The sequence below is a fragment of the Hypanus sabinus genome, chromosome 14 (assembly GCF_030144855.1).
Source record: "Hypanus sabinus isolate sHypSab1 chromosome 14, sHypSab1.hap1, whole genome shotgun sequence".
In the NCBI taxonomy this organism is placed as follows: Eukaryota; Metazoa; Chordata; class Chondrichthyes; order Myliobatiformes; family Dasyatidae; genus Hypanus; species Hypanus sabinus.
In genome coordinates this window covers 18,884,066-18,945,875 of record NC_082719.1, presented here as the reverse complement: position 1 = coordinate 18,945,875, position 61,810 = coordinate 18,884,066, and the positions used below count along the sequence as shown (strand labels likewise).

General features: G+C 42.2%; 1 protein-coding gene across 1 annotated transcript; it reads right to left on the bottom strand.

Annotated features, from left to right (window-relative positions):
• Nucleotides 1–1,943: 1,943 nt before the first annotated feature.
• Nucleotides 1,944–44,170, bottom strand: ppef2a (protein phosphatase with EF-hand domain 2a). Its single transcript, XM_059989814.1, has 16 exons — nt 44,116–44,170; nt 38,315–38,442; nt 32,892–32,949; nt 29,900–30,066; nt 27,789–27,906; nt 26,525–26,571; nt 19,868–20,034; nt 17,186–17,222; nt 16,935–17,084; nt 15,716–16,090; nt 13,247–13,432; nt 12,417–12,559; nt 9,429–9,535; nt 3,966–4,129; nt 2,745–2,832; nt 1,944–2,131 (listed from the first exon to the last, which is right to left on the bottom strand). Exons 1-16 carry the CDS (start codon nt 44,168–44,170, stop codon nt 1,944–1,946), a joined length of 2,178 nt encoding a protein of 725 aa, XP_059845797.1.
• Nucleotides 44,171–61,810: the final 17,640 nt, after the last annotated feature.

Here is a 61,810-nt window from a genome sequence, read left to right as displayed (position 1 = left end):
AGCAGGTGAAGACCCGGCCTGGAGTTCAAGGCTGGAGTCGCAGTCGGTGGTTGCGTAATCGCTTTGAAGCTGCCCATGGTCGTTGGAACCTGCGTTGATGGTGCTCGAGTCTGGGTTTTCAATACGCCCTGGGTTGCTGGGGCAGCCGAGATTGACAATGGGGGCCAATCCATGGCTGTTGGAACATGTGGTGATGGTCCTGGAGTCCGGGTTTTCAATATGCCCTGGGTTGCTGGGGCAGCCGAGATCGACAGCCGGGCCTGGGGCCGCGATACGAAGTCCATGCTCTGGGGTCTGCAGATGGAAGATCTTGCGATCTTTGCAGGACGTAATAAAGTCAAAGAAACAGCGATTGCACTCATGGATCCGACGGAGGATGAAGGGTCTCGGCCTGAAACATCAACAGTGCTTCTCCTTATAGATGCTGCCTGGCCTGCTGTGTTCCACCAGCATTTTGTGTGTGTTGTTTGAATTTCCAGCATCTGCAGATTTCCTCGAGGATACTTTCCACAGTAGTTTGTTAAAGTTCTCAGTGACATACTGAACTTCCTTAACCTAACAAAGCAGAAATGCTTGAGTGCCTTCCTTATGATTGCATTTACTGTATGTGCTGAGTCTATTCAATAGTGTCCAGGAACTTAAAGCTGTTGTGTTTCTCTGCCAATCCAACAATGTCAACTGCCACATGTTCACCCTTTTCCCCTTCCTGAACTCAACAACAGGCTCTTTAGTTTCATTGACTTTCAGCGAGAGATTGTGTGGCACCACTCAACCAGATGTCCTGTCTCATTCCTGTACGCTAACTCAACATCAGCCAACAAACTGGTGTCATCAAATAATTTGTTGAAGAAGTTCTTCAACTTCTTCATGAATTGAAGAAGTGCATGCATGTGTGTGTGTGTGGTGAGTAGAGCAGGGATTTAAGCATGCAGCCTTGAGGTGCAACTGTGTTGATGGTTAGCAAAGAGATGTTGTTACCAATCCTCACTGAATGAAATCTGATGAAATCAAGGACCCAATTGTAAAGGGAGGCCCAAAGGCCTAGGTATTGAATCTAAATGTTGGTTTTTTGGCAAGAGTGAAGGTAGGAAGGGGTAAACTGTATTCCTTTGCTTACACTTTCTAAATTTTCTTGGGCACATGGAACAGTACAGGCCCTATTTTTGTGCCAACCTTTCAACTTACTCTAAGTTCAATTTAACCCTTGCCTCCCACATAGACCTCCATTCACCTTTTATCCACGTGCTCATTTGAGAGACTCCTAAATGTCACCCACTCTTACTGCCACCCACAACAGTGCATTCCACACACTTGCCACTCTGTGTTTAAAAAAGATTACTTACCTCTGACATTCCCCCTATACTTTTTTCTAAACACCATAAAATTATGCCCTCTCACATTAGCTATTGCTGTCCTTAGGGAAAAGTGCCTTGGCTGTCTACTCCATCTATGCTTCTTGTAGTTTGCACCTCCATCAGGTCACTTCCCATCCTCCTTGCTCCAAAGAGAAAAGTTCTAGCTTGCTCAAACTATCCTCATAAGAAACACTTTCTCATCCAGCAGCATCCTGGTAAATCTTCTCTGCACCTCTTGAAAACATCCACATCCTTCCTATAATGAGGTGACCAGAACTGAACACAATACTTCAAGCGTTATCTAACCAGAGTTTTATAGAACTGCAACATTTCCTCATGGGTCTTGAACTTAATTCCCCAACAAGTAACCCATTGTGATTTTAAGGTTTGAGGGTGATTGTAATAATATGTGCAGAAAATGAAAAGGACTGGGAGTCCACACAATAGTGAAGAATACTTGGCTGATGATAAGTGGCAACAGTACAGATATAAAGGTCTCAAAATGAATATAGTTCAAGGAGCTGTGGAAGTTGGTGATCATTAGCCCATGAACTGAGGTAGAGTATTTTCAGCATTTCTATTTTCAATTCAGTCCTTGCAATTGGATTTATCGACCAGACGGAAAGCTTCAAGGAACTCATTAATGTCGATGCTTCCATCCTTATTGAAGTCCATGCTGCGAGCCAGATTACTAATTGCTTCATCGCTTAACTCGATCTGAAGGTGAGAACTAAGGAGTTTCCATGTTTTTTTAAATTCCTCATATGAGATCTGGCCTGTCACAGACACAAGAAGGTACAGTTTATACTTTGGCCCTAATCCAAGCATACGCACAATTTGTGCTATAGTTTTAATTTTATCATCGTCTTCCACTTCTCCACCCATCCCACCTTCCCAAAATGTCTGTAACATCTTGCTGGTGTGCATTTTTTACCTTTTGATCTATTAATACCGATTATATCAATTGCACCTTATTTTGAGAATGACATTGATTAATTATCTATATAATTTTAGTTGAAGGTAAATTCCAAGTAAAATGAGCTCTGACGGCAACAATATTGTTGCAAAATTAACATTAAATGTGGGAAATTTTACCAGAAGTAACAGGAATAAAATAATGTTTTTGCTAGTTGGTTTGAAAAATGAAATTCAGTTTCACAAGTTGAGGTTCTAGCTGGCAATAGATTAACAAGTAAATTTGTACATCTGCTCTCAATTCTTTACAGTGTTCTTTGAAATAGTTGTACAGTCTGATCATCCTATCATTAATCCCTTTGCCAACTATACAATAATAAATCCAGAGTTTTGCTAGCCATGCATTTGAGGGGCAAATTTTCTCCTAAATACTGTAGTCTCAGAAAGAGATGGATCTTTTCTTCTAAAACTTACCAGAGTGGTCGCTGTCAATAATTTGAAAAATGGTTTCCAGTTCAGACATGCTTTTGTAAAGCATTTCCATCAGACTGGGTTGTATGTGCTGCAGAAGACAGAGGTATTTTGTTAAGATTCTGCTTGGTGATCAGCAGCTATTACAAGTTAAATTGTCTGGCTGGTCAATTAAAATTTTTCATTCTTTGCGGTCTCATACTTGTCAACTTCCATAAAATCCACCAGCTGTGTACCCTCTGAGGACTGAGTGAGTTTAATTCATCCAGACCAAACTTCTGCAATTCGAATTCTTTTCACTGCTTTGTTCCTATTGCCTCAAAATCTGAAGCAGCTTTTTGTTACCCTTTGGAAGATGTCCTGATTGCAATCAAATGACGTCTTTGCTAATGATGCAGTCCTCCCTCAGCATTGTGGTGGTATGAACCCAAATGACAATAATTTAATGTTCAAAACACAAAAATACAACTGCAGATGCTGTGGATCAAAGAATACGGACACAACTCTGGAACAACTCAGCAGGTCAGGCAGCATCCGTGAGAAAAGAGTAGCCAACGTTTCGAGCTGAGATCCTTCATCAGGAATGGGTGGGGAAGAGAGGGCCAAAGTCCAGTGATAGAGATAGGGGAGGGGGTAGGGCCTAGAGGTGCCAGGTGGAAAACCAATCAGAGGAAAGATAAAGGGGGGAGGGGGAGGGGATAAGCATGAAAGAACTGAAGAGATAAAGAAGCAGAAAGTTGAAAGGGGAGAGAGGCAGAGAGGGACCTTGGATAGGGGAGGGGGAGTGAATTAGCGGAAATTGGAGAATTCAATGTTCATACCACCAGGCTGGAGACTATCCAGACGATAGATGAAGTGTTGCTTATCTACCCCTCATCTTCCCCCCCCATTCCTGATGAAGGGTCTCGGCCTGAAATGTTGGCTACTCTTTTCTCACAGATGCTGCCTGACCTGCTGAATTCTTCCAGCGTGGTGTACGTAATAACTTAATGTTGATTTTTTTTAGTTTTGCAATATCGTCAGCCATTTCCAGCAAAAGTAGGCCTCTTGGTCATTCATCTCATTTCATATTATATTTACTAATCTATGAGTTCCTGTTTTCTAACTTCACCTATTATGCCAAAATAATGTCCCCATGATGTAATAACCATTACATAAAGTTATTTCATCTCACAAATGTTTTCATGCATAGTGAAAGCAGAATGTGCAATATTTTTCTCTTACCTGCACAATGGGTTTCTCTTGGGCAAAGTCATCAAACCATAAATAAAAATTCAGAAGACCATTGGGAGCACTAGGCACAAGTTGGGATCGCAAGACACGCCAAGGCAGACCCAAACCCAAAATGGATTCAAGAGCATTTGCCCAGTCATTCAAGGATATTTGACCTATGTGTTAAAAAACAATACTTGGTGAGATATTTTGTGCCAACTTTATAAGACATTTAGTTTTTAAGTTCAGGTGATGGGTGCAATAGCTGACACTATTATTCCTGTAGGGGATTCTTGCTACATTTCTGTACTAATTTAGTTTATACCTACAATCTGTGGAGGATGAAACATAAAGGACAATGCATTATCTACAACAGACTCTTTATTCTTGAAGCAGTATGCACCCTCCACATACGATGCTAACATCTATGCTTGAAGCTTTTGGGTTAGGTGTTGTTATTATTTCAATGGTTCAATGGTCCAATTCAATATCAGAAAATGAATACCTGAAATTCCTACTTTCTGCAGACATCCACGAGACAGAAGAAAACTCCAAAGAATGAATGGCAGGAAAAGGTTAGAATCCCTAAGCCCCCCTTCACCCTTCCCACGCACAAGCGTCAGCAAAAACATCAACCCTCCCCCCATCTGCCTCAGCAAAAAGCACCAGGCCCCTCCCCCACCTGATCTTTCATCAGGTCAAAGTAATTTTTTTTAATGGAATGAAGACATTGGATTAATCACAAAAATCAGGTACTAGAACATACTTACTGACATATACAAATAGTCTGGAGCCCGAAAATACACTTTTTAAAACATCCTTGTGTGCTGAGTAATTATACTTGAATGCTTGTTTTAAAAAAGCCTAGTCAAGATAAACCCTGTAAAACCTAGGCAACAGACACAAGATGCTGGAGAAACAATAGACAATAGCCAATATGTGCAGAAGTAGACCATTCGGCCCTTTGAGCCTGCACCGCCATTTTGAGATCATGGCTGATCATCTACTATCAATACCCGGTTCCTGCCTTGTCCCCATATCCCTCGATTTCCCTATCCATAAGATACCTATCTAGCTCCTTCTTGAAAGCATCCAGAGAATTGGCCTCCACTACCTTCCGAGGCAGTGCATTCCAGACCCCCACAACTCTCTGGGAGAAGAAGTTTTTCCTTAACTCTGTCCTAAATGACCTACCCCTTATTCTCAAACCATGCCCTCCGGTACTGGACTCTCCTAGCATCTGGAACATATTTCCTGCCTCTATCTTGTCCAATCCCTTAATAATCTTATATGTTTCAATCAGATCCCCTCTCAATCTTCTTAATTCCAGCGTGTACAAGCCCAGTCTCTCTAACCTCTCTGTGTAAGACAGTCCAGACATCCCAGGAATTAACCTCATGAATCTACGCTGCACTTCCTCTACAGCCAGGATGTCCTTCCTTAACCCTGGCGACCAAAACTGTACACAATACTCCAGGTGTGGTCTCACCAGGGCTCTGTACAAATGCAAGAGGATTTCCTTGCTCTTGTACTCAATTCCCTTTGTAATAAAGGCCAAAATTCCATTAGCCTTCTTCACTGCCTGCTGCACTTGCTCTTTCACCTTCAGTGACTGATGAACAAGGACTCCTAGATCTCTTTGTATTTCTCCCTTACCTAACTCTACACCGTTCAGATAATAATCTGCCTTCCTGTTCTTACTCCCAAAGTGCATAACCTCACACTTATTCACATTAAACATCATCTGCCAAGTATCTGCCCACTCACCCAGCCTATCCAAGTCACCCTGAATTCTCCTAACATCCTCATCACATGTCACACTGCCACCCAGCTTAGTATCATCAGCAAATTTGCTGATGTTATTCTCAATGCCTTCATCTAAATCGTTGACGTAAATTGTAAACAGCTGTGGTCCCAATACCGAGCCCTGTGGCACCCAACTAGTCACCACCTGCCATTCCAAGAAACACCCATTCACCGCTACCCTTTGCTTTCTATCTGCCAACCAGTTTTCTATCCATGTCAATGTTTTCCCCCCAATGCCCTGAGCTTTGATTTTACCAACCAATCTCCTATGTGGTACCTTATCAAATGCCTTCTGAAAATCGAGGTACACTACATCCACTGGATTTCCCACGTCTAACTTCCTGGTTACATCCTCGAAAAACTCCAATAGCTTAGTCAAGCATGACTTACCCTTGGTAAATCCATGCTGGCTCGGCCCAATCCTATCACTGCTATCTAGATAGGCCACTATTTCATCCTTAATAATGGACTCCAGCATCTTCCCCACCACCGATGTCAGGCTGACAGGTCAATAGTTCTCTGTTTTCTCCCTCCCTCCTTTCTTAAAAAGTGGGATAACATTAGCCATTCTCCAATCCTCAGGAACTGATCCTGAATCTAAGGAACATTGGAAAATGATTTCCAATGCATCCGCAATTTCCAGGGCCACCTCCTTTAGTACCCTAGGATGCAGACTATCTGGACCTGGGGATTTGTCAGCCTTCAGTCCCATCAGTCCCATCACCGTTTCCTTCTTAATGTCAATCTGTTTCATTTCCTCTGTTACCCTATGTCCTTGGCCCATCCATTCATCTGGGAGATGGCTTGTGTCTTCCTTAGTGAAAACAGATCTAAAGTACTCATTAAATTCTTCTGCCATTTCTCTGTTTCCCATAACAATTTCACCCAATTCATTCTTCAAGGGCCCAACGTTGTTCTTAACTATCTTCTTTCTCTTCACATACCTAAAAAAGCTTTTGCTATCTTCCTTTATATTCCTGGCTAGCTTGCGTTCATACCTAATTTTTTCTCCCCGTATTGCATTTTTAGTTAAGTTCTGTTGTTCCAGGCACTCTTTCTTTCTTTCTCTCTCTCTCTCTCTATGTTGGGAGGAGGGGCTAAGGGGAGGGGGGATGGATATTTTTTCTTTTATTTCTGTAATTATCTGAAAACTCATTAAAAAAAGTTTAAAAAAAAAGTTCTGTTGTTCCTTTAAAACTTCCCAATCATCTGTCCTCCCACTCACCTTAGCTGTTATACTTCCTTTTTTTTAATGCTATGCAATCTCTGACTTCCTTTGTCAACCACTTTCCCCCCTTTGAATCCTTCCTTCTCTGGGGGATGAACTGATTTTGCACCTTGTGCATTAATCCCAAGAATACCTGCCATTGCTGTTCCACTGTCTTTTCTGCTAGGCTATCTGTCCAGTCAACTTTGGCCAGCTCCTCCCTCATGGCTCCATAGTTTCCCCTGTTCAACTGCAACACCGACACCTCTGAGCTGCCCTTATCCTTCTCAAATTGAAGATAAAAACTTATCATATTATGATCACTACCTCCTAATGGCTCCTTTACTGCAAGATCGCTTATCAAATCCTGTTCTTTACATAACACTAAATCCAGAATGGTCTTGTCCCTGGTCGGCTCTCGTACAAGCTGTTCCAAGAATGCATCCCGTAGGCACTCTACAAACTCCCTATCCTGTGGTCCAGCACCAACCTAATTCTCCCAGTTCACCTGCATGTTGAAATCCCCCATAACTACTGCGACATTACCTTTGCCACATGCCAATGTTAACTCCTTATTCAACTTGCACCCAATATCCATGCTACTGTTTGGTGGCCTGTAGACAACACCCATTTGGGTCCTTTTGCCCTTACTGTTCCTCAGTTCTATCCACACAGACTCTACTTCTCCTGACCCTATGTCCCCCCTTGCAAAGGACTGAATCTCATTCCTCACCAACAGGGCCACCCCACCCCTCTGCCCACATTTCTGTCCCTACGATAGCACCTATACCCTTGTACATTCATTTCCCAGGTCTGATCTCCCTGCAGCCATGTCTCCGTTATCACAACAACATCATAGTTACCCATTCGCACCTGAGCTTCAAGCTCATCTGCCTTATTTCTGACACTTCATGCATTCAGATATAGAATTTTTAGCCCATTTCTCCTCCCTCTGTTTGAATCGCTGCCTATTGTGCTTAACCCAGCTCCCTGAACTCCCATCGGGCTATACGCCCCTAGAATTTTGTTGTCCTTCCTAAATTTACTTATTCTTTCAACACATTTAACTTCATGTTCCGTCAGACCATCTCTCTGTATATGTGTCCTCCTTATCACTTGTTCCACCTCACCTTTCTCTACTACACACTTAATATTCCGGAACCGTGTAGTCCCCACCTGTCCTTTATTCTTCATCTTGCTATCCTCTCTCACATTCTGGATCCCCACCCCCTGCAAATTTAGTTTAAACTCCCCAAGAAGCACTAGCAAACTTCCCTGCAAGAATGTTAGTACCGCTCCAGTTCAGGTGTAAACCGTCCCTTCGGAACAGATCCCACCTTCCCTGGAACAAAGCCCAATTATCTACAAACCTGAAGCCCTCCCTCCTGCTCCCTCCTTTCAGCCACGTATTAATCTTTATAATCTTTCTGTTCCTTGTCTCACTCGCACGTGACACAGGTAGCAATCCTGAGATTGCTACCCTGGAGGTCCTGCTCTTCAGCTTCACACCTAAATCCCTGAACTCCCTACGCAGGACCCCCTCACTCATCCTACCCACGTCATTGGTCCCTACATGGACCACAACATCTGGATTCTTGCCCTCCCTCTCGAGAATAACCTGCACCCGATTTGAGATGTCTCGGACCCCAGCACCAGGGAAGCAACATACCATCCGAGACTCCCGATCTTCCCCACAAAATCTCCTATCCACCCCCCTGACAATAGAATCCCCTATCAATACTGCTCTCTTCTCTTCCCTCCTCCCCTTCCTAGTCGAGGGTCCAACCTCAGTGCCAGAGACAGGACCACTGCAGCTTGTTCCTGGTAGGTCATCCCCACCAACAGTATCCAAAACGGTATACTTATTTTTGATGGGAATGGCCACAGGGGTGCTCTGCTCTCTCTGTCTGCTCCCCCTGCCTCTCTTGACTGTCACCCATTTGCCTACCTCCTGTCTTTTCGGTGTGACTACCTTCCGATAACTCTTATCTATCTCTGCCTCTGCCTCCTGAATGATCCGTAGTTCATCCAGCTCCTGCTCCAATTCCCTAACTTGGGCTGATAGGAGCTGCAGCTGGATGCACCTATTGCAGGTGTGGTCATCAGGGACAACTGTGTTGACCCCGACCTCCCACATACTGCATACGGAGCACACCACTGCTCCTACTGTCTCCCCCATTACCTGATCCCAGATTAGTCAGAATAAATGAAAAGCACGTACTCAGGCTCAGATCAGGCAGCATCTGAGGAAAACACAGATCATGTAACTGCTTTGCATTTGGCAGAGCTTAACAGTGCTATACAGATTTGATTTCTATTACAGTGAGAGCAGAAAGTTAGCAGTTTAATAAGTAAAATGTGCTCAGTACTGGATTATACAATCAATCATTTGGCCATAAAACTTCAACTTATCAGAAACAAATTGTTTTTTTTAATCTGCAACTGGACCTTTGTGAGCTTACCTGTTTTATCCTTGTCATAATGCTTAAAAGCACTGATGAGATCCGATTTGTGGGCAAAAATTTTCTCTTGCAGAGCTCCCAGTGCTGACCTCTCAATCCTGCTCACTCTGGGTTTATAACAAAAGCCATACCAAATTATAAAACAAAATCAAAAATAATATAGAGTTAGTACTCACAATCTTCGAAGCAGAAACAGATGAAACTATTCAGCAGTCATACAGCATCTCAGAGAGAAACTTAATATTTCAGGTCAATAATTTTCTATCAGACCATACTAGCATCTCCCCTCCTGAAACAGCAACTGTTTATTTTCCATCCATAGATCCATGCCTGAATTCTGCCAGCTTTTAGTGTGTGTTGCTCCAGGTGCCAGCACCTTCACTCTCTTGTGATTCAGCAGTTATGAAGTGGAGTGTAATTAGAAGCCCAGCAATTGTAGGATAAAATGGGAATAAAACAGCTTAAGTATACTCTCTTCTTATTGCTACCATTGGGTAGGAGTTAAATGAGCCTGAGGACCCACACCACTTCACCATCAGGTTTCTGAATGGCCCATGAACATGTTTTTCATTTCTTTTGCTCTATTTACTTTTTGTAATTTGTAGTAGATTTTATGTCTTGCATTGTACTGCTGCCACAAAACAAGCTTCACCTCATCAAGACCATGACAATAATTCTGATTCAATTGTTGTACAGGATTCCCAATTTCCTGTTATAACTTGAGGACTGTTTATTCTCAGCCCTCATTACCCTGCTCTGCAATTAGAGCCATGGATCCAGAGTTGCAATACTGTGAGATGAGCTTGAATTATTTAGTTTGGGTAAGCTCTGACTGTCAACGTTACTCAGATTGCATTGGGATCCTTGGAAAACCTACATAATAATTTTACTTTGGCTTCCTGCAATTTCTTTCTGGCTTTGCAACTGCCTCCAAGAGGACTACAACCATGTTGTGGTTTGGAGGCTTGTGTGCCTCAATGACCAGGAGAACCATACTGGCTGGAATGAGGGGTTTATGCTTTGGCTAGGGTCACCCATGCCAGGCAGGTCAAAGGGTAGATGCCAGACTAAGAGTGGTCCATTGGTCCTTCAGGTTAGGGGGTTCAGCTCAAGGATAACAGCTCTGACTGGACAAACAAAACAGCAATGAAGGATCCTTCTACATCTGTGTGCGACAGTATTCCTGAGTCTCCAACCCGGACTTGCGTGGGTGTTAGTAGTGAAAACAGCGAGGAAGCTACTGGCACAACGAAGGAAGCCACCAAGACCAAAACTAATTTCAAGCAGACAGAGATGGAGGACAAACACAAGAAAATCTACAGATGCTGGAAATCCAAGCAGCAAGTACAAATTTCTGGCGGAACTCAGCAGGCCAGGCAGCATCTATGGAAAAGCGTGAACAATTGATGCTTCAGTCCGAGACTCTTATCAGGACTCATGAAGGGTCTCGGCCAAAAACATCGACTGTTTACTCTTTTCCATAGACGTTGCCTGACCTGCTGAGTTCCTCCAGCATTTTGTGTGTGTTGCAGAGATGGCGGATCATCATTTCCCTAAACACCAGCAGGTATTATGGGCAGGAAGTAAGTAAGTTGCAACATTACCTGATGGGAATAATTTGTTCATCTTAAAATTTGTGGTGCCTCTTGACTAGTGAAAACTACAATGATTACTTTGGCAATATGAACAAGAAATATTCACAGCTCTTACATAAAATGTGGGCAGTTTATATTCATCTGCAGCTTAGGATGGTAATTGGCAAGTTGACCTGATGGCAAGGAGAAATAGAGTATAAAGGAAAGAATTATTCTTGCCACTACAGCTAGAGAATTATGTGTTGCTTTGATCTTCAAGCCTAAAATGGTGTACATTTGAGACTAACAAGCTTTGTAGTAATGAGGTTAAAGGAGAAATTGAATCTTGGAAGATATTAAGATTATGAAAACCAAGGATGTGCATACACCTGCTCCACCAATTACTAACTTTGTGACTGATACTGTTCAAAATCCAGTTTCCCACCTGATCCTATATCCCTTTTCTTCCTTAGTGCTCCAAAATCTGTTGATTTCTCATTAATTACTAAAGTCCACCTGATGTACATTTATAAGTGAAAGAGACATTTGTTGGCCAGCAACGTGAAAGGCTGCTGGATATGCAAGTTACATCCTGCAATAGAGGTACAATTGGGAAGGCTAGGCCTGCATGCCCTATCCTTTTATACAAAGTGTAGAGCAGTCACTATTGACAGTTAATTCCCAGTTGTTTATAACTGTGACAAAAACCCATTAGCAAGAAAAAAAATCACAACCAGTTTCTTTATTTTTTAATGTGATTTTCATTAATGATTTAATGAATAATAATGGGAAAGTGGTGTTGGCGCATGGCCTAATGGATAAGACAGCGGTCTAGTGATCTGAAGGTCATTAGTTCGAGCCTCAGCTGAGGCAGCGTGTTGTGTCCTTGAGCAAGGCACTTAACCACACATTGCTCTGTAACGATACTGGTGCCAAGCTGCTTGGGTCCTAATGCCCTTCCCTTGGACAACACCGGTGGTGTGGAGAGGGGAAGGCTTGCAGCTTGGGCAACTGCCGGTCTCCCATACAACCCTGCCCAGGCCTCAAATCCATGGTCTCACGAGACTAACAGATGCCTATTAATGGGAAAGTGACCATTTTGCAATGCCAACTTGTCTTCTTGGTGACTGCCTTACTCTGCCATTCCGTCACCCCTGTATCTCCCACCTGAAGTGGAATGTAAGAGAGAGGAGAGCACACAGCCCTGTTTCAGCTATTTACTGTTTAAGAGTTGCTGCCCCATTACAAAGGCAGACTTGATTCTAACCTCTATCCCAGTGTATTCTGCTGCAATGTTGTAATGTCCTTGTCATAGTGGTGGGTGGACTTTAGAGAGGCGGAGCAGCAGGTCTGTTTGTAACATACAGTCTGACCATCACTGTGTAGAGGTTACCGCTGCATTTATTTTACGCACCTTTGCCTCAAGGTTAGCTTGCGAGTGCTTTGATTGACCTGATATTGCATGAAGTGGGGAACGAGGTCGGGCCCAAGCTTCACATAAGCTCCTCTGTTGCTGCCAATTTCATAATAGTTCGAAGCAGAAAATATGGTCAAGACCTGCATGAATATAAAATTGACAATGTCATCTATGAACTGACTGTCTTAGAAACAAAGCACATTTGTCATTGGAGTAGTTTGGCCAAGCTGTTTCTCAGCTATGCCCGGATCATGCCTGAGTGCCCATCTCAATCGGCAAGTGGCACTAGGGAAGATCATCTCATAGGATAAGCAGGTACTCACTGCCTGCAACATCCCACAAAATGGGGTCTGTCATATTTCCAATTAACCAATTAACCAGCACATATTTAGGAGGAAGCCAGGGTACCCGAGGGATGTCCCCATGGTCAGAGAGAGAATGTGTAAACTTCTATAGGTCAGTATTGAGCTTGGGTCTCTGGAACTGTGAGAAAACAACCCCCATTTCTCACAACACTGTGAACCTGGCATTTGCAATGTTACATCTAGAACAATGCATGCAAAAAAACCCACACTTTCCATTGTTTGTGAGAATATGTTGGAAACGTAAGTAACTTTATAAACTCACACGTAAAACTAATCTCTAATTTTTCATTAATACATTTGTTCCCATTTATTTTGCACAGCACCCCAATGTCATGTGCAGAAGCTCATTACCTGCTGATATTATAAGTGGTCATGTTCAAAGACACTGGTGGGGCTGGACTCATTTGAGCTGGGGTGGCAGTGATGTTCCTTTCACTGGGCTGAACGGATGTGTATTCATACCTTTTGGTTGTGGCAGTACTCGTAACCCTCTTGTTTGCACTCATGGGACCTGATCAAGAATTGCAAATTGTGCTTTCGCAGGATCTTCTCCGTCACATCGGGTCCGAAGTAACACCCGCCTCCTCTGACGGAGTTTGCGATGCAGCCTTCCTGATGCATTGGGTCACTCCATAAAATGTCCACAATCTTGAGAAGAGAGAAAGAACGTTTTCAATTTCTAAATGAGCTGTTAAATCTGTTAAGTTATTCATGACCTCTTTTAATATCCTTTAAATTCAGATCCCAGTGGTCTGTCATGGTTCAAAGTAGTAAGAACAAGTAGGAATGAGAAATAACTGACAGCAATCCTTTATCTCTTCCACCTATCTCCCCCTCCTACTTCATTCCACCTCGCCACACACCCACCTTCCCCACACCTGGTCTCACCTTTCACCTGTTAGCTTGTACTGCTTCCACTCCCCCCCCCCCCCCACTTTCTTATTCTGGCTTCATCCTTGCTTTCCAATCTTGACTGTTTATTCCTTTCCTGACTTGCTGAGTTCCACCAGCATGTTGGGTTTGTTGCTCTGGATTTCCAGCAACAGCAGAATCTCTTGTTGTATGTGAGCAATTATGTGGGTTGACTTTGGAAAACATTAATGCATGTAAACGATAACCACAATCCTGAGAAGCCATTTGATCCTTCACCTGGCCTCCCATAATTCAAGACCAATTCTACAATCCCTCTTTTCAGCAATAGCTGATCTTGTGCAAACTTCTGTATTTCAAGAAATCACATACATTCCACAGGCAGTTTTACACAGTCTGCTCCCAATTAGATACAGTGATTGCTTGGCCGATTATAGTAGAATTGCAGACTACATTTACAGCTACAGGATCACCACTGCTTGTGAATTCCTCTCCACTGGCCTTCCTCATCAGAGATCTAAATCCTGAAGCTCCCTGTACTCCCAATAGTACCTTCACCTGAAAGAATACAGTGATTAGAGAACATGGCTAGCCAGCATCTTCAGAAAGGCAGATATAAAAGAGCAATTAATGTTGACCCTGCTAACAAGATCCATAAAATCCTTTTAAACCCAGATTATCAGGTAAATATAGCATATGTTATTCTGAAAGCTACTAATGAATAGTTATTGTTAATGATGTTAGGAGTCAGAAAAACAGTTGTCATTGAAAACATGAAATAGAATAGCAAGTTTAAAGATAATACAAGCAACCTTTGAATGGTATCATTGAAGTACTTACAATGTTAGACTTTATATCATCAGTTCAAAGCATTTCATCAAGCGCTAGAAGAGACTATATTGCAAATGTTTCTAGTCTGTTTAATGTGCTTCCACCCTAACCCCAGTTGAAATAGTTCTGGAGTTGAGATACAGTACTGTGCAAAGGTCTTAGGCACCCTAGATTTTTTATATATAAATGTGGTTTAGATATTTATTTATTTTCTTCTGCATTAGTGTGTCAGTAGAAATGAGCAAATTTTAGATTTCCAAACATTCATTGTCTGCCCTCCTCACATCTCCATTTCCCGAACACTCACACTCACCCCATCTTCCCACCACCGTAACAATGATAGAGTTCCTCTTGTCCTTGCCTACCACACTATGAGCCTCTGCATCCAACATATTGTTCTCTGCAGCTTCCGGCACCTCCGAAGGGTACCTACCATCAAACAAATCTTTATCTCCCCCTCCTCCACTTTCAAGGATCTCTCTCTCCATTATTCCCTTGTCCATTTGTCCCTCCACACTATTTTCCCTCCTGGCACTTATCCCAAAAAGTAGCCAATGTGCTCCACCTGCCCATTCACCTCCTCCCTCACCTCCATTCAATGCCCTAAACAGTCCTTCCGGACTGTTTATCAACACTTCACCTGTGAATCTGCTAGGGTGATCCATTGTGGCGGGTGATCCATTGTGGCCGGTGCTCCCAATGCAGCCTCCTCAATATTGGTAAGACCCTTTAGGGGACCATTTTGTCACCAAAAGTGGAACTTACCAGTGGCCCAACACTTTAATGCTGATTCCCATTCCCATATGTCAGTCTGACCTCTTATGCCCTGATGAGGTCAGCCTCAGAGTTGAGGAGCAACACCTTATATTCTATTTGGGTAGCCTCCAACCTGATGTCATGAATATTGATTTCTCCTTTGAGTAACTGGATGTTACAAGCAAGTACACCCACGTTTACACCCAAATGTGACCACAATGAATATTCAACCATTAAGCTTCCCCCACCCCCGACCCCATCTCTAAACATTGCAAGGCTGATTCAAACGAAGGAGACTTCACAACCCATTTGATTTACTGTTTTGGTATTTGCCTTTTTATTACTCTTGAATGCCTTTGATGTAAAGAAATAATCACTTCTCTACTTCATACAGTTTTCTCATTTTCCAGTCCTTTGCTCATGCAACTTTACAACTGAAGTATATTGACAAGCATTTAATATAGCTGAACTTACCTGCTTCCTTTCATGCTCATCTGAGTCAAAGAATTCACAAGGATCTGAATCTGGTAGTGTTAGTGATTTGGGATCTTCATACAGATTGCTGAAGCCCACTTGACTTCGGCATTTGTCTATTTCCTCTTCAACTGAACGCTGCACTCTTTTAGTGATTTCTTTTCTCTTGACATATATTGTGCTAGAACTCTTCCTCCTCAGATTGTCGTCTGTATGAGCACAAAGACTAAAGATGTCAGAAACGGAATTATTCCTTGGAGTTTGATTGGGCTTCACATGGTGCTGACTGTTCTCACTAAAGTATTGCTCCTGATCTGAGGCATGTTTGTTCCATCCGATTTTCCTCCTTTCAGGTGGCTTCAAGGTTGAAACATACTAGCATAGTGGACAAGTTTGTTGTTAGAAAGAACCATCCTTCTGAAGTGTCTGCATTTTACTTATCCATCTGCTTTCATTGCATTTAATGAGCCTTGTTTCAATAATAACAATCTATATTTATAGAATTTAGTGAAAGTGATACCAATAACATAAAAGCTTTTTTGCAACAACCACAAAGTAAGATGTTAATTCCAACGACTAGAAACTAGACTACAGACCACAAAGTAAGATGTTAATTCCAACGACTAGAAACAACTGGAGACCAGAAGACAGAGAAGTTGAGTTTTGCCCCTTAGGTCAACTCCACCATTTTTACATGGATGTTTTAAAATTGTTTTTCAACCCCATTATTCTGCTTTCTCCCTGTAACCTTTAACCCCCCAACTAGTCAAAAACGTATCAACCTCTGCTTTAGAAGCATCCAATCACACAGCCGCCTCAGTCTCAGGATTTGTCATTTTCTGGCTAAAGAAATTGATAGGTTCTAAGGAATATATTTGGAGCAGAGAGAGCTTTAAGAAGTCTGGATGAGGAATTCTGGAGCCTGGAGCCAAATCAGCTCAGGACACACTGCTGCCAGTGGGAAAGTTCTTAAATCTGAGGATGTATAAGAGGCCAGAACTGGAGGAGAACAAAGATCCAGAATGTTTGAAGCCTGGAAGATTTTCTAGCACATGAAGAAGTAAAGTTTTGTTGATCGACTGAAACTTTACAGTACTGTATATTTAAATAAAATAATGCCAATTTAAAGAAAATAATAAACTATTCTTTTCAAAACAAAGCGATATGCTTTTCTTTTATACCTCAGACATTTAGTGTTACGTTAAAGGTCAGACTGTACCTTATGTCTGTCAATTTTGCCCAAGAAGTTCAAATCTGTTGTTTCTGAAATACCTCCATGTATAATCAAAACCTTTTCATCTATGACAGTGGCTAATGGCAACCAACTGAATACGCTCTGTAGTAATTTCAATATTCTAGTTCCGTGCACCTAAAACAAATATAAGAATCCTAAGCAAACAATATTCAAATAAACAAAGACAACTTTATCAATGTTTTCAGGAAAGTCACAGAAATAACTCAAATGTTCACCTGGTATTTTTGCATCACTTCTTTTGTGAATCCATACCTGGAATAGTGAAATACAGTGATAACTGAATGAATTAAGTTTCAAGAAATAAAAGTGGTTCAGTAAGCCTCATCAATAAGAGTCTTAGTTATAGAACGTTACAGTGCAAACAGGCCCTTTGGCCCATGTTTGCTCTTTGGCCCATCTAGTCTTGTTGAACTATTAATCAGCCTAGTCTCATCGACTGCACCTGGACCATAGCCTTCCATATCTCACTCATCTATGTACCTATCTAAATTTCTTTTTAATGTTGAAAAGAATTTAAAAATTTTTTTTAATGACCCTGTGTTTGCTACTTCCGCTGCAGTCATTTCACACTCAGGGTGAAGAAGGTCTCTCATCTTGCATTAAACATTTCACCTTTCACCCTTTATTCATGATATCTAGCTCTAGTCTCACCCAACCTCAGGGGAAAAAGCATGCTTGCATTAACCCTACTATACCCCTCATAATTTTGTATATCTCTAACAAATTTTGCCTCATTTCCCTTGCTCTAGGGAATAAAGTCTTAACGTGTGTAAGCTCTCCCTACAACTCAGATCATCAAGTCCTAGCAACATTCTTACAAATTTTCTCTGCACTCTTTCAATGTAATTGGATTACAGCCAGAGTATTACGTGCAGTTTTAGGTAACACAAGAACATAAGAAGCAGAAGTTGACATTCAGCCTCGTTTTATCTGCTCTGTTATGCGTTCAGTAGGATTATGGATGATCTTTTATCCCAATAACTAACTCGATATCTCCCCATTTCCTTATTGCTATAAAGATCAATTGAAGGCAGGCCAAAGTTTTCTTCTTAATTGCAAGAACAGAATATGGACGTTCAATCTAAATTACCTGGATGAAATGTTATGTGAAAATTTGATACATTTTGGTACCTTGAATGGTAACAGTAACTATCATTTTCTCTGGTTTAAAAGTTCTTGACTGAAGGAGATAACTATGATACAGTAATGCTAATGCTGGGATTTGAATGAGGGGATAGATACCTTGACAAACTGTAAAACTGGAGTCAGGCTATCTGTGTAGGGGGTTAGGAATACATTATCATTCAGAGAGATATTGAAGATATTTTATATTTTGGACAAAGATGTGCCGCTTAACTTCTTTGTGTAGAGGATTGAAACTCTACTGCAAAAATAAGTAGATTCTGGCTTTATTAATTATTTCAAAGCTGATTTTAGCAACAATACCAAACCATCCTTCAGTTTATCCTATAGTACAAATAAAATTCATTTAATATAGTAAAACATATCACTAAAGCATGACTAAAATAAAGTTTGACACTGTGATATAAAGATGACCAAATGCTTGGCCAGTTTTATAGAGATTCTAAAAGGAGAAGTGTAGAAAAGTTTAGGGAGGAGCAGTAGAATTTATGCTTTGGCAGCTGAAGGCTTGGAGACTATTGAGGTGTTTAAAAGCTGTGATTGGTAAGGAATCAGAATTGGAGTTTTGGACAGTGATAGGGCTGAAAAAAATGCCAAGTGGAGAAAGGATCAAGGTTGTGTTGTGATTTGAATAAAACTCTGGTGCCCACTAGATGCTGATTTGATGAGGCCATTCAAACGCGCAGTGTTCAACTAGAAACCATCGAGTGTCAGTGATCACAGGGATGACAATGGACTGGTGCAAGTTAGGACCCATGCAGTGATGTTTAGAGCAATCTCAAGTTTGTAAAGGAGTATGATTTGTGACTGGTTTTGTTGCAAGGCCAAAACTTTCAGGGAAATTGGAGACTGGCTGGAGATTGTGACAAAAACAACTGCAAAAGAAACTCAGCCAATCAGGAAGCTTTTGTAGAGGAAAATGGATGGTCAATGTTTCAGGTCGAGACTCTTCATCCATGGCAGATTTTCACTCCGTTAAATGGTTATTGGTAGCACAGGCCTTGAAGGGAAGAAGGCCCTATTTTTCCAATATTTCACCCATTATAACAGCATGAGTACCAAGTCTGCTGGAAAAGAACGAGAAAACTTAGCACCTCTGATGGAGTTAGTCTTTTCACTGCCAATTTTTATGAGTTTCAGTAATTGATTACCTGTATTTGCTGTATAGTTCACTGGACAACAGAGATTTTGCATCCTGAATACTTTTGGATGTATCATGTGGATTTGGGCTGCTGATTATGAAATTTCCCTATCATGATCCTTTTTTTGTTATCTCCTGTATTTGTTATTTCAATTCACAATTCAATTCAATTAACAATGTAAGATGAAAGGTTTTCCTGTTTCTTCAAATTCCTATGTGATACAAGTAGTCTGAAATTATATTTGTGTTCAGCTTCAAGCAGTCAAAAAAATTCTAAGGAAGCAACACTTTAGAAAAAAAATGTTGTCCAGTGTTGTCTTTTGTAGTTTATTCAAGTAATTGTTATTTAGCCTTTGACAGATTATGCCTGACATAGTACATACAAAGCTCCACTCAATTCTCCTCACCCCTTGTGTCTGATAGGTGTTGTTCCAAAACTGCCCACTAGATGGTAATCAGGAACTGGGATTCTGGTTGATCCCACATTGCCCTCCTGAAGCTCTAGTGGCCCAACAGGCACTGCAGTCTTACTGCTCTGTTGGACCAACAGATTCATTGAAACACGATGCAGGAACCCAACATAAATAATGAATGGATTTTGCTGAGTTTTCACCTTAAATTAATGATATGATCTTCATGGTTGCCTCTGTTTAAATAGATTCCTTTTGGATAGACAAGTAGAAAAGCAAACAGGATCAGGAGAATCTCAATAGAATGCTTCCCTCTGTCAACAAAGTCTCCATTAAAGACATACACCTTCTCTGGAGATGGAAGCCCATTCTGGTTGATGGAAAAAAAATCAGGTTAACAATGAGAAATGTTTTAAATTACCTAAACAGAGATAAGTGCAGCAACATATTACCTACTTGTCATATAACTGGATAATTTCAACATGTTTAAATGGGTGAAAATCTTAACACCGCTGATTATCAGTTTCTTTAAATCAATATGGTTCACACCACTCTCTAATAACAGCTTCCCTTCCTCGGTCCTCTGTTCAATGCTCTGAAGAGGTATCAGTTGAAACTAAGACTCACTCCAGCTATTCTGGTTCCAAACATGATTATAAGATTATTAAAGGGCTACAATACTGTATTGTCTGTAAAGTAAAAGAATGAGAGCCAACCTTATAGTCTCATGAGGGTTTGACAAGGTAGTTGCTGTGAGATGATTCCTGGGGTCCAGAGTCTAAGAATTTGGAATTGCTCAATGTAGACCTGAAGTGAAGAGGAAATTCTCTCAAATGGTCGACACCCTTTGGAATACTCTAAAATGTAGTCACTGGGTATAATCAGACTGAGATCATATAACACATGCAAAATATTGGAGGAACTCAGCTAGCCAGGCAGCAACTATGGAGGGATGTTGTTTTGGCCCGAAGTCATCAGGACAGAAAAATAGATTATTGGGGAACGATAATTTGTGGGAATTTGGGATGTAAAGTGGAGTTGAAGCTAATTATCAGATCAGATGATGATCTTATCAAGTAATAGGCCAGGCTCCAGGTGATGGATGGCTGGAGATAGGCTGAGTGTGGGAAGACAGGATTAACTTAGATGAGAATCTGGGTCTCCTGCCCCTAAGGTTTTACTGACTAGTTTAAAATGAACAGATGGAAGTGCAATGCCTCCCAGATCCTTAAACATACTCCAGGCCACTCTGGTCACCCTGGCAAGCTCTAGCATGGATTTGATTGACTCTGCCTGTGTTAGATGAGGGAAGGGTGCATTCTGAGCTGATCATGTGCAGTCAGCTGAAACCTGGATGACGGGTGTTCTGAGGGTGGAGGGTTATATCAAGGTGTGCAGGCTTGGGATTGGGCTGTTTGCTGTGGCAACATCAAAGGACAGCAGGAGCAAGCAGTTATGTTGTGGTTGGGTATAGACCAATGGACCAAAGCATAATTTCAGAGCACTAAATACCCGGATGGTCAAGGATGTGCATAGAGACGGGAAGCAGGGTAGATGGCTAGCTGATTGAATGGGAGCAGATTCAACGACTAAAACTGCTGCAGAAACAGGAGATTGTTTGTTTACCCATTCCAGATCTAACATGAAGCACCCCAGGACCAATTCTACATGTTTATCACAAGAAAACAGACCAACCTGTGACAGATGTCATTCTGAAGTAGCTTCACTGACCCATATGTTTTAGTCTTGCCCTTTTTTGCAAAATTATTGGAAAGATATTTTCGGTATTATTTCAACAGTTCTGAATATCAAATTGAAACTGCATCCTATTACTGCAATTTTCGGTTTACCAATGGTGGATAATAGTTGTTTATCCCCCACAGCTCGACTGATGATTGCATTTGTTACATTCATGGCTAGAAGATCTATCTTATTGAACTGGAAAGAAATTAATCCTCCAACGATATTTCAGTGGTTTACTCAAACTATCTCTTGTTTGAGCTTAGAAAAAATTAGAAGTGTTGTCTTTGATTTTTCAGTTAAATTTGAAGAAATTTATTCAACATTTTTGTATTAGTTAAACTGACTTTTCCTAAACCCTGCTTCTATTATCCTTAATTATTTGGATGGAGGTGTGGAGTTATTGATGCTGCTGTGTATATTTGACATAATGCAATGGCCCATGTTGGTTAGTTTTTTTTTCCTTTTCTTCTTTTTTGGGGATTTTTTTTCTTTTTTTTACTCCCTTTTTTCGTAATTACTATGAGTTTGGGAGGTTATTATATATGGATTATCATCTATATGAATGTATACTTAACCTATTAATTATGTACTTTCAAACTCTCTGTATTCATGTTTCATTTATGTTTGTTTAAAATTAATAAAAAGATTAAAAAAAAAGAAAACAGGTCACTTTATCACACTTCTGCCATGCAAACTCAGGAGAATAGGTAGAGAAGACTCCAGAAAACAAACCTACCCCCCACACAACACAATATTGGAAGACAGGCAGCAGCAGTTGTTACAGCTGCACTTGCCTTGTGAAATGTTGATTATTTTAATAGCGTCATTGGGCAAGGTGGCAGGAAGACAGCCTCTGACTCCTCAGGGACAGCCTCCAAGTCAGTCTTGACCTTCAAATAAACCAACCGTGCACTGAGAATTTCCTTACTGCCTAGGAAGAGCGCTGACCTGCGTGGTTCTGCTCTCTGGGCATCAGAATGAGACCTGCACGTTTCAAGTATCTCAGGACACAGCTGGCTCTACAAGTTGTATAAATAACCAGCTGAACTCCAGGAAACCCTTTCATTCAAAAACAGAGCGTAATGTCATCTCTTTCTCTGTCCAGCGATCGGTGAATGGTATTTTCTCCAGTGAATAAGCATCAGCACCTGCTTCACAGGTGCTTTACACAGTGACCACACACATTCACCACTGGAGTTCAGGGTCTGCATCATGTATCATGTTAGCTTGCAATAAGTGGAAAGTCAATACAATGTGTACCTTTGTGGGCATGTTGTGACTACAGTTTGTGTCTTTTGGCCAAAGACTAGTGACGGACATAAGAGCAGAAACATTTGCAAGCAAAATTAAGATGTTGTTTATGTCCAAATAGCAATTTCATGAGTCAGATTAGCAATTGCAAATGGAATCCAATCCCATCAAGTGCAAGGTGATGTGCTTTGGGAAACCAAATAGGGGTAGAACATATATGGCAGTTGAATGGGCTCTGAGGAATGATGAGGGAGAAAAACGGACTAAAGAGTCCAAGTCCACAGTTTCTTGAAAATGCCAACAATGCATTTTGAGTGTAGCGTAATGAACTAGCTGGGAACTGGAGTGGTAGGGCTGAGGATGGGGCAGTTAGTACACAAGCAGATGCAATGTATAGTGAAACCATGAGGAAGGACAAGCAGATGATAGGGGAAAACTTCAGCCAGAGTAATGAGTTGAAGTGTGACATTGATAATAAACATAGGTATGTGTTCATCTGCCTCGACAACATCTTCTTCTCCAAGACCACATCTGTCACCTCCATTCAGTCCTTCAGCATCTCCTCGAAAACCAGCTGTATTGCAAGTTAGACAAATGCCAGTTCCACACCCCAGTCATTACCTTCCTTTCACCCCAAGCCATAACCATGTATCCAGAATAAGTATGCAATGTCGTTGACTGGGTCTGACCAGCTAACAGGCCAATCTCTCCATGCTCCCTCAAATAACTACAGTGTTTCTCCAATTTCTACTGCAGCTTCATCAGGAACTACAGCCAAAATGGCAGGTCCTCTTACCACCTTCACCAAATCACCTACCTCACGGACAACCTACTCTGCTGCTGCAGACTATGCTTTTGAGGAGCTTCACCATCGCTCCCAATTTCCTCCATCCAAACCCCTCCAGACCTTTTGTGGTAGAGGTGGACATTTCTGACATGGGCCACAGACCCATCCCCTCCCAGCGAGGACCAGACCCTTGTGCCGCCTTCTTGCTCAAGTTCAAATCTATGGAGTACTTTTATGAAGTAGGAGACAGGGAGCTAGTCACCATTAAATGGAGCTTGATGGACTAGAGATATTGGCTGATGGGAAGCAATTAGCCTTTCTAGGTCTGGACTGACAACCAGAACCTCATATCCATACAAGTGTCCCGCCAACTCAACCCACGTCAGGTTCACTGGGCTGTCTCCTTCAAGCAATTCAACTTCACCATTTCCTACCAACCCATCTCCAAGAACACTAAGGTGGACGCCCTGTCATGATGGTTCAACCCAGTTGAAATGGAGATCGACCCTCATCCCATCATTCCATTCTCGCAGATCCTAGCCCTGATTGTTTGGGATCTTGAGAACCAGATTCACCAGGCCCTACAGCATAAGTCGGCTCCAGCCAGCACATATGACATCGGCATGTACACTCTGGCGGCCAGCACCCCAGTGGGCCCACTCCTTGCCCCTCTCTAGGTGCAGGGCGGACTCTGAATTTTCTGTAATGCCAGTTCTGGAGGCCCACCGTGATTGCAGATGTATGTCAGTTCATTGCTTCCTGCTCTCAACTGTGTCCTGTCCAACTCCTCTAACCAGCAGCTCTCTGGTCCCTACCAGTCTCACATCGGCAAGGATTTCATCACAGGTTTTCCACCAATCCGATGGGGCCATGATGATCGTGATTTTAGTGTACTGGTTCTCCAAGGTGGCCCACTTCATTGCCCTCCTCAAACTTCCAGTCATCCACTGGGATGACAGAACTAGATCTGCAACATGTAGTTGCTCGGACATTGTGGTAGACCAAGTCCCACAATATGTCTCCATCTTCTGGCAAGCCTTCTGCTCCCTCCTCTGCATCTCAGTGAGTTTGGCTATCATCCACAGATCAATGGTCAATCAGAAAGAACCAAACAGCAAGTGGAGAGCTTTCGGCAGTGCTTTGCCACCTCTAACTCATCCACTATCTGCTCTGGGCCAGACTGTCCCACAATATACACATCTCCTTTGCCACAAGTATGTTACCCTTTGAAGTGCTTCATGGTTATCAACTGATGTTATAGACAATAAAAAATAGGTGCAGAAGTAGACCATTCCGCCCTTCGAGCCTGCACCGCCATTTTGAGATCATGGCTGATCATCTACTATCACTACCCGGTTCCTGCCTTGTCCCCATATCCCTTGATTCCCCTATCCATAAGATACCTATCTAGTTCCTTCTTGAAAGCATCCAGAGAATTGGCCTCCACTGCCTTCTGAGGCAGTGCATTCCACACCCCCACAATTCTCTGGGAGAAGAAGTTGTTCCCCATGGAAGAGCCAATGAGGTCCCATTCACCAAGGCCTTGGTTTGTTGTTGCTGGAATGTTTGGAAGAAGGCATTGAGGGCCAACCTGGCTGCCAACTGCACCTACTGCTATCAGTGCCCAGCCAGACTACTCTGGCCTAAGGACCGTGTCGGCCCATCCACATATGATCTGCCCCATGCACAGACTCCTGCAAGCTCTTGCCTCTGTTCATTGGTCCCTTTACCCATCGCATCAACCTAGTCACTTACTGACTCCAGCTGTCATCGACCCTCGGGATCACACCTACCTTCCGCATGTCCTGTCTATGGACCTCTCAACCCACTGGAATCTGCACTTCTAGAGCTAAAGAAGGTGGGCCAGTGTAAACGTTTCGCTAGTTGATGGACAAGGTGTGAAGTACCTGGCCAACTGGGAATGGTATGCCTAGAGGTCAGGTGTTGGATACCACCCAGTTTTATCTTAGATCCAGCACTTACTAAGGGGTTCCACTGGATCTATCAGGATCGTCCTGGGCTGTTGGGAGCCTGCACAGGCAGGAACCTCCCAGTCTCCAACCAGCTAACAGGAGTCACCTGCCACTTGTTTCCGACTCATCACCTACAGCCTATTTAACCCCAACTCTCGTCCCACAGCCCTTCCTTCACCTGTTGAACCAGCCGGCCTCAACCAGTTGCTCCTAGCCTTCAATTACCTTATTGCCTTGTTGTGTTAAGTATCTGTTCTCAGTTGTTTTGTAGCCTCTTGTGGCTTATTATTTTGCAGTTTATCAGTAAAATATAATTTACCACTAAATCGTCTCAGCTGCTCTGCTTTTGAGTCAAGCCTCCTCTACATTTCCTGGCAAGAAAGGGTGGATATTCAAAGTATTTTTCCCAATGGCATGGATATCAAAAGGGTGTGGACGTAAGGTGAGATATAGGAGTTTTAAAGTGAATCTGAGGGTAAATTTATTTTTTTACATAGGGATTGGTTGATATGTGGAATGTGCTGTCAGAGGAGGTGATGGTATCAGATATAATTACCACATGTAAGAGGCATTTAGAGAGACCTTTTTAAATTGGTGAGCACAGGCAAATGGGATTAATTTCCCTTTCAGGCAAATGGGATTAATGTAAATGGGCAAAAAGATCAGATTGGATCTGATCAGCAGACAGTCCATTTCTGTGCTCTGTGTGAGTCATGTTTTCAATTGGATTTGTGATCGGACATCACTGTATCATTTCCATTGACCTAATACAAAATCCTTTGGAGTACTGAGTAGTACGTGCACGCCATTAACATTGAGAGAAAAAAAACCCTTGAAAATCCCAATGTAATTATATCCACATTATAAGCAAGTAAAGTTATTCCCAAGTTTTGTAGTTGAGAATTGTATCAGGTTTAAATTCTGTTATAGGTTTGTAAATTCTAAGTACAGCTAAAATTGAACTTTGAAGGAAAAGAAGTTAAGGGACAGATAGAAGCCATTAAAATAAGCTTCAGTATAATCATAGTAACAAATAAGATGGTGTTGTTTTCTAAGACATTAGGCATGCATTTAATACTTTAACAATGAGCTTTCAAAACTCATACCTTGTAGAATATTAAAAATAAATCATCCAATTTGCCATGCAAGTCACCTATAAATTCAATGGAAAAAATATAAGATTTCATGCAATATTTCAACAAAGAAGAATATATTCAAAGATTGTATGTAAAAAAGGATTATCTGTGATAACTGGAAATCTAAAACAAGAACAATTCTGACTGGTATGGCACAGAATTTGCCTATAGAGAGTACTCTGGAAGTCTAATAGCAAATACTTTAGACTAGCATTACTAACTTTAGAACTGAATGCTGAACAATAGCTATTGGCACCGAGATTGTTGTTTTAATTCAAATGATTTCATTGGAGTTGAGCCATTTATCTAATATAGGAATGTGCCATACCAATTATTTAAAATTTATTCTCATGGGTAACGTTGAGGAGAGGACAAATTGGAAGGTGGCTAAACTTGGTGAAAAAGGTTGCCGGCACGATCTTTATCTGGATCTTTTAAGAAGTATCTCCACATACAGTACATGAGCTAAGAGAAATAGCTAGAACACGCGGGGCCATAACTGAGCGTGAGTCAATGCCTTCAGCGGATGTGAAAAGATATAAGGGAACTATTCATATAGCAATGTAATCAAAAGAATGACTACTAGCAGCAATGTCCAAGTCTATCAGTAAAACCTCTGTAGGACTTTTCAGAAGAAGCCTAATAGAAAGGAAAGACAGGCATGATGTTCAGGTACTAAGGATCTAGTGATACCCAATTTGCATTTTAGGCACACACCTAAAACAAATCCTAAATTACTGAATTGTCACTGGGGCTGTTCATGTGAATTGGACTCCAGTTCTGATTATCAATGATGTGGCTGTCCAGGGCCTTAGCGAAGGTTGAAGGTGATGACAGAATTCAACCCTGGCCCAGGTGCAACCATAGATGGGGAAAGGACAAGGGCAGACATTCAAGCTCCAAACCTGAAGAGGAATAATTCTTCTTTAAACTAGTTACAGAAAGAAGATGAATTGCTCTTTGAAGGAGCTAACAGAGTATGTCAGAGTATGTCCTCCCAATGTGGTGCACTGTTCTACGATTGGAATCTTTTATAAAATAACATCTGCATTAGACTGAGTCACAAGCTGGAAAAATATTGAGTTGTTCCACTTGTGTTATCAGCTATGGACCTCAATCATTCCAGCTGAATTATTACTCTACAGTATATATAAATCTGATTTGACAGATAATTGACAGAGGATATCAATTCTATCATTTCCCTTAGAGTTGTGTAGTGGATGTTACTGCTTACCACAGATAGTAATCTCCTTGCTGTAGCAGGTGGAGACCTGGTTGATATTTGGCAAATGCTCCAGATGTTTCCTAGTTTCACTCAGAAGTTGCAATACATAGCGAGCATGTAGTCGCTGCTGGGAGAAATGTTGGTGATTTAGAACTTGCAGGAATTAAAAGAATGAACCATTGCAAAAGCTTCATGGACTAAAGGCACAGAAATATTACTTGTCCTTATCTAATTAAGTATATTCTGTCAGTTCACTTGTAACTTTCTTTATGACCTTAGAAGAGTTTTCATGACAAAAGGTATTACAGAGAGGCAGATTCTGGGGCCTACTCTATTTACTCTCCTATAAGCTTCCATAGCATTAGAAGTGTGGTAATGCATGGTAGAAACAGATTTACTGCTGGCATGGTAGGGGGTGATACGGTAGTGTAACGCTATTACAGCACCAGCGATACTGATTGGGGTCCGATTCTTGTAAGGAGTTTGTACATTCTCCCCGTGATTGCGTGAGTTTCTTCAGGTGTTCCAATCTCCTCCGGTATTCCAAAGATGTACGGTTAGTGTTAGTGAGTTGAGGGTATGCTATGTTGGCAGCGGAAGTGTGATGACCCAGCACAATCCTTGCTAAATTGATTTGATGCAAACAATGTATTTTACTGCATATTTTGATGTGCATGTTACAAACCAAGCTAATCTTTTCATTCTTTATCTTTTCCTTTTTTTTCACCCCTTTGTTTTCAAACCCTTTGAATTCTGTACAAATGATAGCAACTGCAGCAAGCTTTTCATTATGGATCACAACATTTTAAAGTCATGGATCTATATTACACACATGTGGATCTATATTACACATATGTAAGTATTCTAAACACAAGAGATTGTGCAGATGCTGGAATTCCACAGATCCACACATAGAATTCTGGAGGAACTCAGCAGGTCAGGCAGCATCAATGGAGAGGAATAAACAATTGATGTTGCAGCTGAAACCCTTCATTAGGTGTCAGTGAAATTGTTGAGGTGAGAACCAGTTCCACCAGATGGAGGAAGGTGTTGGTAGAGGGGAACTGGTTAGGTCTGTTGTCTAGAAAGAACTGGAAAGCTTTAAGGCTTTCTTGATAGAAATGTATAGGGACTGGACATCCATGGAGAAAATGAGATAGTCAGGGCCAGGGAACTTAAAGTGGTTGAAGAGATCGAGATCATGTGAAACGCTGCAGATGTGCTGGTGAAGTACTAAACCAAAAAGGATAAAATGGAGTAGAGGTGTGCAGACATGCACTCAGAGGGGCAGGAGTAGGCATAAACAATGGGTCTACCTGGGCAGTCAGATTTGTGCATCATGGGTAGGAGGTAGGAATGGGCAGTGTGTAAAGGAATTATGAGTGTGGAGGCAGTGGAAGGGAGATCTTCAGATCTGATGAGGTTCATGATGGTGCAGGAGTCAATGGTTAGATGCTCCTGAATGGGGTCCTTTCCAAAAGGTAAGTAAGAAAAGGAGTCTGAGAGTTACAAAATGGATGCTGCCCGACCTGCTGAGCTCATCTAGCTTTTTTGTATGGTGTCTGAGAGTTGCTGCCTGACCTCTGACCAAGGCTTGCATTGATCCCCCTTGCATTTTAAAACTGGGACCATTTTAACTTTGGGCAATGGTATAAAACAGTTGACACTTGGACCCTTATGCAAAATACCTGGGACAGGAAGTGTTCCGGATTTTGGATTTTTTCAGATTTTGGAATATTTGTGTGTATATATAGAGATACTTTGGGGATGGGGCCCAAGTCTAAATACAAAATCTATTTACGTTACATATACAGCTGGTGTGCAGCTCACAGAGTGAACAGTCCACAATCAGAGCACAGTCTGATGTGATGGAGCTGGGTTCTCCACAGACTGTCAGACTTGAAAAAATGCTCCAACTGTGTCGATTACTGGTTTCTGCGCTACGATTGGCTTCATATCTGCTATTTACTTCAAACAGCCAATTATGGCGGGAGGGGAAGTGGTTTTATATTTCTAATAATTTTGTCCATGAAACAATTACATTCAATTTTCAGTTCGTCGTGATAGGTTTTTGCTTGTTTCATGATCAGCATAACATTACTTCAAATATGAACACTCACTTGTTTTTTTTTGAAGGCTTCCAGTAAGGCAGTGACGTGAGCAGGTGTCAGAGGGAAACAGAGCTGGGGTCCGATGTAGGAGTCTGAAACCTCGATGAAATCATAGGCAGACAGATTAACCTTGCATGTCTCATCTGTCTGAGTAATAATGCGGGAAGTAAGACCTTCTGCAGAGAAGATAACATTTGCCTACCATGATGTAAGTACGAATGTCATGTTTGAACTTCACATATAAATAGAACATAGAACAGTACAGCACCCAGAACAAGCTCTTCAGCCCACAATCCTGTGTTAGACCAATTCAATTAGTCATCACATGGCTAACTAAACTAATGTCTTCTGCCCACACATAGCCAAACCATCCCATTTCCCTCACATTCATGTGTCTATCTGAACATCTCTTAAAAGTGTCAAATGTTTCTGCCTCTAGACCACCCTAGACAGTGAATTCCAGGCTCTCTGTGTAAATAAACTTTCCCCCCATATCACCTTTGAAATTACCCCATCTCAATTTAAATGTCTGTTATTAGCCATTTCAACCCTTGGGAAAAGATATATCAGATCTTCCCTCATCCTCCGTCACTCCAGAGAAATTAACCCAAGATTGTCCAACCTCTTATTATAGCACATGCCCTCTAATCCCAGCAGCATCCTGGTAAATCTCTTCTGCACCCTCTCCAAAGCCTCAACATCCTTCCTATAGTGGGGTGACCAGAACTGTATGCGGTACTCCAGATGCGGCCTGACCAGAGTTCTATGAAGTTGCAACATAACCTCTTGACTTTTGAACTCAGTGCCTTAACTAACAGAGACAAATATGCCAAATGCCTTCTTAACCATGCTATCAACCTAGGTAGCTATGAACTTGGGTCTCAAGATCCCTCTGCTCATCAGCGCTGTTGAGGATCTTGCACTGAACAGAGTACAGATTCTTTGCATTTGACCTACCAAGGTGCAACAATTCACATTTGGTCAGTTTATCTCCATCTGCCATTTTTCCACCCATTTCAGCAACTGATCTATATTGTGCTGTAATCTTCTACACTATCCGCAGCACCATCAATCTTTGTGTCATCTGCAACCTTACTAATCCACCCATCTCTATTTTCATCCAGGTCATTATATACGTCACAAACAGCAGAGGTCCCAGTACAGATCCCTGTGGAACTCCACCAATGACAGAATAAGTTCCTTTGACCACTATCTTCTGTCCTCTATGGGCAAGCCAGTTCTGAATCCAAACAGCCAAATCACCATGGATCCAAAGTTCAGAGTAAAATTTATTATCAGAGTACACACATCCTACCACATGTATCCTTGAGATTCTTTTTTTGCGGGTATACTGAACAAGCCTATAGAACCGTAACTGTCAACATCAGGAATGATAAATTGTAAACAAACTGCACAAATGCAGATATAAATAAATAATAATACATAATGAGCATGAAATAACAACTAACAGAGTCCTTAAATGCGTGTAGTTATCCCCTTTTGCTCAAGTGCCCTGCTGGTTGAGGGGAAGTAATTGTTCTGGAACTTGGCGGTGCGATTGAAGCCTGCTTGAAGCATCTTAATCTTCCAGATGAGCCTCTCATGAGGGACCTTGTCAAACCTGTTACTAAAATCCATGTAGACAACACCTACAGCTCTACCTTCATCCATCATCCTTATCACCTTGTCAAAACTCAACGTAAGTGTGAAGTGGTTCATGTTGGCAGGTCAAATATGATGGCAGAATGCAGTATTAATGGTAAGACTCTTGGCAGTGTGGAGGGTCAGAGGGATCTTGGGGTCCGAGTCCATAGGACACTCAAAGCAGCTGTGCAGGTTGACTCAATGGTTGAGAAGGCGTACAGTGTATTGGACTTTGCCAATCATTCAATTGAATTTAGGAGCCGAGGGGTAATGGTGCAGCTATTTAGGACCCTGGTCAGACCCCACTTGGAGTCCTGTGCTCAGCTTTGGTCACCTCACTACAGGAAACATAGAAAGGGTGCAGAGGAGATTTACAAGGATGTTGCCTGGATTGGGGAGGATGTCTTATGAGGATAGGTTGAGTGAACTCAGCCTTTTCTCTTTGGAGAAATGGCGGATGAGAGGTGACCTGATAGAGGTGTATAAGATGTTGAGAGGCATTGATCATGTGGATAGTCAGAGGCTTTTTCCCTGTACTGAAATGGTTGTCACAAGAGGACACAGGTTTAAGGTGCTGGGGAATAGGTACAGAGGAGATGTCAGGGGTAAGTTTTTTACTCAGAGAGTGGTGAGTATGTGGAATGGGCTGCAGGCAGGTGGAGGAGGATGGTGCAGGTGCAGGTGGTGGAGGAGGATACGATAGGGCCTTTTAAGAGACTTTTGGATAGGTACATGGAGCTTAGAAAAATAGAGAGCTATTGGTAAACCAAGTAATTTCTAGAGTAGGGACATGTTTGGCGCAACCTTGTGGGCTGAAGGGCCTGCATTGTGCTGTAGGTTTTCTATGTTTCTGTGTTTAAATGTCTCAATTTGCTCTGTAGCTCTGAGTTCAATTAGGTATAAATACTTAACTCTTTACCTTACAATTTGCTTTTGAAGTTAGTGAACTCTGAATAAATCTTTCTAATGTCTGATTCAGGGGTTCTTTTTAAACTCAGAAGGCACACATCCTTTATTTTATAAGTAAATACTTTATATGATGCCACTTTTGCAAGTTAGTATTAAATTACTTGAGGGATGCTTCTGTGTCTTAATTCACTAATGAAAGCTATTTTTGCTGATATGATTGTTGCTTTACCAAAATTCTTTGAAGAATGGAGCCATAGTTATCTTGCTTCTAGCGCTTTGCTTAAATTGCTGCATTTACTCTATACTTTATGGATAGACACAGACTGAATTGGGGTAATTCAGTCAGGGATACATCACTCAGGCTTCAGTGCTCTTCCTGTTGGTGCCTTTGCAGGAAGATGTTTAATGGGAAGTTCATCTAACCAACAGTAGTTTTAAATAAACTTACGCTCTTTACTACAAGGTGGAGTAAAGTGATCCAACAAACAGCTAAAGAAGTTATGGAGCTGCAAAACAGAATAAAAAAACATCACTGTGGTTTGAAATGGGGCTACGAATGAGAAGATCAGATACAGTTGTAAAATAAATTTTTACTGAACATGGCCAGATAGACTGAAGTTCATACCACTTTAAAGAAGCCAGTATTATCAAATCACTTCAATAATTTGCATCTGAACTTACTCTCAATTCCTGCTGATATTTCCACTTCCAGAAGGGTGTGGTGTTGAAGTAAATAGGATCTGGATATCTGGCAAGTTTACTATCACTTTATCACAGTGGGAATTAAATTACTTGCAAGCCCCTTATAAAGGCCTTTACTAAAATTAGCTAATTCATCATGCACCATACATCAAATTTCCACCATTTACATTAGCATCTCATTAAGCTTTTCAGCTGGATAATTAAGGGACAAGACCAGATCAATCATCTTCATTGCAAATTATTGACCTTAAGTTCAGTGTGTATGTCTCACATTGCTGATGAATATTTATTATTTCAGTAATATTTGAGTAATATTGTAAATGTATTGTTTGATTAAGCATTCTTTCTTGTTTACATAATACATTATGGGTTATATGTAAAAGTACATAAATGGCATACGTTATTACAGACATTATACCTGTGCGCCTCACTTAAAGTAAAAACAAAGTTAGACATTTTATTCCATGCTCCATATTTTTCATTAATTTTAATTTCATATTTTTATTAATTTTAAGCTTTGGAGTTTACAAAACATAAAAGTGGTAATGGGAAGTTTTAAAATGGGCCTGAGCTAACTACCTACCTGTTGAAGCACAATAGGACGCTTGAGTTAAAAAAAAACACAGAACATGCTTCTTTGGAAAAGCAGAAGACTTTTGAGTTTTAAAAAACATAGAAAATGACAAATTCACAGGTTCATAACCAGTGAGTACCAGATGATAATAATTATAAATTAAAAAAGAGCAGAAATGACTAGCTACATTGGAAAGATAGATGTGTTCAATTGCACAGAAGATAATTGGCTACAGTGTACAGAATAAATTGAGCAGTATTCTAAAGCAAATGGAATAGCCGATGAGAGGCAGATGCCAGCTTTGCTGAGTGTTTTGGATTTAAAGGCATACTGTTTTCTCTGAAGTTTGACTGTCCAACCAAACCCCCCAAAATTAGCTTTGCTGATATCATGAAAGTAATGCTGGAACATTTGTTGATTGCAGAACACTACAGGTTTCATAACCAGAACCAAAAGGGAAAGGGTACAGTCGTTTCAGTACAGGGTTTCAGTGCATGTATATGTAACTGAATTGAAGAAGTTGTCTGAGAATTGTCAGTTCAGTGACAGGCTTAATGATGTCCAGAGAGTTTGTTTAGTTTGTTGAATCTTCAGAAATGGCTCCTAACTGAAGCACAAGTTATGTTTAAAAGAGCTGTTGAACACAAAGTGTGGAGCTGAGGATAGTGGCACCTATCAGTGACTCCTTTTCTTGCATCTCTATTTCTATCTTTAATATCTTGTTTTCCTTTTCAGGGTTCTTTTGAAGACCCTGACCTGGAGTTACACACTGACTTCTTTGTGGGAATAGGACTCAGTCTCAGGGCCTCACGACTGGCCGCTTTTCGATACGCCAGGGATGCAGCCTTGAAGACTAGCGCACCTTCAGGGTGTTGGATATTTGTGGCTCTGAAGATGGGCGGATTCAAAGCATTTGCCACCATCGCGTGGTGCGTTGTTGGACTACACAGAAGATCGAAAGCAGCCAGCTGACTGCTGGCTGTGTGCCCAGAGACCCACGTTCTTTGGGCACAGAGCTCAAAAAAGCGACACAACAGACTTTTAACACCATAAATTAGCGAGTTGTTTGTTATGTCTCCCCTCTCACTGTGAAACAGGGACTCCTCTTTTTCCCTTATTAGGGAGAGAGATAGAGAGCCTGTGGTATGTTGAATTACTGAGGAATGAGTAGTCTTTGGGGTACTGCAAGTCTGTGTCTTTATTGATGCTTTGCTGCATGCTTGAGTGCTTGGTGAGGGTGCTGATGCTTTTTCACTGCGGGGGGAGGGTTGTTGCTTTGCTGCTGCTTGTGCCCAGGAGTGGGGAGCTGGGGGTACTTTGGGGTTCTAACAGTTAACTGTCATTCATTCTTTGGGGCACTCCTCTGTTTTTGTGGATGGTTGCGAAGAAAAAGAATTTCAGGATGTATATTGTATACATTTCTCTGACATCAAATGTACCTGTTGAAACCTATTGAAATGCAGTAGCTGTATCATTGGAAACAGCAGGCAATTAAGTTGCAGTATAACTTTGTTATTGTGGCAGGGCCTCACATAAACCAGACCAATGCAGATTGAAAAAAATGCAAGAAATTAGGATACGTACAAAGAGCATGGCAGACAGACAGAAACAAATGGATTGCACAGGGAAGAGAAAAAGATAAAAAGTCAAGTTGAAGTTTCAGATAGAGCACTAACCTGCATGCTATTAATGAAAGATCTAATAATGATGAGGGTGACACATGACTGTATAGCCTTGAGACTTTCAATGTGAAAACTAACAATAGACAAACAAGATGGCTTACACCGGAAGTGAATGGCAATTAATTTAAATGGAATTGGACACTGGTTTGGTTGTTCCAGTTATTCCGCAACCAAAATGCTTGCAGATGGAAAAAAAGCCCGAGTGCTAGCATTGTGAAGCAGTGATTGGTGGAGACAACTACAACTTGATTGAAGTTCATGTCGCGTTCCCTTTAACAGAGTCAATTGAAAACAAATTAAGAAAAGTACTGAATGCCACAGCAGTGTTCAAGGATGACACTGGAAATCTTAAGCACTTCAAGGGTAAACTCATTTTAATTAAAATGCCACACCAAGTTTTGCATAGCCTGTCCAGTTCCATGATAAAGTAGCCAGTGAGCTAGATCACATGGAGGTGGAAGGAATTCTTTCCAAGGTTGGGTCGAGCACATGAGAAACTCACGGTCCCAGTATCTAAGAAGAATGGGTCTGTCAGGATCTGTGATGATTTTAAGTTCATCAGCACTGAAAGTGGATCAATACCCTGTACCCAGAATAGAGGATATCTTTGCAAACCTCTCCGGCATAAAACACGTCAGCACAGTGGACATAGCTGAGACCTACCTCCAGATGGAAATGGAAAAAGAGTCCAAAGTGTTTCTCACCATAAACACTCACAAAGGTCTTTATCACTGTAATAGGCTTAGTTTTGGAGTAGCAACTGCACCTGCACATTGGCAGAAAGACATGGACCAGGTGCTGCAAGGCTGCCTGGGCACTCAGTGTTACCTGGATGATATTGTTACCAGTGTAACACCCTGGGAAAGGTTTCACTGCTAATATAATGGTCTTTCTGTAGAAGCAGTGTTTGGGTTATGGTTAGAGATAATGGGTGCTTTGGAATGTGAGCTGTGTTCACTGAGAAATGAAGAGAGAAGATGCTGGAGAGAACTGGTTGTAGGATTCTACTCGGTGAGGACTGTGATTTGATGGAGCAAGGTGCCGAGATCGACTGAGGATCAGTGAGTATGACTTTTGTGAAGAGTTGAGCTCCAACTTGTACATATTTGACTGTTTAATTATAGAGGGCCTTCTTGTTTTTTTCTTTCTTTTCATTGCTAACCCTTTAGTTAAGTTAAGATTCATAAATATAATTCCTTTAATCGTATGTGGTGTGCTGTCTGTTATTTCTTGGCACTGAGTTGTAACAGGATAGCAAATTACACAGCACCGATACAAACCAGGGTTTGGGATGGGAGAAATGTCCCAATCTCAGGGGTTTGGCAGGACAGGAGTGTGTGTTCCCTAGTCTTATGCAGCCAAGGAAACATGCGGGATTTCAATAAGGTTGACAAGGAACATATCCATAATCTCAAGACAGTTTTAAAAAGTTAAGAAGATTATGGGCTTGGTGCTTGATACAAAAAATGTGAATTCTTTAAAACAAGCATCATTCACTGTGGTCACACCATTGACGCACAAGATTAACACAAGTGTGCTGAGAAAATTCAAATAGTGGTGGATGTCCCAAGGCCAAAAGATGTGTCACAGTTCTGGTCCTTTTCAGGATTTTTCAACTACTATAACAAGCTCCTCTCAAACCTGGCTGCTGTGCTTCACCCCCTTAAACTCATTACTCCAGATTGGGAGGAAATGGCAATGGAGAAAGCAGTCTGAGGTGGCTTTCAAAAAGGAAAAGGAAATGGTGGTCAGGAACTGTAGTCACACCTTATGATTCACATCATCCAGTGAAGTTTGCCCATGGCCTGTTTGGTTTGCCAACACGTCCAGAAGGAAGGTATCAAGAGCTGTCAGAACTACCTCCTGCAGTTCCAGAGTCAACTCCTACAACTTCCATGGAAAAGGCCGCAGAACCTGAGATTGTTTTACCACCACAACTCTCATCTGTCAAGCAGACTGACCTCTCTGGTCAGAAAAAACATCATCCCACAAGAGTAAGAAATCCTCCACAGCAATTACAGGCCTGAATGTGACAATTTAAAATTTGCTGTGGATGTTTATGTATTAGTTGTATTGTACAGCATACTGAATAAGTTGAGATGCATTCTATATTGTGTTGGAGTTTATAGCTAAGCAGAGAAAAGTCTTGTGTATTTAATATTTCAGTAATATTTGAGTAATATTGTAAATGTATTGTTGGATTAAACATTCTTTGTTGCTACATAATGCACTGCTGCATTTATGTAAAAGCACATAAATGGCAAATGTCATTACTTGGCCATGTCATAGTGCATATCTCAGTTAAAGTAAAAACCAAGTTAGACACGTTATTCCAGGCTGTACGTTTTTCTTTTAATTAGCTTAACATTTTGGAGTTACAAAACTTGCAACTGCTGCTTCCGATGAGCACCCAACTGATTCTGATGTACCTTTGTGCACTGGCAATCAGTGATCAGGGTTCAATACATACCACCGTCTGTCAGGAGTTTGTACGTTCCCCCTGCCACTGTGTGAGTTTCCCCCAGGTGCACAAGTTTCCTCCTACGTTCTAAAGACGTACAGGTTAGTGTTAAGCTGTGGTAGCAGAAGCAAGGCAGCACTCATGGGCTGCCCCCAGCACGTTCGCAGCCTGGGTTGGTCGTTGACTATATTTCACTAAATGTTTCAATGTATATGTGCCAAATAAAGCTAATCTTTCTCTTTAATTGCTCCCTGCACTGCTAGCAAGCCACCCATCAAAGTCCTTGTGCTGCCAGTTTTCCATCATTGGAAATGAGATGTACACACTGATTCAATGCATACATACACTGCCTGTGTACTACAAGTACATACTGGCAATGCTGAGAGTTGTGTAAGGGTTCCCAATAGGCCCAGAATAAGAAGTAGTCCAAGTGCTCATCTTTTCATCTTTACCTTGATCTGGTCCTGCTCCCCTGCGTACTCAATGGATTGAAAGATGGTCCAGGTGCACCTCCTGCGAAGCTCCAGCCGGGCTACATACTGGCGATACCACCTCTGAATCAGAATGGCTGCCTTGATGGCTGTGAATAGCAACAAACACAAATACAGTGACAGCAGGGCAAAGAAAAAATGGCTCAGTGGCTGGCTGCGCTCCCCTTGTTCTGATGATGGGAAGCAGTGAAAGGGAATTTGTATTCCCTCTCTGGGCTGGGGCTCATTTACCTTGTGGGTATGGGACAGGATCATTGTCAAAGGAGGGGAGGACAGCTACAAGATTGTTGCAAAAGGGGGCATTAATAAGTCTCCTTTCCTGCCAGCCGTGGTTCACTCATGTATATAAGAGCTCCTGCAATTCCCAGTTCTGAACCACAAATGCCAACAACACGCCTAATTTTCTAGTGTAAAGACACCTTTACCATGGATTTGCACATCTGTAGACAGATGTTGTTGACAGGACTGTGTGACGGCAAGGAGGCAAAATGACAAAAAATACCCACAAAGGGCATTGTGGGTAATTATATTTTTAATTGAGGTGACAGTGATCAGAAAGGATATTGAGGGAATGGTGTAGGTGTGTGTCTGTGTGTAGGAGTGGAGAAGGCTAAGCCCCAGCCCTGTAGGTTGGCACCTGGGGCTGAGGGAACGACACCCACACTGGCTGCGAGGCTGCTTGTCCTCTCGGCAATTTCACCCCGCTGTTCCTTTAAGTCAGCATTTCAACAAAGAATATATAAACAAGACCTAGCAACACACACAAGATGCTGGTGGAACACAGCAGGCCAGGCAGCATCGATAGGAAGAAGCACTGTTGACGTTTCAGGCCGAGACCCTTCGTCAGGACGAACTGAAAGGAAAGATAGTAAGAGATTTGAAAGTAGTGGGGGGAGGGGGAAATGCGAAATGATAGGAGAAGACTGGAGGGGGTGGTGTGAAGCTAAGAGCTGGAAGTGATTGGCAAAAGGGATACAGAGCTGGAGAAGGGAAAGGATCATGGGACGGGAGGCCTCGGGAGAAAGAAAGGGGGAGGGGAGCACCAGAGAGAGATGGAGAACAGGCAGAGTGATGGGCAGAGAGAGAGAAAAAAACAAACAACTAAATATGTCAGAGATGGGGTAAGAAGGGGAGGAGGGGCATTTACGGAAGTTAGAGAAGTCAATGTTCATGCCATCAGGTTGGAGGCTACCCAGCCAGTATATAAGGTGTTGTTCCTCCAACCTGAGTGTGGATTCATCTTGACAGTAGAGGAGGCCATGGATAGACATATCAGAATGGGAATGGGATGTGGAATTAAAATGTGTGGCCACTGGGAGATCCTGCTTTCTCTGGTGGACCAAGTGTATGTGTTCAGCGAAACGGTCTCCCAGCCTGCGTCGGGGCTCACTAATATATAAAAGGCCACACCGGGAGCACCGGACACAGTATACCACACCAGCTGACTCACAGGTGAAGTGTCACCTCACCTAGAAGGACTGTCTGGGGCCCTGAATGGTGGTGAGGGAGGAAGTGTATGGGCAGGTGTAGCACTTGTTCCACTTACAAGGACAAGTGCCAGGAGGGAGATCCACATCTGCCCTCACCCCATCTGCCCGCTACCCCACTCGGGATAGGGTTCCCCTTGTCCTCACCTACCACCCCACCAGCCTCTAGGTCCAACGTATAACTCTCCGTAACTTCCGCCACCTCCAATGGGATCCCACTACCAAACACATTTTTCCCTCCCCCCCTTTCTGCTTTTCACAGGGATTGCTCCCTATGCAACTCCCTTGTCCACTCGTCCCCCCTCATCCCTTCCCACCGATCTCCCTCCTGGCACTTATCCTTGTAAACGGAACAAGTGCTACACCTGCCCATACACTTCCTCCCTCACCACAATTCAGGGCCCCAGACAGTCCTTCCAGGTGAGGCGACACTTCACCTGTGAGTCGGCTGTTGTGGTATACTGCGTCCGGTGCTCCCGATGTGGCCTTTTGTATATTGGTGAGACCCGACACACTCTGGGAGACCGTTTCGCTGAACACCTACGCTCAGTCCGCCAGAGAAAGCAGGATCTCCCAGTGGCCACACATTTTAATTCCATGTCCCATTCCCATCTGATACGTCTATCCATGGCCTCCTCTGCTGTCAAAATGAATCCAAATTCAGGTTGGAGGAACAACACCTTATATACCAGCTAGGTAGCCTCCAACCTGATGGCATAAACATTGACTTCTCTAACTTCCGTTAATGCCTCTCCTCCCCTTCTTACCCCATCCCTGACATATTTAGTTGTTTTTTTTTCTCTCTCTCTGCGCATCACTCTGCCTGTTCTCATCTCCCTCTGATGCTTCCCCCCCTCCCCCTTTCTTTCTCCCGAGGCTTCCCGTCCCATGATCCTTTCCCTCCAGCTCTGTATCACTTTCACCAATCACCTTTCCAGCTTATCTTCATCCCATCCCCTCCGGTCTTCTCATATCATTTTGCATTTCCCCCTCCCCCCACTACTTCCAAATCTCTTACTATCTTTCCTTTCAGTTAGTCCTGACGAAGGGTCTCGGCCCGAAATGTTGACAGTGCTTCTCCCTATAGATGCTGCCTGGCCTGCTGTGTTCCACCAGCATTTTGTGTGTGTTGTTTGAATTTACAGCATCTGCAGATTTCCTCGAGTTTGTTTCCTACAAAGAATATATAAACAAGACCTAGCAACACACACAAGACACTGGTGGAATGCCGCAGGGCAGGCAGCATCTATAGGAAGAAGCACTGTTGACGTTACAGGCCAAGGACCTTCGTCAGGATGAACTGAAAGGAAAGATAGTAAGAGATTTGAAAGTAGGAGCAGAAAGGGGAAATCTGAAATGATAGGAGAAGACTGGAGTGGGTGGGGTGAAGCTGAGAGCCAGAAAGGTGATTGGCAAAAGGGATACAGAGCTGGAGAAGTGAGAGGATCATTGGACGGGAGGGCTAGGAAGAAAGAAAGGAGGAGGGGAGCACCAGAGGGAGATTGAGAACAGGGAGATTGAATAGCAGAGAGAGAACATAAAGGGGAGGGGGAGAAGTAAACAAATCAGAGATGGGGTAATAAGGGGAGGAGGGGCATTAATGGAAGTTAGAAAAATCAATGTTCATGCCATCAGGTTGGAGCTACCCAGCCGGTATATAAGGTGTTGTTCCTCCAACCTGAGTGTGGCTTCATCTTGACAGTAGAGGAGACCATGTTTAGACATATCAGAATGGGAATGGGAATTCCCACACTCTGGTTGGAGGAACAACAGCTTATATCCCGTCCCTCTACTGTCAAGATGAAGCCACACTCAGGTTGGAGGAACAACACCTTATATTCTGGCTGGGTAGCCTTCAACCTGATGGCATGAACATTGATTTCTCTAACTTCCGTTAATTCCCCTCCTCCCCTTCTTACCCCATCCTTCATTTATTTATTTCCGCCCTCCTTTTCCTCTCTCTGTCTGCCCCTCTCACAATCACTCTCCATCTCCATGTTCTCCATCTCCCTCTGGTGCTCCCATCCCCCTTTCTTTCTCCCTAGGCCTTCTGTCCATGATCCTTTCCCTTCTCCACCTCTGTATCCCTTTTGCCAATCACCTTTCCAGCTCTTAGCTTCACCCCACCCCCTCCTGGCTTCTCCTATCATTTCAGATTTCCCCCTTCCCTCCTGCTTTCAAATCTCTTACTACCTTTTCTTTCAGTTAATCCTGACGAATGGTCTCGGCCCGAAATGTCAACAGCGCTTCTTCCTATAGATGCTGCCTGGCCTGCTGCATTCCATTAGCATTTTGTGTGTGTTGCTTGAATTTCCAGCATCTCCAGATTTCCTCGTGTTTGTGTAAACGAGACCTAGGCTAGCTAGCCATTCTGATCTAGGGTCATCAAAACAAAAGATTCTCTGCTTCTTTCTAGAATATTTATTTCAGATTTCCATCATCATCAGGACTTTGCTTTTGTTTAATCATGACACTTGACCCTGTGAATATAGTATTTAGGCAGACAGCATGGTGTCCATTTGAAACAATCTCTTCAGGTAAGCTGGGACTTGCACAGATAGACTTCCATTCATCTATCATTTGCTGAGCAGATTTATTTGTGTTTCACTTCAGTTTTCTGTTCAGTATCAGGAAATTGTCATTTCCTTTTTTTATGAATGCCAGTTCCCTATCCAATGGCCTGGTGGCCTTGGCCAATACTGCAAAGTAGGTTTTTGTAGCTTGCTTTTAGAACTTCGGCATATAATGTATTTGCTTTCTAATGATTCAAGGTCACTGTATAAACTTGGCCAGTAAATAAATTTCCGGCAATGACTAGTTCTCATGACAACTTACTCCAAAGATGGGTTGGGTTTTACTTCTTTCTGTGTACATTGGTCTAATCCTGATATTCTCAGTTTGAAGTGTTATTTTCCCTCAGGGTGGTGGGTATTATGACATCAGTTGTTGCATCCCAATCATGTGACTATTACTGCCTTGACTTTGAAGTGTTTCAGTGTTCTGTGTACACGGAAATGTCTGCTCGTAGCATTGGGTTGCCTGTAATTTGCAATGTAGTTTCAGGGAAACCCATTGATAACCTTTGATCTGCTGGTACCTGCTTGGAGCTGCAACTTGTTCTTGGTTTGTCCCTGGGTTCTGGCATGTCTGAGTGGAAGTTGCAGCTGATGGGACTGAGAGGGTAGGTCTGCGAAGTGTTATTCTCTGTCCAGCACTCACACAATGTTTGAGTGTTCATCTCTATGTTCGGACCTGCTGTTCTCAATACCATCCTCAATGCTCCTTCTCCACTTTGAGCAGTTAGGGTCCAAGGTTTCTCATGACTCCAAGGAGATGTTGCATTCTTTCAATGAGGATAAATGCTTCTGAGAGTTTTTTTGTCAACAAGTATATTTCTTCTGAAAGGTCTAGCAATGACCGTAGTGGATTGGTATCAATCAGTAACACAGTCTGCTGATATTCCTGCCTACCTCAAATGAGAAATTCAATGGTCCAGTCCTGGTTCCAATCCAAGCAAAGGTGATTTGTTACTACACTATATATTCAATAATATTCCCACAATTACACATCTTTAGAGTAGCGCGAAAGAGCAACCCAAAGGAAACTTAACTGCATGAGCATTTTATAAGGGTCAGGCTGGGGTTACAAGAACACAGATTAGGATTAAGGAAGAATTTTACTCTCTGAAGTTTCACAGGCCTCTGTTGGTAGAAACTTGAGCGAAAATCTATTTCAGACAGACGATGAAACAAAATCTTTCCTGTCTTCTGAGAACTTTGTAATAGGTAATTGGTGCTACCACTCCAACAACAAAGAATTAATTTATTTGGTCTTATTATACAACTTAGTCCTGAGGAGGATCTCAGCCCAAAACGTCAATAATTTATTCATTTCCATCAATGCTGCCTGACCTGCTGAGTTCCTCCAGCATCTTGTGTGTGTTGCTTTATTATACAATTGATAGTTCCAAAATGTCCTTGAAGTACTTTAACAGGTTGATTTAAAAGTACTTTAAGTACTTATTCTTTATAACCATTCTGCAATCCAAATACCTTTGTACAATGAGGTAGAGATCATAACATGAATCTTCATTAGATCTGGCCAAGAGTCTATATAACTACAGCTTCACTTCTGTTGCTACTGCTACAGTATCCTTGCTGAATTTATACTGTCATATCTGATTACTGTTAGGATAAAGATATAAATCTTATATAAATCTGATTTTTATCGAGTAGGCTAAAGGAATCAATGCCATTATTGGAAATTATTTCTTACCTGTCCCAGTCGTACATTGATGATATTCTAAGACCCAGAAAAGAAGCAGAGACATGATTTCAGAATTTGAAATGTTAATTACAAGGTAAGTAAGAAAATATTTAATACAATGCTTAATACTAGTACAATTGTCGGATAATGTTTGGTTCCAGAAGCTTTTTTGATCAGGCCTATGTAAAAAAAGCAAAGTCATATTTGATAAACTCATCTTCCAAATTCACCCAGACAGAGTATCTATTCCTTGTTAAATAGGTATTTTATCCAAATTTATGCACACACCCCAATTATTAGTGCTGTAGTAAAGTGTTGGGGAGCTTCAAATGTGTATATAGTGTATGTCTGCCATTTATCTAGCTGAAACCTTACATCTAATCAGTTACTGCTTGTGGCACATTATTACTGACACACAGTTATTGGCAATATTATTTAGAAACATAGAAACATAGAAAACCTACAGCACAATACAGGTCCTTTGGCCCACAATGTTGTGCCAAACACATCCCTACCTTAGAAATTACTAGGCTTACCCATAGCCCTCTATTTTTCTCAGCTCCATGTGCCTATCCAAAGGTCTCTTAAATGACCCCATCCTATCCACCTCCACCACTGCTGCCTACAGCCCATTCCATGCACTCACTACTCTCTGTGTGAGAACTTACCCTTGACATCTCCTCTGTACCTACTCCCCAGCAACTTAAACCTGTGCCCTCTTGTGGCAACCATTTCACCCTGGGAAAAAGCCCCTAACTATCCACATGATCAATGCCTCTCATCATCTTATACACCTCTTTCAGGTCACCTCTCATCCCCCGTCGATCCAAGGACAAAAGGCCAAGTTCACTCAACCTGTTTTCATAAGACATGCTCCCCAATCTAGGTAACACCCTTGTAAATCTCCTCTGCACCCTTTCTATGGTTTCCACATCCTTCTTGTAGTGAGGTAACCAGAACTGAGCATAGTACTCCAAGTGAGGTCTGACCAGGGTCCTTTATAGCTGCAACATTACCTCTCGGCTCGTAAATTCAATTCCATGATTGATGAAAGCCAATACACCATATATCTTCTTAACCACAGAGTCAACTTGCACAGCTGCTTTGAATGTCCTATGGTCTCCAACTCCAAGATCCCGCTGATCCCTCATACTGCCAAGAGTCTTACCAGAATAGTATATTCTGCCATCATATTTGACCTACCAAAATGAACCACCTCACACTTATTTGGGTTGAACTCCATCTGCCACTTCTCAGCCCAGTTTTGCATCCTATCAATGTCCTGCTGTAAACCCTGACAGCCCTCCACACTATCCACAACACCATCAACCTTTGTGTCATCAGCAAACATACTAACCCATCCCTCCACTTCCTCATCCAGGTCATTTTAAAAATCACGATGAGTAAGGGTACCAGAACAGATCCCCGAGGCACACAGGTGACCAACCTCCATGCAGAATATGACCCATCTACAACCACTCTTGCCTTCTGTGGGCAAGCCAGTTCTGGATCTACAAAGCAATGTCCCCTTGGATCCCATGCCTCCTTACTTTCTCAATAAGCCTTGCATGGGATACCTTATCAAATGCCTTGCTGAAATCCATATATAGGAGACAGAATTATGATTACTATCTCCAAAATGCTCTCCCACTGAGAGATCTGACACTTGACCAGGTTCAATTCTCAATACCAAATCAAGTACAGTCTCTCCTCTTGTAGGCTTATCTACATATTGTGTCAAGAAACCTTCCTGAACACACTTAACTAACTCCACCCCATCTAAACCCCTTGCTCTAGGGAGATGTCAATCGAAATTTGGGAAATTAAAATCTCCCATCACAACAACTCTGTTATTATTATACTTTCCCAGGATCTGTTTCCCTATCTGCTCCTCTATATCTCTGTTACTATTGGGCAGCCTATAAAAGACACCCAGTAGAGTTATCGATCTCTTCCTGTTCCTAACCTCCACCCACAGAGACTCCATAGACAATCCCTCCATGATGTCCAATTTTCTGCAGCAGTGACACTATCTCTTATCAACAGTGCCACACCCCACCTCTTTTGCCTCCCTCCCTGTCCTTTCTGAAACATCTAAAACCCAGCACTTGAAGTAACCATTCCTATCCCTGAGCCATCCAAGTCTCTGTAATGGCAACCACGTCATAGCTCCAAGTACAAGTTCTAAGCTCATCTGCTTTGTTCACTATGCCCTTTGCATTAAAATAGACACATCTCAAACTGCCTGTCTGAGCGCGTCCCTTCTCTATCACCTGCCTAACCTCCCTTTCGCACTGTCTACAAGCTTTCTCTATTTGTGAGCCAACCGCCTCTTCCCTAGTCTCTTCAGTTTGGTTCCCATCCCCCAACAATTCTAGTTTAAACTCTCCCCTTAGCAATCCTCCCTGCCATGATATTGGTCCCCCTGGGATCCAAGTACAACCTATCCTTTTTGTACAGGTCACACCTGCCCCAAAAGAGGTCCCAATGATCCAGAAATCTGTATCCCTGCTCCCACTCCAATCCCTCAGCCACGCATTTATTTTCCACCTCATTCTATTCCTATACTCATTGTCACGTGGCACAGGCGGTAATCCAGAGATTACTATCTTTGTGGTTTTGCTTCTCAACTTCCTTCCTAACTCCTAACTGTTTTCAGGACCTCTTCCCTTTTCCTACCTATGTCATTGGTCCCAATATTTCCACTAACTATGGTAATAATTTAGTTCCAGTGTTTTGCATTTCACCTTTTCATATTACATTACAGTCCATTGTCAAACCGGGTAGGACTTGTACAAGGCAGGGCTCTGACGAGTGCTGTGGGACAGAGGAACTAGAGGTGTAAGTGTACTGTTCACTGAAGGTGGTCAGACAAGTAGTCAGGATGGTGAAGGATAGGTTTAGCACACTGGCCTCCATCAGTCAGGGAATAAAGTTTAGGAGCAGGGACATTATGTTGCAGCTATATGCTGTTGTGAGGCTGCACTTGAAGTATTGCATACAGTTTTGTTCACTCTGTTATGGGAAAGACTTTGTTAAGCTGGAGAGAGTGCAGAGGAGACTTACAACTATGCTGCCTTGACTGGAAGCCCTACATTATAGGGAGAGGTTGGCCATACTGGATCTTTATTCCCTGCAGTGCAGGCAAACGAGGGATGACTTCAGAGAAGTTTACGTCTACACCTGGGCAGGGCCAGGATCAATGTCCTAGAGAGATTGTTTGCTGGTGCTGTTGGGGAGGCTTTAAACTAATATGGCAGGGAGATGGGAACCCACACAGAAAAGAAGAGGGAAGTGATGCAGAGACCAAAGCTGGAATTAGTGAAGAAAAAAGGAAGAGTAGAGTGCATAGAAGTAAAAAGCAAAAATTGCGTAGGTCACTAGATTCTAAAAGGATAATGAATATAAGGGCACATTATCTAAATGCCTGTAATATTAGAAACAAGGTTAGTGAACTTGTGGCACAGATAAGTACCAAGGCATATGATTTAGTGGCCGTTACAGAAACCTGGTTGCAAGGTGGAGATGACTGCGAATTAAATATCCAAGGGTATCAGGTAATATGGAAAGATAGGCAGGAAGGCAGAGGAGCTCTTGATTAGGGATAAGATCAAGGCAATTATGAGAGATGATATAAGATCTACGGAGCAGGATGTTGAGTCCATCTGGGTAGAAATTAAGAATAGTAAAGGGGAAAAATCACGGATGGGTGTTGTCTATAGGCCACCTAATAAAAATATTGCAGTGGCAGAAGCGATTAACCAAGAAATAACTGAGGTTTGTAAGAACGGAACAGCAGTTGTCGTGGGGGATTTTAACTTCCACATAGATTGGGTGAATCAGGTTGGTCAAGGAAGTCTCGAGGAGGACTTCATAGAATGCATCCGTGATGGCTTTCTTGAGCAGCATGTTAGTGAACCTACAAGGGAAAATATTATCTTAGATCTAGTCCTGTGTAACGAGACAGGTAAGATTAATGATCTTGTAGTCAGGGATGCTCCTGGAAAGAGTGATCATAGTATGATTGAATTTCGCATTCGGATGGAGGATGAAATCTAACTGCGGTGAATCTGTGGAATTCTCTGCCCAGGGAAGCAGTTGAGGCCTCCTCACTAAATATATTTAATATACAATTAGCTAAGTTTTTACATAGTAAGGGAATTAAGGGTTATGGGGAAAAGGCAGGTAGATGGAGCTGAGTTTGCGGACAGATCAGCCATGATCTTATTGAATGGTGGGGCAGGCTCAATCGGCAGGATGGCCTACTCCTGCTCCTTTTTCTTATGTTCTTATAAAATCATGTGGAGTGAGGATAAATTGGATGATCACAGTTTTTTTCCCCAGGAGTCCAAAACTAGTGGGCACAGGTACAACATAAAAGCAGAGTGATTTAAAAGAGATCTGAGAGGTAACTTCTTTACATGGAGAACAGAGAGTACCTGGAATAGCTGCTAGGTGAAGTGGTCAATGTGGGTAGAATGCTAACATTTGGATAGGTGTGTGGAATGGAAAGGCTTGGAACATTCTGGGCACAACACAGCCAACTGGGACTAGCTGAGAGGATGCTGTGTTCATCACGGACCAATCCACGATGCCACGACTCCATAACGATTTCCTCTAAGCGCTTGTATCTCCAGATTGGAACCATTTCTGGTTTGACTATCCCAGTTGGGCCTAAATCGGGCTATTATAATACACACAGTGGGACTATTGTAAAACAAGCTAGAACAAGCTTCTGCTTTAAATTTTGCTTGGAATGAACGGAACCATGGATGATACAATAGTTCCATTTAGTTTGGTCCACAGCCAAAGACACATGGGTGTTTGACACTGAAAAACTCTTTGGTCAATCTGACACTCTGGGATATGCACAGAAATTGCTTAGATCAATGAATGTTCTGCATATTATTATTTATTGAGCTACAGCACGGAATAGGCCTTTCCAACCCTTCAAGCCACACAGCCCAGCAAACCTCCATTTAACCCTAACTTAACCATGGGACAATTTACAATGACTAATTAACCCACAGACCGGTACATCTCGGGACTGTGGGGGGAAACCAGAGCATCCAGAGGAAATCCACACAGACATGGGGAGAATGTACAGATTCCTTACAGACAGTGATGGAAAAAGGGAAATTTTGCTCATCTAAAAGAATCTAAAACAGGCCAGTGGAGAGTGTCACAGTATGACATGTATGTTCTGTGAAAATGCAGAGATTATGGTTCTATTAAAATTTTATTTTTGTTGTGGACTATTTAGGAAGAGATGGGTCCCACTTGTGCTCCCTAGGAAGAGGATAATCCACAACACTGATTTTCAGTAAAATAGTACCAAGATGTATGGGAATTTATACCCACAATGGCTACATTTTAATCCTGAAGGAATTGATTTTGGAAGGTGTCGTAAGGTCTCTGGCAATTCTGTGTGGGAAGTTACAGAGTTATGAAAATAATGATTTGAAACACATAAAGTGTTGAAATCTGTGCTAAGACAGCTGGAGGTTGCAGTTACATGATACTGCAAAGGGAAGGCCAAACTTAATTCAACAGAGCAATGTGGATAAAATAGTGCTGACAGTGTAAATTGTGCTCTAGTCTTAGAGATGTCTTCTAAATGTTATAAAGTTGCTGTTTGTCCATATTAATCAGTAACTGAGTAAATAATACTCCAGTCTTACCTTTTGCTGCCTTCTTTGTTGAATTAGTTTTAACTCTAGAACTACCACATCCCATGATTTCTTTGTTTTATAAAATCTCTTTCTTCTTTCACTCACTCTGCTTGGCCCAATCTATAACATGGAAACAGTAAAAATTCATGAAAAAATTTATTGAAGGTTAAAGCACATATTTAAGTGATTGTGCAATGGAACAGGTTAGCACAGGGGTGGCCATTCGTTTACATTCCATGCATCAACATTTTTTCACGCACGAGTTCGGTTGCACCATACAACTCTTGTACCCCCATTCAATTCTTGTAAAATATGTTAATATATGCATATTTAGCATTTTTACATGATATATTGATTTAATATATAAACCAGATAAACATTACTTACCTTAATGAGACTTTTAACAAATATGTCTTCTTTTGATTTCTTCCTTTTTCTTAATCACATATTCTTTTCATAACTCAGACACAAGCTCTAGCTTCAGTTTTCCTTCTATTTCAGTCTGATGTTGTGTTTCATAGTGGCTATTATGATCATGTCTTCTATTATGTGAGAAAGTGTTTTCACAAACTATGCACAACGGTTTTCCTGACTGACCCGCTATAAGAATTCATTTTCCCATAGTTCATTGAATTCACGCTTACTATCACTTTCTGCTTTTCTTTTGCTCATTTTATTTTGCACTGTGATGGGTAACTGAATGTAAAAACAAGGCTTAACTTTTGAAAAAGTACAAAACTGCAAACGTTCACAAAGGACGAACAAAGCACAACTCCGTAGCGCACGAGTGTTAGTTGTAAACTGACTGGCAAAATCCAGCAACGCACCGCTGATGCAGATGCCTGGCGTCTCAGGGTCAAGCAAGTATCAAACGTGTATTGAACAGTTATGAAATGACTGCAGAACAAAAGCCCTTCTTTCCTAGTTTGACTCATTGAACATTTTTTTAAAAATTGAGAACAGATTAATGTGAAAGAAGATAACATTCGCCAAAAGATGTGCACGGTATAATAAAATCGCAAAAAATAATTGCTAAGTATTAGATTTATTCTCAGTAAATCCCATTTCTTGATCTAAGCTACTTGAATTCCTGTTATAGATTTTTTTTCTGCAAATCGGTTTTTGGTTAATACTTTTTGCATGAGTAGGCTTACATTTTTATTATTATCACTGGGGTGCAATGCACCACTTTAATCATCCAGTACACCACTTTTGGCGCATGCGCCATAGGTTGGCCATCCCTGGGCTAGCAGGTGCATTCTGTCCTTGGCGCAAAACGTATCAGTAAAGACTGATGCAAAGAAGTACAGGCAGAACTTTAACAACTCAAAAAGTGCATAAGGTCTTACATTTAGTGTGCATGTGGAACATCACAAGCGAGCAGAGTGAAATTTCAGGGGGTAAGGGTGAATTTGAGCAGTGGGGAAAGAATTTGGCTAAAAACAGTAAAATGCTGCAAATCCCTATCAGATCAGGCAGTATCTCTGAAGGAAAAAATGGAGTGAATATTACAGGTTACTGGACTCTCTCTGATCTTGGGGTACTTTATTGAAATCAGAAATCAGAGGTTTCCATTGGAATTTAGTTTTGACTCTTTTGGTAGGACATATTAAGTTTATGCATATTATATCTGTATCTATATATAAGCATAAGATACAGTATATGTAGCTTCATATATGTTTTGTGATTGTTTAATGGCTCCCTAGAAAAATAAAATTGGCTCTTGGTCTCATAATCTATCTTGTTATGACCTTGCCTCTTCCTGTCTATTTGAATTTCACTCTACCTGGAACTGTAAGACTTTATTCTGCAGCCCATTATTGTTTTACCTTGGTACTACCTCAATAAATGGATCTGATAGACAGTATAGAGACAGGTTTTCCACAGTACATGTGATAATAATAACCCAACTTAACATTTTATGTTGCATGCTTAATGATTATTTGTGTGGGGGAGCCATGCCCATAGTCCTGAGCTGGTAGTGATGGGATGGCAGTAACCCTCCAGATTCTTTCACCTCGCTGAGTTGAGACCCAGGACCACATGATAATACATCAGAATCAGACCCTCCCCAGCTAGCTGGCCCCGACCAGCTCTGCCCGGACCCAACCCAACACCATCAAACTCTGTCCTGGGTCAATGTTTTATTGGTGAACTATGTGGTATGTACATCTATCAAAAGTAGACAAGTCTTCTTGAATTCAAGGCATTGGAAGAAATATGTCCATTGGATGGGTAGACAATGCCAGGCCAGAGCCTTGAGCATCGTCTCCCAGAATTTTAGACCTGTTAATGTTAACATCTTAAATATCTTCTAAAAAAAAACATCTGTCCGCAGATTGCAATGAACTAATTAGTTAATATTTGAGACTTCAGTGATGGGCAACGTCATGCAATTTCTTATTACATAATGAATGTACTGCCATAAGTAACTACGTTATAGATGCATGCAACCATAGACATACACTCTAAATCAGTTATTTCTACTCTCTTTTCCTGGAAGGAATGAATCATAATTGCACTGACATGACTTCACTCAGCTACATGAACATTTTTTGTTTCTGAGCTAAAACATTGGTTGAAAAGACAGAAGGGGCATCAGTATTCAACCTGTTCAATGTATGGTGAACAATTACTAGCTGAACTCTCTCAAGAGAGAAAGCCACAGCAAACCTTTCGCTTTCCAATGTTACAGCTAATTATACTCCCACTGTTTGAGTCATTCTGCCTGTAGACTCTGATCTTCAGTATTAATCACCAAACTTCAAAATCTGGACCTCTTTGTATCTCCCTCTGCAGCTGGAACCTCAATTGGGAGTCCACGGTCAGGGAGATTGGTGATAAAATCTCCTCCTTGCTGACAATCAACATTGGCACACCTCAAGGATGTATTCTTGGCCCTCAGCACTACTCTTTCTAAACCCATAACTCTGTGGCTAGGCACAAATCAAACACCACCTATAGATTTGCTGATGACAGCATTGTTGTGGGTAGAATCTCAGACGACAACAAGGAAGCACGTAGGAGTGAGACAGATCTGCTGATTGAGCAGTGCCATAACATCAGCAAGCCTGAGGAATTGACTGTGGACTTCAGGAAGAAGGAAGTTGGGAGAACACACACATCAATCCTTATTGAGCGGTCAATGTTGGAAAGGGTGAGCAGCTTCAAGATCACAGGTGTCAACATCTCAGAGGATCCTTCCCAGGTTCAACACGTTGATGCAACCAAGAAGAAGGCACACCAGTGGCTTTGCTCCATTATGAGTTTGAGGAGACTCCATGGGTGTATGGTGGAGAGCATTCTGATTGGTTTGCATCGCAGCCTGGCATGAAGGCTCCAATGCACAGGTTTGCAAAAGGTTGCAAAGAGCCATGTACTCCATCATGGGCACAACCCTCCCGCCATCTAGGACATCTTCAAGCGATGGTGCGTTAGGAAGATGGACATCTAACACTAAGGATGCTCACCATCTGGGACATGTCCTCTTCTTGTTACTATCAACAGGGAGGAGATACCTGAGCCTGAAGACTCATATTCAATGATGTAGGCACAGCTTCTTCCTCTCCTCTGTCAGATTCCCATGGTCCACGAATCCATCAACACTGCCTTATTATTCCTTTAATCGAACTTCCTATTTAGACATTTTTCTATATTTCAACTCTACTGCTGCCACGACACAACAAACTCTTTTTGATTATGTGTTTTATATCTTGTGTTATTGCTCCTTTTTCTCTGTTGCCAGTTGCACAATTTGTTTTTTTTTCTGCATGAGGGGGTGGGGGGAGGTTTGATGTTTCTTTCCTTTGAATGGATTCCACGGTTCTTTGTTTTGTGGCTGTCTGTAGGGAATACGAATATCAGAGTTGTATACCACATATATACCTTGAATCTTCAATTCCACATCATATGTCAGTGATCTGATCCTGATTCTAGAGTTCAGTTTATATGATCTTTGTATCGTATAATAATGATAACCACACAGTCTCAAGGAATATCTACATCAGTTCAAGGAGATGGTTAAAAACTGACCATTGGTAGTTTAGTATACCTTGTTGTCCATGGATGTTCAGCATTTGGAGCCTTGCACCTTAATGGCAAGAGCTCCCAGAAGTGGAGGGAACAGAACACTAGGTAGGAAGTAAACAATCTCACTCAGTTTTAAGGATGGAAATCACAAAATTTTCCTCCAGTTTTTGCAGTTCTAGTGAAGAGGAATCATTTTTGATGAATGACTGACTTCTTACATCATTCCAGCATTTTGGGAAGAAATACTTCATCCCACTGCCCATGAGACTTCAATGCAGCTCAAGAAATCCTTTGTTCACTTGGATTCCTGCTGAAGTTAAATGTGTGAAGCCTGAAATGTGCCTCAGGTAAATTCTGACAAAAGGTGTTTTTATTTCAGGTTTTGAACATTTCCAACATAATAATGGCTGTGTTAATTTAATGTATTTCCAAGGAAGTAAGCGCTGATGTTTTAACAGTGCTTACTGGGTATTTTTGATTGAAAAGCAGAGTGTCAGTTGTTTTCTCATCTAACGTGACCAAGTTTCCAAGTGTATCTTAGCAACATTGATTTAATTGTACAAGCTAATTAAGGCCAACCCAGTCAGTCTTCAAAATTGGAATATTGGCCCCTAAACAATTAGAATTCATAGAAAATAAATTAGCCTTTCATCCTAAAGCACTTCCACCGGCATCAGTGCCAGTGGAAGTGATTGAAACTGGACTAAAAAATGGTTATAAAACAGAAAATTCTGCACATAACTACCAGTCGGAGAAGACCTGAAAGAAGAGAAATTCAGAAGTAATGAAAGGCTATCAACTTGCAATGTTAGTCCTGGTTTTCTTTCCACAGATGTTACCTGGCATGATGAGTAATTATAAACACAACAAATTCTGCAGATGCTGGAAATCCAAAGCAACAGACAAAATGCTGGAGGAAATCAACAGATCAGATAGTATCTATGGAAATGAATAAACAATCAAGATTATGGGCTGAGACTCTTCATCGGACTGGAAAGGAAGGGGAAAGAGGGAATGAAAAGGGGAGCTGAGGGGAAGGAGGACAACCTAAAAGGTGATAGGTGAAGTCAAGTGGGTAGGAAAAGTAAAGGACTGGAGAAGAAAGAATCTGATAGGAGTGCAGAGTGGACCATGGGAGAAAGGGAAGGAAGAGGAGACCTAAGGGAAGGTGATGGGCAGGTGAGAAGAGTTAAGGGACCTGAGTTGGGGAATTGACGAAGAGGGTAGGGGGAGAGAATTTTTTTTACTGAAAGGAGAAATCGATATACATGCCATCAGTTTGGAGGCTACCCAGACAGAATATAAGGTGTTGCTTCTCAAACCCGAGGGTGGTTTCATAGTGGCAGAAGGGGAGGACATGGACCAACATGTTGGAATGAGAATGGAAATGGAAATTAAAATATTTGGCCATCCAGAAGGTCCACCTTTGTCAGAGGTGCTTGATGAAACGGTCCCCAATTTATGACAATATTGAGGAGGACAGGAGGGAGATTAATGGGGAGGAATGAATGGACAAAGGAATCATGAAGAGAGCAATCCCTGAGGCAAGGGATAAAAATATGTTAAGTGGCAGAGTACCTTTGGAGATGGTGTAAGTTGCAGAGGATGAAGTGTTGGATGCAGAGGCTCATGGGGTAGTAGGTAAGGACAAGAGGAATTCTATCGCTATAAAGGTGTTGGGAAGATAGGGTGAGTGTGGATGTTCAGGAAATTGAAGAGATGTGGATGAGGGCAGCTTCAATGGTGGAGGAAGATAAAACCCTATTCTTTGAAGAAGGTGGACATCTCTGATGCCCTGGAAAGGAAAGCCTCATCCTGGGAACAGATGCAATGGAAACAAAGGAACTGAGAAAAGGGAAGAGCATTTTTACAGGAGACAGTGTGGGAAGAGGGATAGTTAAGGTAACTGTGGGAATTACTAGGTTTATAAAAGATGTCAGTTGGCAGTTTGTCTCCAGAGATGGAGACAGAAAGATGGAGAAAGGGGCAGAAGTGTCAGAAAAGGACCAGGTGGATTTAAGGGCAGGGTGGAAGTTGATGAAATTACTGAGCTCAGCATGTGTACATGAAGCAGACCAATGCAGTCATCAATGTGGCAAAGGAAGAGTTGGGGAGCATCACCAGAAAAGGCTTGGAGCATGTTCTGTCTTGCCAAGAATGCAGGCATAGCTGGGACCCATGTGGGTGCCCATGGTTACCTTGAGTCTGGAGAAAGTGGGCAAAACAAAGGAAAAGTTATTGAGGACCAGTTCTACCAGATAAAGGAAGGTGGTGGAGGAGGAGAACAGGTTGGTTCTTTTACTGAGAAAGAAGCAGAGAGCTTTAGGCTGCCTTGATGGGGGATGGAAGTGCACAGGGACTGGATATCCATGGTGAAAGTGAGGCAGTAAAGGCCAAGGAATTGAAAGTTAGTGAGGAGATTGAGAGCATGAGAAGTGTCATGGATTCAGGTGGGAAGGGACTGAATCAAGGGAAATTGAAAGGAGCTGAGGTATGAGGACACAGGTTGAGTGAAGCAGGAGCAAACAGTGACAATAAGCCTACCTGGACAGTCAGGTTGGTGGATCTTGAGTAGGAGGTAGAAGAGAGCAGTGCAAGGTAAGGGAACTATGTGTCTGTTGATGGGAGTTCTCCAGAGTTATGGATGAGTTATTATTTCGGATTTACAGGAACTACAATTCATTTGCTCTCCAGCAAGCATGGTATTGTTGCCAGATATTTAATGAAACATACCTAATGAAAAGTTACCTAATGGGTGACGACTTGGAAAGACGGAGTTCCTACTCCAGAAACCTGTAAGTGGTTAGATGAGGAACACCAATGAACCTATTCTCCTCAGTGGGAATCCAGACTGCGACTGTATTTCTCGGTCCTCATTTTTAAGTGTAGTAATTAGGCTTTGGCCATTTCCTGTCCCTTCCAAATCCTGACCAGGGCATCAGTAATTGGATTTCCCAGTTCCTTGAACATGGGATGTTCCTGTAACACATGGACAGAAGCCTCTTACAGGAATTTTATGGACTTCCATTGCGCTCAAGAAAGATTGACAAGGTTGGTCTTCTGGTGGGCATAATACTGAGTCTAACGCTGGCTTGCAGGTATTTTTGGTTTCAACATAATCTTGATGTTGATATCAAGGAAAAGAGAACGGAATTGGTATCACTGGAATACAAGCTTTGGGATCACGAGCAAGGAACTGGGATGCTGGCAGCAAGGTTTCACTTATTCATTTAGTGATACAACGTGGCCCCTTGATCCACACCAACTGAAAACCTCCAACAACCTCGATTTAATCCTCACCTAATCACAGGACAATTTACAATGACCAATTAACCTACTCAGAATCAGAACCAGGTTTATCATCACCGGCTTGTGATGTGAAATTTGATAATTTAGCAGCAGTTCAATGCAATACATAATCTAGCAAAGAGAGAGAAAAAATGATAATAAATAAAATAAACTGTAATAATAAACAAGTAAATCAATTATGTATATTGAATAAATTATTAAAAATGTGCAAAAACAGAAATACTGTATATTAAAAAAGTGAGGTGGTGTTCAAGGTTTCAATATCCATTTAGGAATCGGATGGCAGAGGGGAAGAAGTTGCTCCTGAATCGCTGAGTGTGTGCCTTCAGGCTCCTGTACCTCCTTCTGTCCTGACCTGCCTCTCTCACCACTCCACCCCCTTACGCCTTCGGCCTCCTGGTCATCAGCATGATCCCCTGCAGGAGAACCATCGGTAGCGGCCTGGCAGCTAAGTTCTGGAGTACAAGTGATCGCTAAGTGGGGGAAACTGTGAAAAGAGATGGCATGTTCCTTGTTGGAGGGGACACAATATTTGAAATGAAAACTAATGCGGTCTTTTTAAGATGGTCTGAATGCAAGTTTTTTTTTATAAAGCTGGGAAATGTTGGGTAGTAGGCTGCCTTGGGTTAGTGGAGGGGCTTGTCTTTGTAATGTGCTGTAACAGCTAAGGATAAAGCATGGTCTAATACTGCCCTTGTGTACCTCACAAAATGCTGGAGATACTCATCAGGTCAAGCAGCATCTATAGAAATCAGAATCAGGTTTAATATCATCAGCAGACTTTGTGAAATTTGTTAACTTAGCAGCAGCCATACAATACAATATATGGTAAATATAGAAAAAAACAATTACAGTAAATATATATATATTAAATAGTTAAATTAAAAATAGTGCAAAAACAGAAAAATAGAGAGGTAGTATTCATGAGTTCAATGCCCATTTAGAAATCAAATGGCACAGGTTTAGAAGCTGTTCCAGAAGCTGTTCCTGAGAGTGTACCTTTAGGCTTCTGTACCTCCTACCTGATGGTAGCAATGAGAAGAGGGCACGTCCTGGATGATGAAGGTCCTTAATAAAGAATTTCACAGCCCACAACTTAGAATGTTTATTAATTTCCGTAGATGCTGCCTGACTTCCTCCAGCATTTAGTATTTGTGGCTTTGGATATACACCATCTGCAGAACTTCTCTTGTTTATTAATATACCTCATTATACCGGTAAAAATAAATATCATACTAAGGGTTCTGCATTTTAAAGTGGCGCAAGCATAGGAGAGTGGATTGATTACAATGCAGGAGGTGATGGAAACGGGAAATAAGCAAATGAATGGTAGAGTGGGCTTAGACAATTTGAGTCAGCTTTGGAGCAAGCATTAATATCAAAGGATTAATTTCTGTGACTTACTTCTTCAGCACAGAAATAAACCACTCTAGCTTAAGCCTTATTAACCTCAATTAGAGCTCAGTTAATTCACATCCTGTTCTGGTTGAGTTAGTGTATAGCACTGAAAGAAAGAAAGGGCAGCAGAGTAGTGTAGTTGTTAGCTTGACACTTTTACATCTCGGGTTGTTTGGAGTTCAATTCTGGTGCCATCTGTAAGGACTCTGTATGTTCTCCCCTTGTGACTGTGTGTGTTTCCTCTGGGTGCTCCAGTTTCTTCCCACAGTCCAAAGATGTACTAGTTAATAGATTAACTAGTCATTGTAAATTGTCCTGTGATGAAACTAGTACGAAATAGTTGAGTTGCTGGGCTGGAAGGGTCTGTTCAGCATTGTAACTCTAAATAATAAATAGATAAAAAGAGTAATTGAAATAATATTACCTGGTGACTGTTGGCTGCTTCTCCTTCACAGCTCCATGTCTCATTGAGTGACGGTCAGCATTTGAATGTGGCTGTGGTGTTCACTCAGATGTGAAACACCATGAAAAAGTCCCTTGTGCTGGATGCAAACTGAAGTAATTTCTATTTCCTATCACAGTAAAGAGCTCAGATTCTAAGGCAGGACAGATGAATCTATGTTCAAGTGCTCCCTTGACAGAAACATAATATTTCTGCTCTTCCCTGGTAACAGGTTGAGTAACACAACAGTACGGTGCTTATTTTAAGCTGTTCTAAATGTCTTCACCTTCCCATGTGACTAGTTTAAATAAGAGAGCATGACTCAATTGGATTGGGATTATAGAGAGATTTTTTTCCTCCTTTAAATCTCCTGCTTTTTTACTACGACCATTGACAGAGTTTCGTACACAAAACCAATGAAACTTGTGTGAATACTCTGGAATAGATTTAATCAAAATTTCTTAGGCTGTCACTGAGATTATGAATTTCTTTTTAAATATCTGTTCCTTAGACACATGAGAGTTGAGATTCCTTGAATATGCCCTACCAACCAGATAATGTGGGTTTAGAGATCCTTATTATTGCTGGTAGTTTCATCAGTATACACAAGGTAGATTACATAAGGCACTAAAATTTACAGGGGATCCTGATGCTTAAACAAAGTTGATAGGGAGTTAAAATGTTAATTTTAATTTGGAAATATTACATTGCTCTTACATTATTTACAGAAACCCTTGCATGCTCTAATTATAATACAGCATGGAAAATGTCATTTGATAGACTAATCCTTAAAGACATATTAATGCAGTGTTGAAACAGCCCTTCAGCCCACCAAGACAATGTTGGTCATCATTTAGACTGATTCTTTATTAATCTCATTTTATCCTCTCCATGTTCCATCACCTGTCTACAGATTCTTTCAACCACCTATAAACTGGGGGTCATTTACAGAGGCCAGTTAAACTACCAACCTAAACAATTTTGCATTATGGGAGAAAACAGGAGCACCAAGAAGAAAATCACACAGTCGCAGCAAGTATATGCAAAATCTACACAGGCAGCACTAGAGGTCAGGAATGAACTGGAGCTGTGACATCTGTCCTTTTTCAGTTCAATGCCACTCAGTTACTGATGCACCATCAATAACTCTAGGAGACTGGAAGTGGACAGTGAAAAAGGGACTACGACCATGTCGAGACTGAGGTAGGAGCAGTGCCCCAATCGCCTTTATACAGGCGTCTGTGGGAGGAGCCACAGGAGCAGTCAGTGGGGGGGGGGGGGGGGGCGTGTCCAGACAGGTATACATAGTTTATCACATTCACCTCTTCTTTGTTTTAAAAGAGAGTCCACACGGGGCGAAGTTTCTGACAAGTATATTCACAGGTCAAGTCTATCAGGCAGTCAAGTCCATCGCTGCGATCTACGTAGCACCGGTGACAGTGGTCGTGCTGGCTCCAGCCTGACTTGAGGTGCCAGCCTGTTAGGCATCAGTAACCCCTCATGCGTGTGCGTGGCGCCTGGTATGGGAGTGTCGGAAGTTGTCTGTGTAGGGCTTGGCGTGCACGGTGTCTCGTGGGTATATACATCGGTGGGTACAGGGTTCATAGTCACCATGGAGTGTTCAGGGTCTGGTGCTCCTGCAGGCGCCAGGTTGCGGATGGAGACCGTGTCCTCCAGCCCATCAGGTAAGACCACGGAGGTATACTGGGGGTTCGCATGAAGTAGGTGAACCCTCTCGACCATCGGGGAGTACTTATTGCTCCTCGCATGTTTCCGGAGCAGCACTGGCCCTGGGGATGTCAGCCAAACCGGTAGGGTGGTCCCAGTGGCAGACTTCCTGGGAAAAGAAAAGAGTCGCTCATGAGAGGTGGCATTTGTGGACGTGCATAACAGGGAGCGGATGGAGTGGAGCGCCTCAGGGAGAACCTCCTGCCAGCGAGAGACCGACAGTCCCTTTGATCTAAGGGCTCAGAGTGTGGCCTTCCACACTGTGACATTCTCCCTCTCCACCTGTCCATTCCCCCAGGGATTATAGCTCGTGGTCCTACTAGTAGCAATACCCCTAGCCAGCAGGTATTGGCGCAGCTCATCACTCATAAACGAGGACCCTCTATCACTGTTGATATAGTATGGGTTTCCGAACAGAGTGAAGAGCTGGCGCAGGACCTTTATGATGGACGTGGCAGTGATATCGGGGCAGGGGATGGCAAAGGGGAACCGCGGATACTCGTTGATACACATTGCGGTCGGTGGAGGGAAGGGCGCCCTTAAAGTCAACACTCAGTTGCTCAAAGGGGTGGGTGGCCTTGATAAGGTGTGCCTTTTCAGGACGGTAGAAGTGCGGTTTGCACTCTGCGCAGACTTGGCAGTCCCTGGTCATCGTCCTGATCTCCTCGAGGGAGTACGGCAGGTTCCGTGCTTTCACGAAATGGTAAAGCCGGGTGACCCCCGGGTGGCAAAGATCTGCAAGGAGGGCGTATAGCTGGTCGAGCTGCGCGCTGGCACATGTTCCCCAGGATAGGGCATTGGGTGGGGGGGGGGGGGGGAGGCTCATTGAGCCTTCCAGGCCTGTACAGGATGTCATAGTTGTAGGTGAAGTGTTCGATTTTCTACCTCAAAATTTTATCATTTTTGATTTTGCCCCGCTGTTGGTTGCTAAATATGATTGCAACTGAGCGCTGGTTGGTCAGCAAGGTGAACTTCTTGCCGGTGAGATAGTGCCTCCAGTGCCTAATAGCTTCCACTATGGCCTGGGCTTCTTTCTCCACTGTGGAGTGCCGAATTTCAGGGCCTTGAAGGGTACGAGAAAAGAATGCTACTGGCCTGCCTGCCTGATTGAGGGTAGCAACCAGCG

Coding starts and splice junctions, on each gene's coding strand:
- ppef2a (XM_059989814.1), bottom strand. CDS start 44,170: ATGTCTCTGCTTCTTTTCTGGGTCTTAGAATATCATCAATGTACGACT. Junction 30,067..32,891: donor TCCACCTTGTAGTAAAGAGC/GTAAGTTTATTT, acceptor TCTTCTCTGCAG/AAGGTCTTACTTCCCGCATT. Junction 16,091..16,934: donor GCAAAATTGACAGACATAAG/GTACAGTCTGAC, acceptor CCACTATGCTAG/TATGTTTCAACCTTGAAGCC.